At 43.2% G+C, this 72,089-nt stretch overlaps 2 protein-coding genes across 2 annotated transcripts; one reads left to right on the plus strand and one right to left on the minus strand.

Moving 5' to 3' along the window:
* Positions 1–6,559: 6,559 nt before the first annotated feature.
* proza (protein Z, vitamin K-dependent plasma glycoprotein a) lies at positions 6,560–13,107 on the minus strand. The gene is made up of 9 exons (XM_083780201.1): positions 12,900–13,107; positions 12,035–12,138; positions 11,480–11,643; positions 11,237–11,261; positions 11,016–11,129; positions 9,525–9,659; positions 9,269–9,384; positions 8,766–8,883; positions 6,560–7,996 (listed from the first exon to the last, which is right to left on the minus strand). Exons 2-9 carry the CDS (start codon positions 12,111–12,113, stop codon positions 7,455–7,457), a joined length of 1,293 nt encoding a protein of 430 aa, XP_083636327.1. The 5' UTR covers positions 12,114–12,138; positions 12,900–13,107; the 3' UTR covers positions 6,560–7,454.
* Positions 13,108–27,287: 14,180 nt separating this feature from the next.
* Positions 27,288–54,647, plus strand: gpr139 (G protein-coupled receptor 139; the record flags this gene model as incomplete). Its single annotated transcript, XM_083780620.1, has 2 exons — positions 27,288–27,441; positions 53,656–54,647. The coding sequence occupies 2 exons, from the start codon at positions 27,288–27,290 to the stop codon at positions 54,645–54,647; spliced, it is 1,146 nt and encodes a 381-aa protein (XP_083636746.1).
* Between the last annotated feature and the right edge of the window lie 17,442 nt (positions 54,648–72,089).

Genomic DNA, 72,089 nt, shown 5'->3' on the forward strand with positions numbered 1-72,089 from the left:
AGTGAATTTGCTATTGAAGACTGATAAACAGTAGGTTATGTGTGTTGTGTTGTGGTTGCTGAGGTTCGTTGTGAGTTGTTGTGACAGGGTGGCTGACTGTACTGTATTGGTTCATGACTGGCATGGTGTCAAAGAATGTCTCTCTGAGGTCTAGGGTGGACCGGGAAAAGTCATTTAGCATACTAAATAGTAGTATGGACGGGCCCCTGAATTCAGTATACATCTCACATTATATTTAGTAGCTACTAATCTTTGGGAGATACTAAAAAGTAATATAGCCTATAGAAATACTGACTACTCTGTAATTGACTTGAGTAAAAGTACAAAAGTATTGGCATCAACAAAATACTAATAAGTAAAAGCACTCAATATGCAGAATGTTCCATTTCACAAGTTTTCAAATGTGTAAAAGATTGTAGAGCTACAAGCTCACAACGTGTCATGACCCATGAGACTCATGATGCATGTGTAACACCTGGGATTCAAACTCAGGTCTCCCACTTGAAAGTCCAACATCTTAACCACTGACTACTAGACCAAAGGGATATCCCTATGGCTGAGGCTCTGAGCCACTATGCTACACTCACCCCCCTTTTGACCTCCTCCCACAGGGAAACCCGATCCGGGTCACGGCACCTGCTATAGCGCCACCAGGAGGCCGACTTTTGTCAAACAATTTTTTTGATATTACTCCTCCAGATTCTGTCCAAACATCCCGCAAATTGTTACACAGTATCTCTATAGTCATGTGTTCAAGACGGATCTGTCCGATATTTCATATTCCATCCTATTGGCTAACATTGGCTTTCAAAATTTGCAGGATTGGCCTGTTTTTTTGGAACAAAATGCCTCAAATCATCCAATTGCCATCCAAGGCGTAAGAAGAAATGGCACCCTTTTCACATTGGCCTATTATAGCGCCACCAGGATCGAGGCCACAAGCTGACCTGCCCTGGTGGAGACCTGTGCCCCGAGGGGCACTTTATCTAGTTGTTGTTGCTGTGTGAGTGTGTGAGATTGTGTGAGTGTGTGAGTGTGTGAGTGAGTGCGTGAGTGCGTGCGTGACCATGGTCAATAAAGCACAGAAGCTTGTAATTACAAAATGGCATTGTGTTAACAAAACCCACAGAATAACTGTAAGGTGACATAAGGACCAATCAGCAGACGGGGACATGAATACACTTACATGCCGTACATTGTCATGCAATTTTCTCCTTCGTGGGTTGGTTAATCAATCTGAAACTGCACACGGCCATTAACCAGTTGCACATGTAGGGACCGTCTATGGTAGGGACTGACAAAGCTGTTTTAGGTTCTGTTGCCTCTGCCGGCGACAGCTGTGGCCTGAGGCATTATGTTTCCACATTTTCTGTCCTTCAGTCCATCTGTGCCTTTAGGGAATTCCATGACATTTGCAGAAAAACTCAAGGATGAACTGATTAGAAATAGGTTGTCAAAAGTCAAGGTCACTGTGACCTTCAAAGTCTTCATTCATTAACATTTCTATATGAATCTGGACAAAGTCAGATGTAAACAGCAGCTTGTTGGCAAGTACAATGCTACAGGTGGCCAGGTCCCAAGTCTGCAGTTGGGGTGCATGCATCCACACAACTCAGAGAATACCTCGAAATGTTGACTTGATTGTGCTTTGAAGTAGCAGATTTGTGTGATTTTATTTATTTATTAGGAATTACCCAAAATGTGTTCTTAATATTAATGGAGCAAGGAATCCTTTGACCTAGCTGCACTTATCATGGTGTATACATGATAATATACATGGATACTTCCAGGTCATTTAACTGTGTTAGGAGCATTTCTACACAAAGAAAAAAGACTATTGGGATGGACCCTCACAGTGACTATTAGGTGGCTTTCTATTCTTACGTACAGACCACAACAGTTTCTATTGACAAATATGTCAGGATGGGGATCCTGTGACCTCATAGGAAGCAATAACTATGACAGGATGCAGGTGTGAATGAACAATGTTCTTATTTTAAGAGCAGTATGTTTGTCGTCAGATGCACATCCCCACTGTAAGTTACCACAGTGGCTCCTAGAGAGGTGAAACAGTGCACAGATTGAAGACTGTGTTATCTACAGTTTGGATACTGGGTGATGTAGTAGACGAGGGTAGTTCTGTAACAGGAAAGAGGACTGTGCCTCAGGGGGTACAGCAGGCAGCCGTATCTCTGATCTCTGATACTTGGCTCTTCCTGGCTCTTCCTGGCTGCATGTTCCTTGCGTCCTTGAGCAAGACGCGTAATCCCTGACTGATTGGTGCCTTGCATGGTTGCCTCCACCATGGATGGGTGAATGTATTGTATTTACATTGTAAAGTGCGTTGATGAAAGGTTTAAATGCACTATTTAAATTTACATTCATATGCTTGACCTCATCTGTCCTTAAGCCCCCCGGCGGTCATGGTCTGCTCTGACTGCCGAAACCCATAGAGGTCATGACCTTTGTGAGCAGCATTCCCTATCAGATGGATGGGCCGACATTAAAGGTCAAATGAATGGGACCTTGTTAGGTCAACATACACAAACCACACATATACTGAAAAGGCTCATATGCATTCCTTGGTTTTAAGTCCATCTGGCCTTTGGTCAATTGTGTTTAGGGCAGGGCAGTAAAAATTACCATTATCTGTACAATATTTGTACAAACTCCTCATTTGAAGATAGGAATAGGGGATTCAGAATCTAAAAAGACACTGGTGTCTAAAAAACATGTTGACAGGAAAGAGGCAGATGAGAAAATGGTGAAATCAGTGTAGTGCAGGTGTGGGCAGGGCATTAAGGACACTGTGGCCTATACGTTTTGAGGCGCACAAGATGTTTCAGTTGGGTCGCGCTGTTTATTACACACATAGAGGATACATTAATATACAGTATTGGACACATAATGTGACATGAGACAAGGAAAAGAACAAAACATGCATCTCGTGTCATTGTGCACAGTCAGTTATCTGATAAAGTAGTTGATGGTCATGGTATCAGGGGTATCAAAATATGCTCACGCAGATGAGAGTGATTGAGCACGTGTATGTACTACTGCTGTACTGGGTCAGGCAGATAACGGTGATTCATAACAGCGGCCATGGACTTCATGGCCTCCACGAAATCCGTGCCCTGAGATACAGGAAGAAATTAATCATACACACACATGTGTCGTGCACGCACACACAGGCCTGCGCACGCGCACACACACACACACACACACACACGCACGCGTGCGCACAGACACGTGTACACGGCACGCACACATTTGCAAATAAGTATGTCAAGTAAAGTACACACACGCACACATCAACCCGGTCTCTTCAGAGGCTGCTACAGGCAGATCACTGAGGTCTCCTCAGGTATTCTCAACGGCTGCTGGGTTTTAATCATAGGGAGTCGGGGCTAAATCAACAGAATAATAAAGGCCAGTTTAGGATTTACTCACCTTCATCTTAACAGTGTGGCTGTACTGTATGTTGTTGACAGGTCAGGTGACATCATTATCAGAAAGTCCATCTTACTGTTTAAATGTATCGATCAGCGTGGGGACAAAATGGTTTACTTTTTTCCGCACCCCTGAGCAAAGTATGGCGAAATCCAGGAGAGTCTTGGAGGACTGGCTGACACTATGCTATATGTACAATTCTCATCCATATCTGTCTTAGCAAACTTAAAGGCCTATTTCATAATTTGTTATGTTTTTTTGTGGCTTTCGCCTTTATTTTATATTTTTTATAGAGGGACAGATAGTAGGCTGACAGGAAATGGGGAGAAAAAGCTGTGCTTGTAGAGAAGCTATTTTCACTAGTTTGGGTCCCAGCCGGGCAAAGTGCCTGTTTTGCGTCTCGACCTGAAAGGTTTGGGAGCCACTGCTAGCCTAGACCAGGCCCTAACCCCTGGGGGACTCGTGTTGTCCTCTCTCCTGAGCCCAGTCCAGGCCCTTACCCCTGGGGGACTCATGTCCTCTCTCCTGAGCCCAGTCCAGGCCCTTACCCCTGGGGGACTCATGTTGTCAAGGCCCTATAACCCCTGGAGGACTCATGTTGTCCTCTCTCTGCACAATAGCCCAGCCAAGTGGAAGCGGCCTCCGTCTGGCGGCATGGGGGGGGGGGGGGGGGGGGGGTCTTGAACCTGTGCCAACCAGTCCTGTTGGAGACCCTCTCTGGGTCTGGCAAGGAACAGAGCTGGGTTTGAGGGAGAGGCGGAGGCAGGGGGTGTTTGTGGTGGATGGGTATCTGGAATCTTGGGGATTACTGCACCGCACACATGTGGATTTAGAGATGGCAACGTAGTCATTGCACACGCACGCACACAGTATGCAGACCCTGAGTCGGTCACTCTTGCCTTCTACTTTTCACGCATATAGAATTACCCTCGGCATAGGATCAGATATCAGACAGATAATTACTTCCAAACACTGCCATTTGATGTTGTTCTCAAACCAAACGCCCAAGTCGCTTATATGTGTGCGTGTGACAATGTGCATAAACACACACTCGTTCACACAGATGCGCGTGTGCACACACACATGCATGCACACACGCATGCATGCGTACACACACACACGCACGCACGCATGTACACGCGCACGGTTGGGGCTAGCAGTGGCTCCCCGGTTGGGACAGATTCAGTCAAATTGCACTTTCATTCTCTTCTCCCTCTGTCTGCTGTCTGTGTGTTTGTGTTCTGCAGATGTCTGCCTGCCATCGTGTTCAGCTATTCAGGCAGAAACCTTGTATCTCCATTTATCAACGTTTTATGTTTTTTCCAAAATGTACGTCATACAAGACTTTTGCACAAAAGTACAGAAATCCATCCATTGGGAGCTTGTCGATCAGCTATTTTTGCTATCTCTGAAAATCTCTGGAAGTGGTGTATAAGTATTGAACCAATAGAAAAGTGGCTTGTGAAAAGGACTTGTGACTAAATAATAACTGCATTGATCAGAACTTTTTCCCCCAATTCCTGAAAAGTGATTAGGTTTCCATCCGACAGTGGGGATATGGTTTGTGAGGAGGGAAAGTGAAAGCTTTGACATTAAGTGCCATCACCTTCCCCTGCCATCAATAATGTCCTCTCTAATACTCATCTCTCAGGCCTTTTCATTCACCTCAGATCCATCAGGCCGAACGCCTGGCTTCCTCCATGTCAACATCCCCATCTCTTTAAATCCCAGGTCCCCCTAATCTCTCTTTCTGTCACTGCACCTACAAGTCTCTCCTTTCTCCATCTCTTCTCTCAGCTTGTCACTTTCTCAAACTGTTCAAATATTGCTTGCTCTGTCCCTTGCTCCTTCTCATTATGCCCACTTTTCCTTGGCAGTCGCGTCACGTTCTCTGCTTCCCACTTGGAGAGTTTGTAGGGTTGAAGAGAAAAAAGAAGAAAGAAAAAGAATGCCATTGCAATGGTTGTGTGATATTTGTGTGATATACATAGCAGAGGACAAGGAATAATACTACTATCTGTTGGTGTGTGTGTGTGTGTGTGTGTGTGTGTGTGTGTGTGTGTGTGTGTGTGCGTGTGCGCACGTGCGTGCGTGCATGCACATAAGCGGAGATGGCAGGGCTAGAGAGAGTAGCCAGAAACAGGAAGGAAGGAGAGATTAATCTCCACTGACCGGCCCACTAAAGGAGCTGGGCCATTTTTAGGAACCAGGAGCCATCTCCTAGGCGTTCGCCATGGCAACAGCCAACGAGGGCCTCCGCTTTGTGAGCCGTCCTTTTCAAGGGTCCGATCAGAAGTGTCAGGCCAGGTTTTTGTTGTTTGGCGTCTCCAGCGCTCTCTGTTTCCTTTCTTTTCTGTCCCTCCGTGATGTGGGAGCGCGCCTTGGACACTGGGGAGGCTGTGAGAAGACTTGAGAAGCGGTAGTGTCCGTGGGAAAAGGTTGCCAGACGACAGTGTGGAATGTGACAGCGAGGGCAGCCTCATATTTGGGACAAAGGAGGTGTAGACTTGATATATGAAGACAAAGTACAATAGCCTCTTATCTATCCAAGATAAGTTCCCAAGATGTTGTATCTATGGCAGGTCTATGATGTAAATGTTGTCACATGCTGTTTTTTTCTTTCTTCTTTGTTGAATTGTTGAATTGTTTATAGACAAAAATCCTCCAAAGTAGCCTATTGACTAATAATAATACTGACATAATGCTGATAGATACTGACCATAATACTCACATGATACTGACATGATACTGACAGTATCATGGTACGCTGGCGCTACGCAGCGAATATAGCAAATATGTGAGATTCTTTCTTGTGGGCTTGTAGATTGTGGACATTTTAATTGTACTACAGGCTCAGGTTCGGCCAGGTCGCACACACATCTAGAGTTCGGGCCGCTACACAGCTCTCACACCTACGTCACACCGTGGATCCCACCTATATCAGAGTTGTCTGTCTGTTTTGTCCTTAGATTGTTAGGCCTGTTATTTTAACCACTTGAACCCTACCCAGCATCCATATTCTGTCAGGAATATTCTCTCACGTCCAGTTTACGTAGCCTTAAGAGGGTTTAAGTGGGTTAATTAATTAATTACTGACACGACACATGACTGACTCCAGGTCTTGTTTTAGGATTTATTACATTCTCAGTAGAGTGATTAACAGTAACGTTACAGTCAGTGCATTGACAACCAGTACGGCAGTATATGTGTATGTAAAACAACTACATTAGTTAAACAGCGCTAAACAAGTACAACCGCAACTCTAAAAGGCATGCTGCATAATATGCATCCTTATACCAATGGTGGGTGGGAGGGCATTGAAAATGCCTCTCTGTTGCCGTCTCCTCATGACAGAGAGCGCCACCATGTGGACGGAGGAGAAAGTCAACATAGATGGAAACAGCAGGGGCAAGAGATGCCCTCTATGGAGGGGGGAGGGACTACTATTACTATGTTAAGGTGTAGTCAAGTAGGAAATATTGTACATACATGGGCGGCAACACAACTTAATGAAACCTTTAAAGTACACGTGGAATGCATCTGTTCTCCTGTACACACTGTGGCCTACACCTGAATCCCTGCTTTAAAGGGGGACCAAATCCCCATAGGTCACTTTTGGGCGTTTGCTGCCATCTAAAGAATCATCAAAATATGACGATACTATTGATTATTGTCAGTTGGCATTTGGCACGATCTCCCATTATTCATTGTATTGGCTGGAGCTGTGTTGCTGTCCCGAGGTCAGCCTAGCCCTTTACATGACTTTGAACCTTTAGATGGCTGCAAACTCTCAAAATTGCCCTTGGGTTTTAATCCACCATTAAGTCATTATTTATCCACCCCCTACATTTAAATTACACCATCTCTTAGATTAGATAATTCCCTTTGCTGATCCCTAAAAGGGAGGTTTAACATACCCCCATGGCCCCTTCCCATCCCGAACATCCAAGTACCATCGCATCAACTTCGATCCCCCTCTCTCCCTCGCCTCTTGTCCCCACATCTCAGCGGGAGTCCATGAGTGGCTGCAGCCAGCCTAGGAAGCGGGACACCTTCTGGAAGATGTAGCCCTTGTTGCACTCGCTCCCCGCCGGCTGGCTGACCACTCCCGTCAGGTAGAACACCTCCCTGTAGCGAGTGAGCAGGGGACTGCCGGAGCTCATGGTGCAGTCAGCGTTGGCCCGGGGGACGGTGCAGCCCATCTTGTTTGTCATCAGCCCAGGGTTCCGCTCCACGCACGCCGCCAGGCGGTCGTAGGCCAGGTGGTTGATGGTCAGAGGGCCCTGGACATTGGGGTCCAGGGCTCCCTCCGAGGGGTCTTTCCAGCCGGTGACCACGGCGGTCAGGTTACCCGACATCAGGACGCTGTCAGCGAAGTCCCGTTCGGGCAGGCAGGCGGCGATGGTTGATTTCTTGAAGAGGATGCGGTCGCGTAGCTCGATCACGGCCAGGTCGTTATCCGGGCTCTCCGCGTACAGCGGGTGGATGTGGACTAATTTCACATAAAGCGTCTGCTCGCCTTCTTCGTGCGTGATCACACGTTTGCCTGGGGAGATAGGAGGAGGTGTTTCAACCACTTTCAACCTGCTGTCCATATTTGGGGAATGTTGTCAATTGTTCCCTGTTCTCCGAACATTGTCCCGCTCCAAGCACCATTGACTTCCATAATAAAAAATAAATAAAAAATGCATTGATTGAATAAGGCTAAAAGGATAAAGTTAAATTTAAATATTTCAAAAAGTATAAAACATAAGGGAAAAACCTATGTGGCCTATAGTGGCACATCTGATCCCTGTATTTCAGTTCTGATGATTTTACAGTGTAGATTAAGGCCACAGAGATTTTAACAAAGGTCTGTGGCGTGGCCTAATCCATATCATTGCTGTCCGGAAGAAACCACATTTTTGAGGTTTTAGTTTTTTTGTCATAAATCAATGCTATTGAACACCCTTTATGTACAACTCCATTGTACCCTCAAACTATCTACCAAACCAGGTAACTGTTTTCTTTTCTGTATCAGTGCTATTGAACACCCTTTACGTTTGTGTCTTGGTTAAAAACAAATATTGAACCAATGAAAAGTATTGAAAAGCACTTTGACAAAAATCGAACTCCACTTTTCATTTTTCTCCATTTCTTGAAAAATGAAAGTTTTGGACTTATGTGGTTTCTTCCAGGAAGCTGAGATATCATACTGGGCGTCCTTGAAATGAAAATGTGTGAGGAAACACTGCTTTAATGAACAACCCATTTCCTGTGAGGGACAGAAAACATGATAAGCCTTCAAACAGCTCTCAGGTCAGTGGGTAACTCACCCACGGCCACTTGGAAGTTCTCATATTTGCCGGCACACTGAGCTGAGGTGAGCACCAGGTTCTCCTTCAGGATGACTCCGCTGCAGAACCCGGCTGACTCTGCATTCTTCAGGATGGCCTGGAGAACCACCATGCGATGAACACTCGTTAGATACAGCAGTGAGTGGGGTCAATATATCAGTCCCCCTCCCCTGCACAATCAGAAGCTTTTTCAAAGTGACGAGGAGGATACAAAGACTGCCTGAAACTGAAAGGCACGCATTTGCATTCTAATGGGTGAGTAAGGGTCGCGCAGACTCGTGCTCTACGCGCAACGGCAAATCCGCTACCCGCTGGCACTATATAGTTCTCAGGTCTGGTGTTTGTCCTCTCGTTTTCAAATGGATTTTTTATACGACGGGAAAACTGTGAATAGCATGGATGGCACCAGGAGATGGAGATGGAGGACTTTATGAAAGTTTGTAGTATTGTGGTGGTTATTGTCTTTGTGTTTGTGTTCCTACCTGCCAGGGACATGACGTGGAGCTGCAGCTCACGCCCCCGAAGTTGTTGCGGGCGTTGGTAGTCTGTCTGTTGTCCCACTCGCTCGTGCTGCCTACCTTCCCACATGGATACGTCACTGAGGCAGAAACGGTGGCAGAAGGAGAGAGAAAGAAGAAAATGTAATGAAGCATGACAGAACAAATAAAACCGATGGTGGAGAGACTCCATCATTCCCTGTGTTCTACAATGGTTCCAAAGGGGAAAGACCACACATACCTCCAGGCATGCACTTGTCCTTGTCCTTGGCGTCCAGCTTCCAGCCCCGTGCACAGGAGCACTCATAGGACACATAGCCCGGCTTACAGAACTGTGAACAGCCCTTGGTCTTATCCAGAACACACACAGTCTGGTCTGCAGCATGCAGGAAGAGAGGAACCAATCAATACCCATTCATGAAGGAATGTCGACTAATACCTGATTTATACTACAACATGTTACCATCCCACAACATTATGCATATTCCTAATTTATGTAATTCCTCAAAATAAGAGAAAAAATAAACCATTAATAATAATAATAAATATAGCTCTGCCCAAAAAGAAAAAAGCTATACAGCAATATACACAATGAGCTATGTAAACATTGATGACTGAAATTATTGGATGTATTATAATAAATAAAAATTAGGAGCACTCTTATCGTCATACATCATCACATTCTGTGCTCAGCCAATCAAATCATCACAAATGGGCCGGCGAAAACGAGTTCTCAACAGGCCCGTAAATTAAGGGCCGGCCCTACCTGAGCCCTAACTGGGCTGGCCCGAGGCCCGCCTGCATGCCTTACTAATTAGCACACATTTTACGCCCTACCCGGCCCGAAAACGTCAATTAGAAAGCAAAAAAAGAAAATTAATAATGGTCCATATATGGGCATTACCAGACCTGCTGTTTTAGCGCGCTTCTCGCCCTCAGGGCGTCTTACTGGGTTTTACTAGATTCTACCCAGGCCCTAGGTCAACCCGAACCTGCTCATGTCTGTGTGGTTGACATGGCGTAGGTAGACTAGAGATGACATCAGTTTTTTTGGTGTCTGTCAATGCTGTAGTCCTATAAATGTGTGTGTGTGTGTGTGTGTGTGTGTGTGTGTGTGTGTGTGTGTGTGTGTGTGTGTGTGTGTGTGTGTGTGTGTGTGTGTGTGTGTGTGTGTGTGTGTGTGTGTGTGTGTAATACGTTGTATCTGGTTTTACTGTAATGTAACCACCTTCTTCTGATTAGTGTTTGGATGTGGAGATCCGTGTGTGTGTGGGAGAGCGTCTGAGCACTAATGTGTATGCATGTATTATTTTAATAAAAACAAAATAGGCTAGGCAAAGGCTATAATATAGGCTTTGGATTATTGTCATCCAAACCCTGCCCATAGTAACTACTGTACATTTTAGAGGATACCTAGTATGGCTGTAATACGTATTTATTCTCTCGATTATTCGAATAATCGTTACACATTTCCCGCTGTTGACGCAGATACTGTATGCTTCAAATCTTAATTCAGCGGTCTACCTCGCATATCCACTCGTTGTTGTAAGCATTTTCTCAAATGCCTTTATCTCGGATTCCTTTCCCAGATTGCGCCCCTGGTCAACTTTATTCAACGGCATGCAGCCATTGAACTGACGGTAGCGATAGTTAGTCTGCCTCCAGTTCAGAGTGCCAAAAAGATACAAATAAATTAATATATTCTTTTTATATAAATATAAAAAATAAGAACCTGTCTCGCAGTGGACGCCACTGAAGCCTGACTTGCAGACACAGTCGTAGCCTCCCACACTGTCTGAACACATGGCTCCGTTCTTGCAGGGGTTCCCCACACACTGGTCGCCGTCTGAAGAACAAGTACATGATGTTTGAGGACTGAGGTCAACCAGGACTATTTTTTACTATACACAATTACACACTGATGGGAAATATCCAAAGAAACACAGTACTTACCAATATAGATGGACCAGAAAATATCCTGGAAAACACAGTTAGCATGATGAGCACATTGAAGAACAAATAGGCCTACTGAAGATATATCGTTACAGTTGAATTTTACCTCTCGTATCGAATCAAGCATATTGTATCGTAAACCGATATGATACGTCGTGTTGTGAGCTACATTTCAATCGATTCCCAGCCTAATGTGCATAGCATGAAATAGGCCCTGTTTTATTTGGAGAGCAAGGAACTCACTGTGCGGTAGGAGTCCTGAAAGACCTCCCTGGCCTCTTCATAGGAGCACACCTCCTGTATACATTCTCTGTCCAGGTCGGGGGGCAGCTGCTGCTCCTCATTGTTTGCATTGGCCCTCTTCTGGCGGGAGATCACCTGGCTGGCGTGCTGCTTCTCCAGGAACACTGGAACAAGTATATGATCAAAATGCATTTTAATAATGGCAAGTGCAGTACGATGCAGAGGTTCGGTAACTGATTCATAATATCATTCTCCCTCTTGATCTTCTAAAACAATGAGCATCGTGTCACTGTAGTAGCCTAATAATACTACTAAATCATACATTCATTTGGGTGCTATTCCAGTCTTCAAATGCAGATAAATTAAAAATAAATAAATAAATTTACAAAAATAACACAAAACTGAAAAACGCTGGCCCCATTAGGTCTGTCTCCTCACCGTGCTCTTTCTTGGGTGTCAAAAATAACATTGAGTTTTTCATCATGCAAAGAAATATTAACTTATTAGCCTGAAATTACCATCTGCTGTCGACGTATAGGACCCTGGTCATCTCACCTGTTTTAGGGGGCATACTGGCTGTCACAGCCACCAGCAGCACAGAAAACACGGTCACAGCTGTAGTCAATGAGCCCATGGTGATCTAGCAGGTGGATTAAAGGCTGAAATGAGAAGACAGTAAGATGTCAAGATGATAACATTCTTCTCAAATATATGTATTCCGGACTAACGCGTTCCCGCCTAGGCGATGTGTGTGTCTACCTACCCAACACCAGGGGTCTACATGTAGGCCTATTCATTCAAATAAGTTCCAGATTGCAGCTTTAAATAATGAGTGCTATATTGTCAAAATGAGTGCTTTGTTGGTGTACTTTCTTTAATCTGTGACGGTGCATTTTCTTGTACAAGAGCCAATTGTTCCAATGCTGCCATCTTGTGGTAGAGACTATAGTAACTGAACCTACAGTTTATCACGCAGTGACGAAAGTATTGTAATGTATCATGCAGCAGCAACACTACCTAGTTTTTCCCCAGATTTGTACGGCTAGAGTGTTTTTAATCAGCTCCAAATCATTCAGAATAAATGAGAAAAAATAGTGCAATTTTATATAGAGTGACTGTGACTGAGGCCTTATTTGCTCTCCATCCATTCCATGCAGCGGCCAGAAATGGCGTAGGCTCATCCAGCATCTTCAGTTTACTGTAGCCTACAAAACCAACATATATTCCCATATCCCCTGGACTGTGTTATTGTAAAGAGAATAACGTAAGGCCATACAAATAAGGTCCAAAATAGGTATTCTCCAAACGAGTTAACGCGTCATGCACGGTGGCGCATCATGTAAACAGGCCAACACGGGGCTGATGCGCCCAGGATGCAGCGAATAACGGTACAAAATAATGAAATGAAAATGGACGGTACCTTCAGCTCCGAACCGCTCTCCCTCCTATAGTATAGGCTACAGTACCACAGGACCGTCCGTATAGCGTCGTTGTCTGGTTCCACTGCCGTTCTTGAGATCCAGAAATAAGAGAAGACAGCTGCCTCTCCAGGGGCTAGGCTATCGATCTAGGGGGGGTCAAATTACTGCCCGAATAATGAATGCCAGCATCCACGCCTTGCTGACCGTTGTTGTGATGACTGTTGTAATGATGAAGATCAACCACCGGGGGGTGGTGTAGGGCAAGTTTTTATTTTGCTGTATTCTGTAATGTCCAGTTGTCCACACAGTGGATTGGTGGACTAGCCACGCATCAGCACTATATAGGGAGATACTGGGAGAGGAGAGATCAAAGATGAAGCTGTTCTTGGTCGGTTTTAAAACAGCTTGTTGTTTGGACATTGAAACACATCAAAGACTCAAAGTTCAATGTGATGTTAATAAAAATCACTGTTGGGAATTTTTGTTAACCTAATGTGATGTGGTTTGATCGATTGATTTATGAATTTATTAACAGATTGGAGAATTACAGTACAATTCAAGCACAACTCAAAACAAAACTGTTAACTGTGGTCCTTTCTGAGTGACGAGCTTGGAGAACAAGATGACACCAGGCAGTATAACATGACAAGTTCTGAAGAAGTTTATTAAATTATTACACACATAGTGTTGTGAATTTTCTGATGCAATCTAAATGGCAGCTTAGAAAGTTCCCCTTCCCACAGCTCCCCTTCTCTGCATCACCAATAATGAACAGGTGTCTGCCATCATTGCTCTGGACTGATCAGTCAATGGCAATCTGGGTGTGCAGTGCACCCCACATACAAGCACACAGAGGGTGCATCCATCCACACAGTAGATTCACGAAGATGCAAGATGCCGCCAGCAGCAGGAGTCTCTTCCTGGTTTTTAGACAGCTGCTGAATGGAAATGAAGCTCCACCCACGGTGCAGCTTGCAGCGTCGACCAGAAAACCGGAAACGCTTTCTCCCCGCATCAAGTTGCAGCGTGGGTGCAGCTTAATTTCCATCCAACAGCTGTCTAAAATCCAGGAAGAGACTCCTGAAACTACTGTCTGGAAGCACCCAAACACTCACAGTACACCCGACCCACACCTAGGCGACAAGGCGCGACAAAAAAAGTTATGCTGGTACGCCTACTGTTGCCACGGATACGGGAAGCAACGAGACGTCATCGCAGTGATGTCGCCAAGACTATAAAGACTGGGCCTAGGTCAGGATGCAAGGCAGATTAAGATCGACATTGGTGGGATACTATACACCGCGACTAGATCCCACCCTCAAGAGTTGCTTTTCTGCCTACTAAGAGCCGCTCTCGGCCCCATACCGAACCCTCGTAACCAAGCTCCCAGATTCTCCTGAGAGATCCTCGGTCACACCTACTAAGTGGCAAAAAACTGCTTTTCTGGCCCATTGATAGCCCATACATCCAAACAGAAAAGTCCTATCTGATTGCATTAAACAACGTTAAACGACATTAAACTCACTTTGCCACTCGATTTCCCATTCACTTTATGCATGCACATACCCTCTATAGTGAAAATAGCTTCACAAGCTCAGGACACAGGAGCTTGTAGATCTGCTATTTTCCTTATTTGTTATACATTTGTTGTTGTAAGGCCCAAGGTCCTTACACATGTCTCCGGTTTTGTCATGATGTAAGGGGAAAAAGGGTCCTGTGGTCAGCTGCTGGATCTTTCTAAATGAACTCTGACTTGAAGGCCAGTATCATGGCAACCGTTGCCTAATATAATGTTTGTGGGGGTGTGAACCACATTGAGAAACCTGTGTAAATGCTGCAAAGTGATTGTGAACAAACTCTCCCTCGTACGCAGCAGAGGGAACGAGGTTACTTACTAGTATGCTGAATGCAGTTACATAATGTGTCACATAATCAGTGTTAAGCAGTAACAAGTTACTTTTAATATAAATACTGTAATTATTATTTTACACAGTAACAAGTAGTGGAAGGCATTACTCTTCCAAAACATTAATATTATAGGCTACTATATGTAAAAAATAAATAGCACATTACATATACATATAGCCTACATACAACATATACTGTTGGCTGTCGTTTGAAAACATTTTGTTTAAAAGGTTAAGAGAGATTGCCAAGTAGTATAGCCTAATATTATTACTTTATTAATGAGTAATATGTAGTAAGTAACATATTACTCTCTTGCATGTATACTGGTAAATATTTAAAACTTCCAGAAGACAAAACAAAATAGCATTCGTTTGATTATTTTAATATAAACAGCCTATACTGTAGGCCTGCAGAATTGTAAAAAGCCAAACATTTTATGAATGCATTATAGTACATCTCTGAAAGTGCCGTTGCAGGAATGAATAGCATCAAATTAAAAATTAAATAAAAGTTTATCTGTTGTGCCTTCATCCAGAAAATAAGAAATTCAAAGTATGTGATCACTGTCTATTCCAGTAAATCAAAAAAGGAATGGGGAGGGCGCTGATGAAACTGGGAGCAATTTGTTCTGGTAAAAATATCTGTATATTGGTCCCTCAGTGGTGGTTTTATGACTCAACACATACAGTAGGTTTCCTATGGATATCTTGGTTTGTCTATGACCATGTGCCGATGTTTAAGAGATGCAGGCACATTTTGTCATGTTCTAAATCTAATGCTGAACGTTGAATAACAAGCTCGTCACAGCATGTCTGTTCTTGTGATTATTTAGATATTATGCAGGGGTGCAAACAGATGAGGGCCTATTATCAGCCATTATCTGCTATTACCAGTATGCATGTAGACCAAAACAAATCATGAAATTGCGATATTGAACTGCTGAATATGATTTGACAAGAAACATTCTGAATCAGGCGCAATCTATGAAAATGAGTTTTGGCATGTCCCAGAGCCAAGTGGTTAGGGTGCTCTGATGCCTGACAGCCTCTAGAAGGCCTGACAGCGAGTCCATGGTTTGACTCCTGGGCCAGGCGGAACATTTTCACTGTCACTGCCTACTATCTTGTTTCCTGTCTCTCTCCACTGCACAATAAAAAGGTAGAAAAGGGATATTTCACTTTCAAATAAAAGAAACATTAATAGAAGGATATCTGGCTTTAGCATTTACAGTTCTAGTTTACCATCTATTCTAAACTGTTAAGAACGTATCATCTTCTTGAACCAGTGAGTGATGGTGTGTTACTGCTTACTACTACAGCATAATGACATGCATAGCTTGTTGGCCCTAATCTAGCATCAAAACCTGGTTGTGCATATGAATGTGTGGTGTGGGTGTATGTGTGTTTACGTGCAAATACGACTCCTTGCATTCATCATGAAATCATGATTAAATATGATGAAGTAATGCTTAACTAAGGGTTCCTTAAGGGTTACTTAAGGGTTAGTTAATCATTACTTCCGTATAGTTATCTGCACGTCTTACCCATATGCATCTGTGTGCTGCACTTTAGTTTGCGAGCCACGTTATTTTCCTATCTTTCCCCCCTCGAGGACTACTAATAATACCACTTTACTCAGCAGTGTGATCAGAATAAGAATCTACGCTGATTCGAACACAGCTTCAAATTAGATGGGATCTCATCTACCACGATCAATAGAATAAAACTAACTGCAAACAAACCGGCGAGTGTAGACAGACATGCAGAATACAGAAAATAGCAATATAGATGGCATAGAGCTCGTCTATGATACGGACAGCTGAAAGACCAAGGCGACGGGAGGATTAGAATGTAACCTGTGGAGAAGGACAAAGAAGTTAAATGAAATGAGAACAATGTGCGGAAAGCTAGCTAGTGCAGAAAAACATTTAGGTCAATTTGAAGGAGCCACCAGCCCAGATTTACAGTGGATAAACCTTTGTTGTTGAACAATAATGTCCAATTATTGGGGGAGTAATCAGACACACAACGATCAGTCCCACATAAACTAGGCCATCAGAACCATGCCTTTCTCGCAATACTGAAGTCCTTTCTCGCTGGCCTCATTCAGCAGGCTTGATTGTGAGAGCAATGCAATTTGCAGACAGGGCCATGGGGCTTAAGTCTCAGCTGCAGCAGTGTTAAGTGTCTCTATTTCCCTGGTCCAATAATAATGGTTTTTATAACGGTCTGTTCAACCAGCTGGTCCCCAGAGTTGAACCGGTTCTGGAGCTGAACAGTCATGTCCAGAGAGGCTTGGGTTGGGAGTTGGGACCGACTACATAGGGAAAGCTTGCCTCGGCCTGCTAGGGCCAGGGCATGTGTAAATTACTAGGGCTGTGGTAATTTCCCAAATGACTGCAGTTATTTTCTTTAATATTCCATTGAGGTGTGTGCAAGACTTCTTTAATCATGTTTTACATCTCTTATTGAGATATAATGTCTATATTTCAACTGCAAGTGTGTTTGTGTCAAATAATAATAATAATAAAACTTTATTTGTATAGCACCTTTCATGACATGAAATGCAGCTCAAAGTGCTTTACAGAACAATGGAGAATAAAAGAAAAGCAAGGCAACGACATAAAAAAAAACAAGCAGTAATGCAATACAGTGAGGACATGAATAACAAAAAATAAAAATAAAAGATCAATTAAAAGCAATGTTGTAGAAGTGGGTCTTGAGCTGAGCTTTAAAAATGTCTACAGAGGCTGCCTGACGAAGGTACAGTGGGAGCTTGTTCCATGCCGACGGCCCGTAGAAGCAAAAAGCTGCTTCCCCGTATTTTTTAGTTGCCATTTTTTTAGGCAAAGCGAGCAGGCCAGCAGTGGAAGACCTTAGCGGGCGGTTTGGGACATATTTAGGCAGGCAGTCATGTAGGTAGGAAGGTGCGAGACCTTTGAGAGCTTTATAGACAAGTAAAATAATTTTAAAATCAATCCTAAAAACAACCGGAAGCCAGTGCAGTGATGCCAAAACTGGAGTAATATGTTCTCTCATCTTAGTTCTAGTTAAAACTCTGGCTGCTGCATTTTGGACAAGTTGTAATCTGTCAGTTGTTTTCTTAGGCAGTCCTGAAAAAAGTGCATTGCAGTAATCAAGCCGAGAAAAAACAAAGGCGTGGATTAGCGTTTTTGCATCGTCCAAGGACACATAGGCTCTGATTCGTGCAATATTTCTAAGGTGAAAAAAGGCAATCTTGGTAACATGATTACCCCCAGGTTCTTTACTGTACTGTTACTTTCTACAGTCAGGTTGCCAAGTCTGCTTAATATTGATTATTTCTGCTCACTAGAACCGATTATGAGAACATCTGTCTTATCCTCATTTAGCTTGAGAAAGTTCTCACTCATCCAACATTTGATGCTAGACAGACAGGTAAACAGCGGGTCTAAAGCACAGGGATCATCTGGAGCCACAGAAAGATATAATTGGGTATCATCAGCATAGAAATGAAAATTGACTCTGTGATTGGCAATGAGTTCGCCCAATGGCAGTATGTATAAGGAGAAAAGCAGAGGGCCAAGAATCGAGCCCTGTGGAATACCAGAACTGATGTCGTGTTTGTCTGAGTCAAACTCGGCTAGATTGACAAAGTAACTTCTGTTTGATAGGTAGGAGGAAAACCAGGAAAGGGCCGTACCAGACAGGCCTATCCAGTGCTCCAGACGCTGTATTAAAATTGAGTGATCAATCGTGTCAAATGCAGCCGTTAGATCTAGTAAGAGAACGGATACATGTTTCTTGTCAGCAGACACCCTAAGATCATTCATTACTTTTACAAGTGCTGTTTCTGTGCTGTGACCTTTCCTAAAGCCAGATTGGAATTTGTTGTGCACATTATTGTTCTGTAGAAACACATCCAATTGATGAAAGATGCATTTTTCTAAAACCTTGCCCAGAAAGGGTAGATTTGAAATGGGTCGATAGTTACCCAAAACAGAGGGATCAAGATTGTGTTTCTTGAGAAGGGGCTTAACTACAGCAGTCTTCAGTGAGTCTGGGAAGACGCCTGATTGTAGAGAGCTGTTTACAATTTTTAGGATATCTCCAATCACAATTGGACACTACAAATGACACTACATGGTTGTAGTGATATAGAAAACGAAGACCTTCTATCTCTTGGATATGTATTATTCATTCATCAATTCCTGCTTGTACAGTTTATTTTCTTTCCTTCCCTCTGTGCACTCAAAAGTCGGGGGAGTGCACACGTTCAACGGTGCAACCTTGCTCACCCATACTTTGAATCCAGGGTGTAATTTAACAGGCATGCTAAACAAACAGCCCTGCCATCTCAGAATGCATCCATTATTAATGCCACCCGACGTGTGCCAACTTTCTGATGGATTGAACAGACTAGACGTGCAATCCCCTGGAACTCCCCCGCTATGTTGTGTCCTTATGTTATTCTCCTCTCCACCTCTTACCCTCTCACTAGCCCCCTCCCTATCTGTTGTTATCTTCAATAGTCATCAACCAATCTGTTCTAATCTTCTATGTTAGGTTGTTAGGTTCAATAGTCATCAACCAATCTGTTTAATCTTCTACCTATCTGTTCTAATCTTCTATTAGTTTCAATGGTCATCTACCTACCAATCTGTTCTAATCTTCTATTATGTTTGGTTCAATAGTCATCTACCTCCACGGTTCTCAAAGTGGGGTCACGTAGGCATAGCCAGGGGGTCTGTGAAATAATTCACAGATTCACAGATTGATTCTTTCTTTCTTTCTTTCTTTCTTTCTTTCTTTCTTTCTTTCTTTCTTTCTTTCTTTCTTTCTTTCTTTCTTTCTTTCTTTCTTTCATGCTGTAATGATACAGCATGAAAGAAAGAAAGAAAGAACCAGTGTGCTGTCGAGTTTGGGTCGACGGGAGTGATTTTTAATGAAAAGTTTTTAATACAAACAGTTACAATGACATCTAAATGTACATATAGTGGTATCTCATCTGTTCTTTCTAATCTTCTAATCTTTATGTTAGATTCAATATTCATCTACCAATCTGTCCTGAATGTGGAAGTGAATGGACTATGTGGGAACGACACCATTTTACCATGGACTCAAAACAGCGGACAAGATTGTGCTAATACACATCTAATTAACACCAACATGACTCCCAAGAAACAGGTAATATATCTTCCCAGAACGGGCTAATAGATCTTCCTCTTTAATTGTGCAAAGCCTACGAGAACTTAATCGCCCATGGAAATGAAAGGCAGAGTAACAGGCAGAGTAACAGGCAGAACTCGAAGTCCTGGAATTTATGATGCAAGCGACTGGCCTGCACTTCCATCCAGGCATAGTGCCTCTTCAACCCCTATTCAACCATGGACAAAAGGGAGCACTTGCAACAAACCTCCCCAACAATCAAGTGTGCATTTGTACCTATGTTCCCCAGGTTCTATGTTCCCCAGGACAGGTTCTATGTTCCCCAGGTATCCCAACAAAAATGGTTCTGTGTTCCCCGCTTACAACAATAAACCCTAACCTAAACCCTAAACCTAACGAAGACTAAGGGGCCCTGTTGTCGTCGGTGCTAAACCCCTTATCCCTAAACTTCTTTCCCTTTTTTTTAACCATTCTAAAAATGTTTTTCAAAATAGTAAAAAAAAAAGACAAAGAGGTTTAGGGATAAGAGGCATATATCTTATTTGCCAATTTTTTCTATTTTGAAAACCCTTTTCATAGTTCAACTCTATTGTCAACAATACCAATTACAAGTAAAAGGCATGTGAAATTCATTGTGCGATAAAAGCTACAGTCTAGTGTCAAGTGTAATCCATGTTAAAAACTAAGTGCTTCCACCCGTCAGGATGCTCTCGATAGTGCAGTTATAGAAAAACCTCAGGATACGGGGGCTGACTCTGAACTTCTTCAAGCGCCGTAAGCTGGTGTTGTTGTGCCTTTTTCACCACACTTGTGTTTTTCAAAATAGTAAAAAATGGAAAATAAGTTTAGGGATAAGGGGTAAGGGGCGGCACAAGATGGGGCCCTATGCCTTAGTCTTTTAAAAACACACCATTTAGTTTTAGTCCTATTTAGTCCTCTGATTGTTTAGTCTTATAGTATAATCTTAGTCAACTAAATATCAAAAACCTTAGTCTTTTAGTCAACAAGTATTAAAGGACCACTTCACCACTCTTCAACCTATCTTCAATAGGTCCTCACTAATGTTCATGATATATATATAGTTTATATGTATAGTCTCATAATATAGATATTCCACTGTTACTTTCTTAGCTTACGCATGTTTTATGATAAATGCTTTTTTGTGATGTATTCCCATGCTTTTTGTTCTTGCTTAATGTAAGTCGCTCTGGATTAAGAGCGTCTGCTAAATGCATAAATTGTAAATTGTAAATTGTAAATGATAAAATGGCACAATTCTTTAGGAGGGCTGTGGGCAGTTCAGAAACTCAATCATCGATGGAGAATCCAAGCTAATAGAAATGCAGGCTTAATATTCCTGAAAGGTTGCAATGCGATAATTCTCACCATAATAAAATCTAAACATTTTTGTAAAAACATATTATTTAAAAAATAATATGATGTCACTGGTGGACAGGTTTCTGAACTGCCCCCCAGCCCTCCTATGAGACACAGACTGAGTAGGAAAAAATGTGCCATTTTATCATGATTATTAGTGAGGACCAATTAAGATAGGTTGAAAAGTGGTGAAGTGGTCCTTTAACACTGCCATAAAGAAACTAAAACAATCGCCCAGACTATTCTTCAACGAAGATGGCACTTCACCCGTGTGAAGTGAGGGGCACTCTTATCATCTTACAACATCAATTACAACATAATGTTTGTTTAAGCAACGGGTGCTAATGTTTGTTTTAGTCCTCAACACACACATAAAATTTCTCTTTGTCTATGGCGTTATCTTAAACAAGCATCGTTGAAAAACAAACAAAGCTGTATATAGGACGCCCCTCAAAAATAAATGAAAACTAGAACTGCACTCTGTCGAGTGCATACTTGCTTGTTGCACACTAGTAGGCCATAAATGGCCAACTAGTGCGCAAGCAGAGCGCGCAAGTACTTTCGACCGCTGTAAACTGTCAAATCTCAGTATCTCTGTGAAGGAACGTTTGAAATGTATAATTATTAGGTGTAACTATTTGCTACCTACCTACTTTATGCATATAAACACCTAGTATTATTAAGTATGGTTCAAGTTTCTATCTATATAAGAAATACAGTTTTATCATTGTATATATATTCTGGATCCCTTTTTAGTTTTTTAAAGAAAAATAAATCATTGATATGTGATGAAAAAAAAGGTATATAAACTGAATTAAAATATGTTATACAGTATAATTATTCTGTAAACTGTGGAATCTCAGTATCTCTGTGAAGGAACGTTTGAAATGTCTAATTATTAGGTGTAACTATTTGCTACCTATCTACTTTATGCATGTAAACACCTAGTATTATTAAGTATGGTTCAAGTTTCTATCTATATAAGAAATAGAGTTTTATCGATGTAGATATATTCTAGATCATGATTTATTTTTCTTTGAAAAACTAAAAAGGGATCTAAATTATTACTTGGGGGCGAAATTATTACTTGCGCGCTCTGCTTGCGCACCGTGCCAGCCAACCCGCCACTTGATGCGTATGCAAATAAAACAGCAGATTTGTGCCTGGTTTGCTGGGACCAGATTACATAAATTACCATATTTCTTACGTCATCATTGAGAGCTAGTCATACATATACACACCATGTACTCTGGTCCCAGCAAATCAGGCACAATTTGCTATTTTATTTTACTGATTATGTATATAGTATACGTATGACTAGCTCTAAATGATGACGTAAGACATACATATACATATACTATATAGAGTATGTAGTTGTAAGTTGATTAGCGGTATACTGTGGTTACTTTGCGCCAAAAACCGTGCCAGCCAACCCGCCACTTGATGCGTATGCAAATAAAACAGCAGATTTGTGCCTGGTTTGCTGGGACCAGATTACATAAATGACCATATTTCTTACGTCATCATTGAGAGCTAGTCATACATATACACACCATGTACTCTGGTCCCAGCAAATCAGGCACAATTTGCTATTTTATTTTACTGATTATGTATATAGTATACGTATGACTAGCTCTAAATGATGACGTAAGACATACGTATACAATATACATATACATATACTATATAGAGTATGTAGTTGTAAGTTGATTAGCGGTATACTGTGGTTACTTTGCGCCAAAAACCGTGCCAGCCAACCCGCCATTTGATGCGTATGCAAATAAAACAGCAGATTTGTGCCTGGTTTGCTGGGACCAGATTACATAAATGACCATATTTCTTACGTCATCATTGAGAGCTAGTCATACATATACACACCACGTACTCTGGTCCCAGCAGATCAGGCACAATTTGCTATTTTATTTTACTGATTATGTATATAGTATACGTATGAATAGCTCTAAATGATGACGTAAGACATATGGTCATTTATGTGATCTGGTCCCAGCAAACCAGGCACAGATTTGCAGTTTTTTTTGCATACACATCAAATGGCGGGTTGGCTGTCACGGTGAACGAAGACCGGGCGAAATTATTACTTGCACGCTCTGCTTGCGCAAGTAATGAATGTCATAAAACCTTTAACCCAGAAACCTAAACCTTAACTCTAAGCTAAGTGGGGAACATAGAACCTGGGGAACATTTGGATAACAGATTTACTACACTGGTGCAAGATAGGTGTCTGTCTGATGACCTGGATAACGTCTCATCTTCAAACAGAAAGTTAAGGCTAATGTATCAAATGTAGCTTCCATTCCTCATCATCCACAACTCTGACAACCTGTCCCAAAGAACTAGGCAGATAATACTTCCCACTAAATCTAGATTTATTAAACGTCAGGTCTTTGGCAGTAAAATCACTTTTAATAAAATAGAGGTTCGGGCTGCTACGCAAACTTATGCCGCAGTGGCAGTCCGACCAATATCGTAGTGTTTGGGGTTTTGTCCCTTTTGTGCCCAATGCTGCCCATACAGTATATGGAGATGCTTGTTTCTGTTACTCCTTGTCCCTTTTATGCCCATATATGGAGATCCCTGATGTCAAATATTGGACTGCCCATAATATACAGTTTGGGCATATTGGTTGGATCGGCGGTTCTGGACAACTGGATATCCTAACTATTCCACGGCGGGCACCATACTCCCTTGAGTCCTTGTCACGCTGTGTGTGTGTGTGTGTGTGTGTGTGTGTGTGTGTGTGTGTGTGTGTGTGTGTGCGTGTGCGTGTGCGTGTGCGTGTGCGTGTGCGTGTGCGTGTGCGTGTGCGTGTGCGTGCGTGCGTGCGTGCGTGCGTGCGTGCGTGCGTGCGTGCGTCTTACGCTTAGTATGATTGCTGCAGTCTGCAGTCCCCAGATGAGATGGCTAATGGTGATGTAATAAGATAATCACTCTGACACACACAGACACCTACGTGCACACGCACATGCACGTACACCTACACAAAATTACCTCTGGTGAAGAAAGATATGGAGGTCATAGGATGACAGCTTCACTGTGTCACCACACACACACACACCCCCCCCCCCCCCCCCACACACACACACACACACATAATGACCACCTCACACCTTTTGCAGCCACCCACCTCCTGCAGATTCATAGCAATGAAAGAAATCTCCCAGGATACAATGAGGTTAATGGCCATTATGACAACACTACATAACTGACTTTATATAACTAATATCACCCAACACGCATAATATTATTGTACTAACCACACCTCGAAATCTAATTATGCACTGTTCACCCCACAATCAATAATTCCCTCCTGTCATACTGTATATAGGCTACTGTATATACCTCGAGTCGAGTACCTCAAGTCTGATTTATACTTCATTGTGCACCGGTGTTGTGTGCCGAAAATAGCAGATCTACAAGCTCACAACAATCTGGGTTGAACGTGGTTTGTGGAACTCCGTCTGGTGTTGTGATCGTGGACTTTGTTGACATTAATTAATGAAGTATTTTGACATGTACATGGGTATCTTAGTGGTGTTGCAAATGTTGTAGACCTGCAGGCCCATTTCAAGTTGCTGTACTCTGTTGTGAACCCTTAGGTATTCCAACCTATCAAAATGAGCAGCGGTGAGCTGGGTTCTGGGATTAAGGTCGTATAAAGTAGTAGCCTGACCAGTTTGTTTTGGGATGTTTGGAGCCTTGTTTTTAGGTCCTTTGAGGTGCTGTGGTACCATGAGCTGCATGGATATAGAAAAAACCTTGAGCCTAATGTCAAAGGATTCGGGTAATTAAGTTTGTTGGACAAGAACCAATAATGGTGTTGCATTAAGTACTAGAAAGGAAGCTAGCTCTGCCCCTCTGGGGGGCTTTCAGAGCTATATGCTATAGCTACTTGAAGAATCGCCCTTCCATTTGGCCCACATCGCTACGTGATCAATTCATGTCAGTGTGCTATATTTTATTCATCACTTAATTGTGGCGCTCCCCCGAAGCCCTTTTTCACCCCCACATAGGAGAAAGGAATTAAGAACGTGTGATTACTCCTTTCCTCGCTATTACATCTCTCTCCTCTTTCTCTCATTCTCTCTCAGCTGATAGCCTTGTTGTAAACAGGCATGAGAAACCAAACCAACAGGCTGGTCACCGCAGAGCATCTAGGCATGATTAATTATACCTGTAAAACTCATCGGCTTCCGAAAAGGCCATACTGTACGTGGAAGGCGACGCAATCCTTTCTACACAGAAACATCTTACACTGTGTTAAGAATAGACCTTCACGGGTCAATTATTTTTGTTTGTTTGTTTATTTGATTATTTATTTATCTAACTATTTAACTTCTTCTCCAAATATCATGAATTATTTTCCCATAAATCAACCCACATTTCTCTTTCTCTCTCTCTCACACGCAAATGCACCCTCATATGCGCACGCACGCACGCAGTGCCACGCACGCGCGCACGCACGCATGCACAGCAGTGGAGTGGTAGTGTAGAGCTGTAGTGGTGCTGCGACGACACTATAGTGCAGAGTCACGGTGGATATCCCTCCAGAAGGACTTGATATCTCACTGGACACTTGCCCCCATTGTCCGTCACTCAGCACCACTTCACTGTGCCTCCTGTGACACTGTGTCGTACACTGGTGCTCTGTTGGCAGAAACAGATGATCTGCGAGTGTTGTGTGAGCTTGTAAATCTGCAAATTCTGTGTCAACTTTGTGTTAACCTATAATTACATGCCCAAAATAGGGACTTGTTGTGTCTTCCTCCTTTGGGTTGAGGCTATACTGAGCTTTTGCATGCATGCCGACTCGATGGTTTTGGTACTGATGCCCATTGTCACCTATAGCTGCGTACGCTTTTGTTGGACAAAATATGAAAAAAAGTCCACAAATGTGAAAGCCACCGCGAGAAAACAGTAATTTTACACCCCCGAAGCCACGTGTTGACGTACAGCGTCAATTTAAATGTAATCTTAAAATCCCATATAGCCACTTGTGGGAAACACATTAAAAAACATTCATTAGCAGCTGCATTACGTGACCTTGAACGTGTATCCGAGCATGTGGACGAATGCTCAATCAAAGGAGGCACATGGTCCCAAATTGCCGACAACATGACAAGGACACGCACATGAGTCACACACACACACACACACACACGCACGCACACACGCACGCATGCACGCACGCACAAACACACACGCACGTACAGTACGTACGCATGCAAGAACACACACAGTTTGGTCTTTATCTTCCTCCCCAATCACCCTGTCACTCAATTTATCTATTGTCATCTGTCACCCCATCCTCCCCTCAATTTCATCACGCCATTGTGTACACAGCCCTCACATGGGAGAACATGTCTCCCCCCCACCCCCCCTCCTAACACATCACACGTCCCAGACATCCTTCCACCTCCACTCCCCTCCGGCCGTCCTTCCCCTCTCTCCCGATCCTCCTCACTTTGAGCTCACTAGTCTCACATCTCCTGTGCCCTTGCTCACCCTCCCTCCCTCCATCCTCCCTCCTCTCTCTCCTCCGCCTGCATATGCTCTCTCTCTCTCTCTCTCTCTCTCGACTCACTCTCATTCCCCCTCACTCACAGACTCGCCAGGCATCCTCCACCCTCTCCACTTCTGCCTTCGCACACTCACCTCTCCGCACCTTCCGCTCCACTCTCCCTCCATCACCCACAGTGACACATATCCTCCCCTGTCATCTCTCTCCCCTATAGCTCTGCTGTCTGTCTCTCACATATTCTGTGTCCCTCGCACCTCTCTGACGTTCACACACTTGCGCTCTTCTTGCACAGACAGAAGTGCACATGTATACACGCCGACTGGCACCCAAGGACAGAGTGAGCGGCACCGTCTCCAGAAGCGGCAGCGCGCGTGAGCGTCTCTAGGCTGAGCTGAGGAAGAGCAGGAGGAGAGACCATGGAACACAGCCATATCTTCCCCCTGTTGTCCCCCAACAGCAGCAGCACCTGGAGCCTGTCGGGGCAGCAACCCCCCGAGGTGCCCCAGGGATGCCCGCTCGGACCACTGCCGGTCATATACTACAGCATCCTGCTCTGTCTCGGCCTGCCAGGTAAGACAAATTAGGCATGTGTGCAGCAGGTGAGTGAGTCTGTACTCTATATAGGGTGTGTGTGGCTCGTGTGTGTGTGTGTGTGTGTGTGTGTGTGTGTGTGTGTGTGAAGGTTTGTGTGCTTTTGTGTCTGTCTATGCATGTTCACACATCTGTGTCTGTGTTAAATGTGCGTTGTTGATGGATCTGCTTCAGCATGCGTTGGTCAATGCGCACACGCCACGTGAGTGTGTGTTTGTGCAGAGGTCTTCTGTCCACAGCTGTTCTATAGCGGTTCAGTCTACTGTTCGATTTGTCACTGACCTTGTGGCGGTCACGTCAGTTTGTGTGTTCTCCTTTGTGTGTTTGTCTGACATCACACCTGTCATTTATTTATTTATATATATATTGTTTTTAGGCTGTGCGCTAAAAATAAATAAAGCAATGCATGCAGTTAAATGAAATACAAACCACAGTTGCACAAATTTGTGGTTAAATCCAGACACCGGCAGTGGAAGTATTTAGTCTGCATTTGTTTTGTGGTGTGTGCGTGCGTGTGCGTGCGTGTGCGTGCGTGCGTGCGTGCGTGCGTGTGTGCGTGCGTGTGTGTGTGTGTGTGTGTGTGTGTGTGTGTGTGACCATGTAAGCAATGACTCACACTTGACCTCTGGGATATGTGTGTGTCCGTGCGTGCGTGCGGGCGTAAACATACGTGTGCATTTGTGTACGTGCGTACATATGTATGCGTTTGTTTTATAGTTCCAGACCTCTTGCATTAATGATGCTTCCAGGTGTGTCTGTGAGACTGTGACCACTGACTGATTACTCCACTCACTGTCAGACCCATTTAGATTTCCTCTGTCATACTCTACTGTGTGATGTATGGACGACATAGTCTCAAAGGGGGGGGGGGGGGGGGGTTGATGCATGCGTGTGTGAGAGTGAGAGATAGATGAGGGGGGCAAGGGGGAGACCAAAAGGGAGAAAGAGATAGAGACATACCAACAGAAATAGCCAGAGGCCAGAGGTCAAATGAAAGGGAAAAGTCCTGATGTCTGACCAGAGGTAAGGTTGACATTCAGATGTGCACAGCCATGCTGGTCTCACTTTGCGATGTAGCCCAGTGATTTCTTTCTTTCTTTCTTTCTTCAACGTCATCATGGCATGTCAGAAATGGTAAAAAATCTGATTGGATAATGTTCCTTTAATAAAGATCACAGAAATACAGTTTAGAGTAAGCTGTTTGTGAATCAGATGAAATGTGCAGTGCAAAGTGATAGCCAAGTGTTTTGTATTGCAAGCACTGCAGTTTCTCCACTGTCTTGAGTCTTGTAAAAGTAAAAGGTTTTTTTCCCCCCCTTCCCTGATTTGCTCTCGTCCAATTATTTCTCTGGGATAGCAAAACTGAGCCTTTGCACGATCAATAAAACAACGTTTTATTTGATCGTTCTGCTGAGTCGTCTTTACAAATGTGATTGAGGTGGGTTTGTTTTAATCACGGAGTACAGTAAGCTGAGATGTGATGGAATCCCAACAGTGACTGTCTGAAGTCATGTTGGACTCAAGTGCAGCGGGTGAGCACTTAGTAGTAGCAAGCTCAGCTTAATAAATCATTCTGACACAGTCCATTTCATTTGACCTGGACTGTGAATATGAATGTTTCATGAGCTCTCAATGTGTTTGGACATATTTCACTCAATGCGTTTACTCAATGTACCGTAAGTTACTTTAAATACCAACCATTAGATATTATCGGCCTCACAATATTATTGGCCGATATTTGCATAAAAATGTAAAATCGGTTTAAATTATCGGTTTACTTCATTTACATTTCTCACGAATTTATGATCATGTTTATTTTTATTTGGAAAACCTTACATTTATGAATGCATCCAAGCGAGGCATCACAATAAAAAAAAAAAAAAATGGCATAATGTGTTAATTCCACAACGCATACATATAGGTATCAGAAATTAGGAGTGGGACAATATCGGAATATCGGCAAAACATCCAATATCGAATATCCCTACCAGCCATTTCATTAGTTAACAACAAGGGTTTCATAGTCAACTCATGTGGGTTATTAAAAAACATGACCTTTAAAATAAATGGAGGTCGAACGAGTTGATCAAAGAAAATAAAAATGATGAGGGGGGGAGGATTGTATAGATTTGACAGTAAAGGTGAGAGAAATTGGGATTTCACAGGTCAAGTGGCAGCCGGCAGGACATAATTACTGTGCGACCCAGGGAAAATGATGAGATAGAAAGCCACTATAAGCAACAGGAGATGGGAGGATGACGAATACAAGGACACACATGCAGGGATTGTGGAGTTAAGAGTGAGAGAGAGATTAGAACAGTATAATAGAGACTCAGAGAGATTTATAATAGCAAAGTCAGTGAAGTAGCACCCTTGAGCCCCAAGTGAGAGAGCTGCAGACGACAGGGCCGAGATGTATTGCTACATTTTTAATTAATCGCACACCCTTTCTCTACACTGTAACGTTTCTCAGTGTTAATTTAATACAGAGAATGCACAAATGGAAGCAAATGGTCCTGTAATTAAGGGTCAAATTGGTACACTCACTCACTCAGTTAGATTAACAGAGAATTTGGAAGCAAATAGCCATGCTTCATTAAAGTAAATACTAGCTTGCATAAACAATTGGGGAAAAGTGGCAATATTTTATACTAATAATGTAACATCAAAAGCATTGTTGAGTACTGCGGCACTCTCAACATGTTTTTGATGTTACATGTGGTGGTCTAGGCAAGACTACACTTTTCATGAACTCTACAAACACAATTTCAATTTACCAAGAGTGTGCGCAATGTGCCAAGATACTAGCCTTACTCTTCAAAAGTAACCTACACTAAAAGTTCTCTTTCAAAATAATTGGTTAGATGGTGCAGACTTAGACTTAGAGAGAAGGATAGAACAGAGAGTCTTGTACAGGGTATTCAATAAGAAAGGGGAAGACGAGATGAGAGATGAGATGGTGGCACGGGAGAGGAGAGGACAGGAGAGGGTATCGGGAAGAGAGGATGGAAAACGCGAGAAAAAGAGATGAATGGATATTAGGGACTCTGTGAGATGTGCAGAATGCTTTGGTCTGGCATCTGGGTATAGCCGCGAGTGAGGGAGAGGAGAGGAGGATATGTCGGAGAGGACAGCGGAGGGTTGCTCCAGAGGAGGGGAGTTTTTTTTAAGGCCATAAATCAGGCAGTCTGTTGATGCAGTGACAGACCTGACTCAGTTTGCCGTTGACCACATCTAGAAGTTGTCACCATGGCGGGGAAACAGTGTGTCTTCTTGGCTTCAGCGCAATGCATCACTGTTAAACAACAATTTAAATGTTGCTTGGCATTCTGTCAATATATCAATCTAATGACAATTAGAGTCACATTCTGGACAATGTGTTAATTTAAACAGCTGGCCAATATCCCTTCTTAATGATTGCTTCAATCTGTGATATTTCCTCCTCCTCCTCTTCCCTCCTTCTGCACCTCCTGCTCATGTTTTGGTCAGGAGCAAGGGTCTCATGAAAAGGGATACTGGAGACCACAAGGTCACATTACTATAAAACATGATGAGCAGAGTTCGTCAGTGTGGAATTCCACATTGTTGGCAGTAGTTATAGCGAGTAATTGATGCGAGGACAGTGCGCATCTCCAGTCATATAGTGCTGTCTTTGAAATTAATGTAGGCTACTGTACACCATATGTAAAAGGGATATCAAGGGTGCGACAAGGGTAGCGTGACAATATGGGAAGAGATGACAGCGGGATTTGGGACCAAAGTTATCTTTTATTTCCGGCGGATTAGCCTACAGACATAATTTAGCTAATGCACAAAAGGTGTGTATAGTCACACTCAGCTCAGTGTCTAATTAGTTTAACTCAGACCAGGTGTGAGTGCTTCGACTGACACACACATCGACATTACTGCCAAGCATTTCCCAATTCAGCTTCCTGTGGTTTGAATTTCAAGGAAGCCACATGATTTCATAATTATGGTAAACAACTTGCAGATAGGCTACTTAAAGCCCAGCTCCAACCACTGTGTAGTTGTATTGTTAATATGCATAATGATGTATTAACTCAAATAAATCTCAGATTTAATCTTCAGAACTTTGCTCACAGTAGTTAATCCAACACAAGGTAACATTATCATTGTTATAATGCATTTTAAAGCATCTATTAAACACTTAAACCCTATTTACTTCGTTGAACGGCATCCCCCAGGGGTACTTGGTCCTCTCCATTTTCCCTATACCAAATAACTTTGCTGGTAATAACAATCTACACCAAATATCTTTGCCGAGAATATGTAAACACTCACTGTGTCGCGACACAGTTTAGCGATTTTTCGCCGAATGTTCGCCTATTGCGACATACAATATACAATACCTGTACAATACATGTAATCCTTACCCAAAGGCTGCAGAAAAACATAATGACAGCTACTACAGTGTTTCCGGTTTAAATCTGCTGCTGAGCCGATCTGTCGGAGCTATGGGAAACCGAACTGGACACGGGTTATACCACCCACACTACTAACCTTTCAGTTTGAGCATTTAACTGGCCTTGGGCAAAAAGTTAAAAAAATAATAATAATAAAGCCTTGACGCCAGTATGGTCCGTCATAGTGCTGCACAATTAATTGAAAAAAGATGGAGATCTAGATTCAGACACATATGCAATCTGTCTCATTTTGTGAAGAATCGTGCAGCACTATTTGGCTGTCCAATTCATTTTAGTTACTCTTTATGATTTTGTTTATGCTTTTTTAATAAATATTTTCATGGAGAAAAAAAAGAGAATAGTATGAGAATCGTGATCTCAATTCTTGTGGAGGAAAAATCGAGATTTGAGCAAGAATCGTGCAGCACTAAACGACCTCAAACTACCTGCACTCCCTCTCTCCCTGTTAATTCCTCACACACTGGCGTGATCACAGGTCAGCTCTCTCTCTCTCTCTCACACACAGTCAGAGGTTATGATCACAGGTCAGCTCTCTCTCTCACACACAGTCAGAGGTTATCTCTAGCTAGATAACTATCTAGTCTAATCTAGCTAGATTTGGGCCAAAACTGTTCATAATGTACATAAACGATATATGTGAAATAATGGAAAACTTAAATTGCGTATTGTTCGCGGATGACACATATCTGTACTGCTCAGGGGGGAGCCTCGAGCAGCTCCTGGACACAGTAGAAAAAGAGCTTATAACTCTGAAAAACTGGTTTGATATTAATAAACTGTCACTAAATCTAAGCAAAACCAAATTCATCATATTTGGAAACAGGAAAATAGACAAACAGATCAAAATCAAGTTTGCCGATCGAACAAGTACAAGACAGTAAATTTCTAGGAATTATAATTGACAACAAACTTAACTGGCATACACACATAAACAATTTCAGAACCAAAGTCTCTAAAACTATCGCAATACTGTATAAGATGAAACCCATTTTGGACCAGAAATCATTATACTTACTGTATTGCTCCCTCGTACTTCCGCACATCAGTTATTGTGTGGAAGTATGGGGGAGCAACTATAAAACAAACATCAACTCCATATTTCTTCTCCAAAAGAAAGCAATCCGAATTATAAATCACGCTGATTATTACACACCAACAAATCCACTTTTTATTCAGTCACTCAACAGCAGTTATAATGTATAAAGCACATAACAGACTGCTTCCGCCCTGTGTCCAGGAGTTGTTCGAGGCTCGAGAGAGCAGGTACAATCTCAGGGGATTCGGCATATTCAGGGGGACTAAGGCAAGAACCAACAAAAAGGCGAGATGTATAAGCGTAAGAGGTGTGAAACTATGGAACGTCTTAGACAATGAATTGAAAAAGTGCGGCTCAATTAATACATTTAAAATAATGTATAAATCTAAAATTATAGATAAGAACATTATAAACCTAGTATTTTTACTAAATCATATTAGTATGACAAAGTAATATAATAACTATATAATAATCATATATATATAACATTCTTCTCATGTGTGACTCTGGATTCTGTGTGATCAAATCTGTCTTCTCCTGTGTACTTTTCCTTGTGTTCTCTTTTGTGTTTGGTTGTTTGTTTTTTTGTCTTGTTTTGTTTTTCATGTTTTTGTTTTTTTCTCTGTCTGTTTTATGCCCCCCCCCCCCCCCCCCCCCCCCCGGATAGGCACAATAAGCCATTGGCTTCAGCCTAAACCCTTTTGGTCTCAAATTAATAATAATAATAATAATAATAATAATAATAATAATACATGTAATGTAATGTCTTTGCTTTTTGACCAAAATAAAACTGAACTGAACTGAAAAAAATAACGAGGGAAAAGGGGAGGTAGAGGATGGTCTGATCATCAACTGATTTTAAACCTTTATTATATTCTAAAACATTCATTATATTCAAGTTGAGGGCAGCTGTTTTTAGACCAAATTCTAGTTTGGTGGAAAAAAGCCAGAGGGGTATGAATCAAAACGTCAGGTTGTTTTGGTGTTAGATTTTCATGTCCGTCACCTGTGTTTGACAGATCGCAGCGTCGTAGCAGTGATGTGCTGCTGCTCTTTGTTCGGGGGAATTAAGGAACCGACTGCTTTATGTCCAACGTGACACTTTGAGAAGACAAAAGGGGTTGTCGTCGGGTACAAAGTGACATGTGACCTTTGAAGCACGCTTTGATATCCATCCAACCCGCCCACCTCCCCTCGGTTCCTACTCTCTTCTCCCCCCTTTTTTTCTTCCCTCCCTCTCTGCACCTTCTCTACACTTTGTCTTTCCATCTAATCCTTTCCTCCGTTCCCCTTCCCTCTCAATCACGTGCTCTCCATTCAACTCAAGCGACCTTCGGACCTTTCCTGTCCATCTATCTGGCTTTCCCACCCTCGTCTTCTCCACTAGTCTAATTTCTCCACCAGTCTAACCACTTAAACACTATACTTAACTGACTGGAAATCCCAAGGGATATATATATACTAGACCCCCTGCTGTTTTTGCCATACACCAGTCATTGAAGGACCCCCCAAAACCCTGAGAGTGTAAATGGAACCTGTAACAGCCCCAAGGAACCCTCAGGGTCCCTGGACCCCTTTGAGAACCACCGCTATACGCTAATCTTTACAGAAATCTGTTCCCAACGCAATGAGCTGTGACCTTGTATATAATAATAATAATAATAAAACTTTATTTTTATAGCACCTTTCATGACATGAAATGCTGCTCAAAGTGCTTTACAGAGCAATGAAAAAAAAGAAAAGCAAGGCAAAGACATTAAAAAACAAGCAGTAATGCAATACAGTGAGGACATGAATAACAAAAAATAAAAGATCAATTAAAAGCAATGTTGTAGAAGTGGGCCGGTGATTTAAAAATGTCTACAGAGGCTGCCTGACGAAGGTACAGTGGGAGCTTGTTCCATGCCGTCGGCCCGTAGAAGCAAAAAGCTGCTTCCCCGTATTTTTTAGTTGCCATTTTTTTAGGCAAAGCGAGCAGGCCAGCAGTGGAAGACCTTAGGGGGGTGGTTCGGGACATATTTAGGCAGGCAGTCATGTAGGTCGGAAGGTGCGAGACCATTGAGAGCTTTATACACAAGTAAAATCATTTTAAAATCAATCCTATAGTCATATTTTAATTTCAGCTAACGTTCCCAGAATAGGGATTCTATAAGATTCAAGTGTTGTGAGCTTGTAGATCAGATATTTCTGCGAATGCCCCCGAATTGGGATACCATAACGGTTCAAGTGTCTATACTGTCCCGTTTCTATTCAAGCAGAAGAAAAAAATCTCCCCCCCAACACCCCTCCCCAACCCTTCCGGCCACCACTCGCATCCATTTCCCGTACATGCTGTAAGGTCACAGGGTCTGTGGGGACATGTCGTAGCTATCGATCTGTGCGGGTGGAGATGCCTCTGCATCTAATAGGTGCTCTTCTTTTGGTGTGTGTGTGGGGGGGGGGGGTGGCGGTTTTCGAGGGGTTAAGCTGCGGGCGTGTTGAAGTGTTGTTTGCTAGCAGCCCGTTTGAACACGTCCGCCTTTATACCGCCGGGATGAGTCAGCCCTCGTCGCACACCTCGGGGAGCACGGCGTGCCGGCACTTCAACCGCTAAACAACGTCAACGGTCCCTGTCACTCGTTATGTTAGATGAACAGCCATGCAGTCACAATGGCAGACGGGCAGGAGGGTCATGAACACGCACACACACAATCAATCAATCAATCAACACACACACACACACACACACACACGCAGGGGGTGAGATGAAGTCTGAAGAGGAATGCTACAGTATATGGGGTGAGGTATACTTTTACTCCCCTACTCCAGTGGTTCCCAAATTGGGGTCCGGGGACCCCCAGGGGTCCTTGAGGCATTTCCAGGGGGTCCCCAGCTAAATGATAGTTTGGAACTTAATGCACCCTTATGGGTCTGAATGGTCCCTAACGGGTCCATTTGGTTCCATTGTACACTCTCAGAGTTAAATTAACATTGATTTTACAATATAAATTGGGGTCCCAGAGATATAAATCTCCTCAAATGGGGTCAAACTGGGGGGGGGGGTTCTTCAAATGAAATAAGTTGAGAATCACTGCTAGAGCCGTAAACATATTCTCTTATGGGGGGGGGGGGGGGGGGGGGGGCTCTGGCATATCTTTTCAAATGGGGGTCCGCAGGCTAATTAGTGTAAATTTGGGGGTCCTTGACATGAAAAAGTTTGGGAACTTGTGCCCTACTCATCCTACAGGCAAATACTGTACTTCTTACTCAACTACATTTATTTGACAGTGTTAGTTACTATACCGGTAGATACTTTGCAGATCTACATTATTAATGCAAAACATACATTGACTGATAAATGATGATGTATTTAGAGGTTAAGCTACCCAGCAGCACATAAAGTAATTAAAATCAGCTCCACCTTTACCATGACTGCCACATTAAACGTGATGAACACATTAATGCACTACTAATTACAATCCAATGACATGATTGTGAAATAGGCCATTCTGAATAATGAGATACCTTTACATTTGGCACAGAAAGTGTATTGTCATGCCATTACGTTTGTACTTCCACGCGAGTAAAGTTTTGAATTTCAGGATTTTAACGTAACAGATTATTGCCGTGTGTGTGTGTGTGTGTGTGTGTGTGTGTGTGTGTGTGTGTGTGTGCAATAATGTGCACCCACCCATGTGCACTTGCCACTTACCATTTGTGTATCTGTGTGTATTATGCATGAATGTGCATCCCTCTCCATTTAAATTCGTCGGGTGGAAACCTCATATGCCCGAAACTGCTATACTTTTTCCGGATTCAAATTAAAAAATAGCAAAAGTACATCTCGAACCTGCAGATCTGCTACTTTTGCTACTTCTATGTGATGCCGTACCATGTTCAGGGCGTTAATTTACGAAAACAAAAATACAAAAGGTTAGAATATGGAGTTAGAAGCCTATAGGAGGTATAAGTTCCTTCCCTTAGTAGGCTGATGTTCAAGTATGAGAAAACAGGTGAACAAGGCACTCCGCTCAGTTTAGTATTTAAATATTTCTTCTTATAGCATAATAATAATACCTGATTATGTTTTAGGGTGGAAAAAAAGTCCATAGAGTTGGCTGGCACAAATTACATCGTGATTTACTCTAAACAAACATTAAAGTCCATAGACTTTGTCTGGAACGGGAAATGTATATATATAGGCTCTAAAGTTTAGAGCCTATATATACATACATACGTTTGTTTAGAGTCTAAACAAACCTTAAAAGTTCATAGATTTGGCTGACATATGACCGAATTTCAGAAAACCAAACCATTGGAGGGGCTAGCGGCCTGAACCCATTCTGGGCAGGAACCCCTTTTGGTGTTAGCATTATGTTATCCTTTAGCTATTGGAAAAATAGCAGATCTACAAGCTCATAGCGCCCCACCGAGTGGCGCGCTACGAGCTTGTAGGTCTGCTATTTTTGAAAAATCGAAGAACAACTGACATAAAAACGACCAACGTGTTTTCACAGAGATAGGAGGTTTCTGCCCGACAGCAATGAATTCCTACTGAGATGAGCTGTGTGTCTGTGTCACCTGATGCCCCAGCTGAGCAGAGCCGGCAGCTCCTTTCCACCCAGCTCCAGAGACGCTCGTATAAGACCTGGGAGTCAATTGAAATGAATGGGCAGCCCAATGCAAGCTGGCCTGGGCTAAATGGAAATGTCAAGCTCAGCACGGATCCCCTTTGTGCGTCTGCAGAAGGAAGGGCCCGTCTCACTGGGGAGCCCACAGAGACCAGACAGAATAATACAGAGCCAATGACAGACAAAATCCCTGAGCTCCCCCAAACCACCTATTCCACGTCGACCCTCTCTCCTTTTAGACACACCACCAACGAGAAAGAAACAGGGGGTGACACAGAGAGAGAGAGAAGACTGATGGGCAGAGAGAACAAGTCGACAGATTATAGTCGAGGCCTATTATGTAGGATTTGCTCCACTGTTCTAATGTATCTCGCTACAGGAGAACTTTCAGTGGCCGAGGGGCTTAGCAAGATGCTTTGATTCACATGAGCACACACACACACACACTGTAGAGCCGACAAAATATTAAAAAAAACTCCACCTGGGTACATGCGGTGGGCGGGGGTGTGCTGCAGGTGTATACACACTGGCACACTGACAGGTGTGAAAGAACTGCCACGTAACAGTTTCATGGGGTGGAAGAGGTGGTGGGAAAACGGATCACTGTTGATAATCGCACAGTGTACAATGTACGGTACATTCTCTTATGTCATACTTGGTGGATGCATGGGAAACCCCTGTGAATAATGAATATGGTCAACAGGGGAAATTAGTGGTTGGTGTTAGGAACCCCCCCCATGGGTCCTTGGGGGTGGTTCCAGGTGGTCCCCAGCTAAATCCTTTTAACCACAATTCTTTAACCATATACATCAGCTGTTTGAAAATAGCTGATCTACAAGCTCACAACACTTGTAGATCGGTATTTAAAAACATTAATATAATATATAGTGATGATATATAATATTTATATATTTTAAATAATATATAAATATATGGGGCGCCCGCTGGATTTAGTGGTCCATGCAGGCGCATGCCACATATACTGTAGGCTCTGGCTTGACAATGCGTTACGTGTTCCCGTTCATGACGACCTTTGCTGCATGTCCCTCCCTCTTTCTCTCCCCCTTTCCTGTCATTTTTTCATTTGTATCTATCAATAAAGGCAGAAAAGCCAAAAACATCTTACAAAAACAAAATAGTTTTCAGATGGGGAGCCACTGCCAAATGAGACCCTCATTTGGCATGAAATGGTTTGAAAACCACCCTGTTAGCATTGGTTCACAAGCCTTTTGGATTGGGAAGACCCCCATAATACTCAGAGAAGCCCCTCTGGGAATCTTGATGGTCCCTGGACCCCACTTTGATATACCACATACAGTAGCCCCATCTCAGTCCCTATGCTGTGTTAGAGCATAGCCCCATCTCAGTCCCTATGCTGTGTTAGAGCATAGCCCCATCTCAGTCCCTATGCTGTGTTGGAGCATAGCCCCATCTCAGTCCCTATGCTGTGTTAGAGCATAGCCCCATCTCAGTCCCTATGCTGTGTTGGAGCATAGCCCCATCTCAGTCCCTATGCTGTGTTGGAGCATAGCCCCATCTCAGTCCCTATGCTGTGTTAGAGCATAGCCCCATCTCAGTCCCTATGCTGTGTTAGAGCATAGCCCCATCTCAGTCCCTATGCTGTGTTGGAGCATAGCCCCATCTCAGTCCCTATGCTGTGTTAGAGCATAGCCCCATCTCAGTCCCTATGCTGTGTTGGAGCATAGCCCCATCTCAGTCCCTATGCTGTGTTAGAGCATAGCCCCATCTCAGTCCCTATGCGGTGTTAGAGCATAGCCCCATCTCAGTCCCTATGCTGTGTTAGAGCATAGCCCCATCTCAGTCCCTATGCTGTGTTGGAGCATAGCCCCATCTCAGTCCCTATGCGCTCATTCTGTAGCTCCGAGATGAGGTCCCACCGTCTTATTAGCCTTCCACCTCGTTTCAGACCGGCGCATGGTTTCAACTATAGGAACATATCTTTACCCTTTTCTGCACATCGTATCCAAAAAGTAAAAGTCCAATAATGAACTAAACCATTTTTTATTTATTCCCGGACATGAAAATCAAGTTAATGTGTTGAAACGAGCGTTCAAATCGCTTATTTAGCCGCATGTATATTTTTCAAGGAAGTTGCAGCCGGAGAGGCTCCTGGTCGAATGTCGCAATTCGATTTTCCAACTGACTTCAGTTCACTCGACATTCGACCAGGGGAGGCGCTAATGCTGCCTCTCCGCTAATAAGCTATTTAAACGCTGGTTTCAACCCGTAACTTGGATTTTCTTGTCCGGGAATAAAGTACATTTTGTTTAGCTCATTATCGGACCTTTACTTTTTGGATGCAATGTGCAGAAAAGGGTAAGAAATGTTCCCATCCGGTTCTCCTCTCGGAGCTACAGAATGAGCGTACTGTATATAGGGACTGAGGGACCATATGGAGCATATATTTCAAACTCAAGGCCCGGGGGCCAAATCAGGCCCGTGAATGAATTATCTTTGGCCCGCGGGATGATATTTAATTAGTATTAGAACTGGCCCTCTGGTATATTGCACGGACCACCATAATACTACAAGTCCCACAATGCACTGCGAGTGCATTGTCACACGTGTATCTAGGGCCCGCAAGCGCAAGCATGCGTCTTCTCTCCACTATTGATCAGCAGTGAAAGTATGTCACTTGTGGTCAACTTTCAGCTACCCCCTCTCCCCAAAAATGTCCCGTGTGTTGAAACACAGTCCGGCCCTCGACTTGTACCAATTTATTTATTTTGGCCCACTGTGTATTTGAGTTTGACATCCCTGATATGGAGCTATGTTAGAGCATTGAAGAGCAATGCCATGATCAAATGCAGATGCAGAAAGAGAAAATGCACAGGATGGAAAGACGGACAGCATTACTATGTTTGGGAGCAGCGTAATACACTGACATAGTTGATGCTCCCAATCAGAGTTTGTCCTGCTGGAAGGCTGTGAATCGATAACACAATCAACCAGACGTCGACAGGAAAGTAATCTGGCTGTGTATCTGCGTGAGGGTCCTGCTCAGTGACTGGCCCATATATACAAGACCTGCACGTAGAAGCATGCCTGGGTGATCCTCTTGGGGTGTGCGTGCGTGCGTGCGCGCGTGCGCACACGGTGGTCTAGAATATCTTGGGAATTCTTTCAATACATGATATATAACAACTTATTAACAGCCCTAAAGCCATTTCTAAAATGAGTAAAAAGAAAACTGTATATTGTTGTTTCTCCGCTATATCAGATAGCCGGCGCTGGAGAAAGTCAAAGAACATGATTCTAACAGTGTTGCCCTGGGTGTCGACTGTCGAGGTGGTGCAAGCCCTGTTTAGCAGGTAGATGATGGCATATAAATTACTTTAGATACAGGGAGGAGGAGAGAGATTGCGTGTGTGGGTGACTTGTGCATGTGGGTGTGTCCACATTTATATGTCGATGCGAGCGCGCACGTGTGCATGTGCATGTGGGTGTGTCCACATTCGTATGTCGATGCACGCGAGCGTCCCTCCCTGTATTGATGTGTGCGGGCCTTCTCCCAGGCTGCCAAGGACATCTTTAGTCATTATCTGGAGCCAGCTTTGTAATTTGTAATCAGCTGAGAGTGTCTGGGACTGTGAAGTGTGATGCTCCAGACTCCAAGCTGCCATATTTAATCCAATCCCAGATCTATTACGGTAGGTAGGGGGACGGGACCACAAAACATTCATCCCCATGCTAGATGGTCAGTGACAGCTGCTAAGTGCTGATGCCCCCCCCCCCCCCACCCCCCGTGTTGCAGCAATGCAAATCAATGACAGAGTCAGCTCCATCTGAAAAGGACAGATCGGAGATGGCTTCATGCTGAGCGAGGTAGTTTGACTAAACGCTGCACTGGCCACTGGCGGCGTGGGAGAACGGTCAGCAGCAGTGAAACGATTAATATATGCAGTGTGACTCGAATCATTTTTTTCTTTGACTGGCCCAGTGTAGCATGAAATAGAGCTATTTGGATAAATGGCACTCCTACTGTTTTACCTGTGTGTGTGTGTGTGTGTGTGTGTGTGTGTGTGTGTGTGTGTGTGTGTGTGTGTGTGTGTGTGTGTGTGTGTGTGTGTGTGTGTGTGTGTGTGTGTGTGTGTGTGTGTGTGTGTGTGTGTGTGTGTGTGTGTGTGTGTGCGTGCGTGCGTGTGACTGCGTGCGTGCGTGCGTGCGAGAGAGAGAGAGAGAGAGAGTATTTCTTATTGCGGGGGGCATTTTCAATTCTTGTTCTGACAGCAAGAGTGGAGAGAGACAGTAAATGGGAGAGGGAGATGCAGAAGAACATACAGCAAAGGCCCATGGGTGGGATTTAAACCCAGGCCAGCTGCGGCCAGGACTGAGCCCTGATAAGCTACAGTAAAGCCACCAGGGTTACCCAATGGTAAATGCTATTGTTGTCTATAGAGCGTCCCTCCCCCTTTCAGAAAAACGAGTGGCCCAGGAAATGAAAACCCAATGCATTCTCCCATAGGCATTTCTTATTTAATTTATTTAAAGACCTTTTAAGCGCCGTACGAAGCCAACTCTTGTCGTGACAAATCATGACAACACACACAATTCTTCGGCCAAACAAAGAATTAGAAAGTAGAAAAGAACTGCAGGTTACAACACATTTTTTGTTGTTTTTCTTCTTTGTAATTATTTGTTTGGCCCGAAAAATTGTGTGTGTTGTCATGATTTGTCACGACAAGAGTTGGCTTCGTACGGCGCTTAAAAGGTCTTTAAATAAATTAAATAAGAAATGCCTATGGGAGAATGCATTGGGTTTTCATTTCCTGGGCCACTGGGTTTTTCTGAAAGGGGGAGGGACTGCGACGCTCTATAGTGTTAAATGGTTAAATGGAAATTCAGTATTTTAGCTGTGATGTGAGCGCCCCCTCCTGAGATACTTCCGGGTCCTACTTTTGTGTCGCTTTTGTGTCCCCATGGAGTTATACTGTGACGCTCCGTCGGACTAAATCTGAGACGAAAACAACCACGAAAGTCTAATTTTACCGCTTTCCTCGCAACAACAAAGCTGCGCTGCTCTCCCAAATCTGACAGTGACAGGCCGTCTGCCCCACATGGAATACTATCGCCATTTTATTTTATTGTGTCAAATAAATCCTCATAATGCAAACTAGATTCAACATACTCAAGCCTGCACACATTCTAAATATACCCCAGAAATATTTTACCGATCAAATGGACTGTTGCCACCTTCAATAATAATGATAATAATAGTCTTTATTGTCTCCACATCATATATTTTTGTTGTCATGGACACTTGTACAAAACATTAATAATTCCACTCGAGTTGGAAGCATTAAGACCCATTTTAACCCTCAATGGCTTCCTTTCTGAAAAATAACGTCACTGTAAAAAGATTCACGAGTTTAGATATTCTATTTACAATGAGATGCGGACGGGAGCTGGTGCCACTTGGACCCGGACGTAACGTAGCACTACAAAATGACGTCGGACTTAAAGGCCCGCTGACACGCCCCTCGGGAGATAAGAACGGCTATCAAACAATGCTATCATGATTCTGACGTCAGAGTGTGACAAGCTTTCCCCATCGACTTCTATGCGGGCTCGCCGGGCTTGGTGGCCGTAGTAGCATAGCAACTTATGCTACTATTTTGGTGTCACATTTAGAGTCATAATTGCTATAAATGTAATTGAAAAAAAAGAAAAATTCGCTCGAAAATCCTCGTTACAATGACATTGAGTTGACGTGTAAGTTTTAGGGTAAACTGTTGCATAATCGCAATTTCGCGTGACGAGTTCCATGCTCTCCGTCTCCCCCCGCTGACATGGCCTCAAAGACGGCTAAGTGCTGAACAGGGCTCCGCAGCACGGAGCTTCACAGGTTACCACTGCCTGTCTAGTGGGGGGAGACGGAGAGCATGGAACTCGTCACGCGAAATTGCGATTATGCAACAGTTTACCCTAAAACTTACACGTCAACTCAATGTCATTGAAACGAGGATTTTCGAGCATTACATTTATAGCAAATATGACCTAAATGTACCGTCAAAAACGCTAGCCTGAGCTAGCAGCCACTTGTTGCTAGCGCGGCGCGCCGTAGCCCTGTTTCAAACAGTTTTCAGTCAGACCACGTGATGTGCTGTACCACCCATATTAATTTTGGGGCGTGTCAGCGGGCCTTTAAATACTGAATAGCAATCTTCACAGTTCCTGTAAGTTCTAAACCAATATTAGTGGGTTTTCTTTTATTTATTCATTTATTTGATTTGATTTGAATTTATTACTATTCACGACTTTCATTTTCGTATTTCTTCATTGTAGAGAGAGACCGTTCCATAATCCCTATTTTCGTATCACGGTGTTGCGTGGTGAAAATAGCCTAAAATGGTTATTGGTTTATAACTTGCTGAAATTGTTTGGAAACCTTCGCCTATAATGAGTATAATGAGTACACATAATGTGTTGCCCGCCTCCGCTAGGGGTCAGAGGGCGGGTAACCAGAGTCTGTAGAATGTATAAGAAACTAACACAGGCTCTGTTTATATGTCGCTCTTTTTGCTGCTGGATTTATTCTCCATTTCAAATAACAAAATGATAGGACATAACAATCACTTCATATATTCAATTTCTTAGGCTATCTAGAATATATTGGCTTGGCCATTTGAACACATTTAACACAGAAATTCCTTCCCAGTATTTCCACTAAATACAGTGCAGTATTATCCAACAACAATACACATCACCAAGAATATACAATGCTTTCTCTCACAATAAACACATTACTAAACACTTACATTACTGACTGCATTCATATTCATAATGTTTCACCATCTATGCTTTAGTGTCCCCATCCCCATGTGACAACATGCTAACAGTAACAACAGTATTAGTATGGGACACGTTAGCATTAGTATGCTACACAGCAGCTAGGCAGCACAAACCAGTGTTGTACAATACTCCTCAAAACGTATTTTCTTGAGACCATACATGAACTTAGTTCAATCCTTTATAACACATACATGTTTAACATTCATATCATTCATATCCTGATCATTATATTCGTTTAACTAACCTGTAGAATGTATAAGAAACGAACACAGGCTCTGTTTATATGTCGCTCTTTTTGCTGCTGGATTTATTCTGAGAAATCTCCACAGGCACGTAGCATATAATGATCCCAAAACCGCGCCCTCTAGCGGCCTGGGTGTGAAACAGCAACCACACTGAAACCATATCACCAATGCAAAGGCAATGCAAATATCTGGTACCTTCTGAAATTAAAGGAATGACTAAACTCCATGAAGCTTAAAGAATAAATAGGGGTGACTGTTTTTCTTTAATCTATTTCCAACCCTCTACACTCTCCCCCACTTAAAAGAATGTCTCCTGACGTTTGCTACTTTACCGTGTTCGCATCTAATGTACGAGAGTGTAACAATTGTAACAGTAAGACTGGGGCTGAATCGGGTAGGGGAATGGTGCAAAGTGTGGCGCTACTGCTGGGGGTTGGATTGGAAAAAGGGTGTTCACATCTGCGTTTGTTTTGCTTCTTGTCCATCTCTATCCCTTCCCCTGACACTATCCGCCCAATGTACCTGATTTTACTCTTAAACAGTTCACATTTTGCTGGACGGAGCTTGATGCCATGTTGTCTCATCTGGCGGAGTACTTGTCTGAGGTGGTTGACATGTTCATCAAAGCTTTTAGAGTAGCACAAGACGTCATCTAGGTACGGCACACAGCACTCATCTCTAAGGCCCTCCAACACTCCCTCCATACAACGCTGGAATGCAGCAGGTGCATTCGTCAGCCCGAAGGGTATTCGCACCCATTCGTACAGCCCCCAGGGGGCACTAAAGGCAGTGAGATGTCTAGATTCTTCGCTCACAAATCCCTGGTGATAGGCACTGCCTTGATCCAGTATGGAGAACCACGAGTGGCCTCCCAAGCTGTCCAATAGGTCCTGAATTCGTGGCAAGGGGTGACGATCCGGTATGGTCTTACGGTTCAGTTCGCGAAAGTCAACACACAGGCGCAGGCTCTGGTCCTTCTTGCGCACGCAAACCACAGGAGAGGAATTGGCAGATGTTGACTTCCGGACCCAGCCTCTGACCAGAAGATTTTGCACGTACTCTTTGACCTCCTTATATAAGGGTTTTGGAATGGAGTTGTAACTCCTCTGAACTGGATTGTCATCTACCGTGTTGACTTTCAGCCTTAAATCAGGGATACAGTCAATGTCGCCCTCTTCTTGTGCAAACACATCAGATTCTTCGTAGAGCATTTGGCGAGCAACTTTCTGTTCACCCTCACTAAGATGGTCTAATCCTACGGGTGGGTGCCATTTGTCATGGGTGTCCTCATGCTCAGAGGAGTTGAGCACAGGAGAGTGTCATTGTCTTGATTGATTGGTGTCTGGGGAGCAGAGACAATAGTCACAGGTTTGAGGTCTCTCATTTCTTCAATAAAACCCAGAACTGTTTTGGGGGGCAAGAACATGTCATGCAGTGTGTAGTTCTGTATTGATATTCTCACTGTCTTTGAGGCACCGGCTGACACGTCAACAAGGGCAGGAAACAGCTCCAACCCTTCTGGTAAGCTGCTCTCCAGGGTTGGCTCGAATAACATAGTCCCTCCCTCTGACAATATTCGGAGGCGACATTTTACCTCACCGATTTGGCCCCTTTGGACCGTAAGCCCTCTCTTTCCTACTTTCAACACAGGTTTTACTTGTTCTTCCTCAAATTACATGTCGTTAATGGTAGAGACGAGAGTTTGGACGGTGTGCCTCTGGATACTCATGGCCTCCGATAGTAAGTCCAATAGACCCAGGTTATTTGGCTGTTCCTCATTCTCCATGATGATCTCCTCGATCACATTAAAACCTAGCAGTGGGTTAGTAGCACAACTTTGACTCACAAGCATCGGTACATGAATTGCGACATTTCCGTGTGTTTGACTTTTGATCTCCAAAAGGACCTCAATCCACCCATCATATGGTACAGCTGTCCCATTAGCGGCTGTGATTTTGAGTGGTTTGTCTGACAGAAGGCTTTCAAGGGGTTGGAGTTTGACATTCGGCAAGGCTTCTTCCACCCAGGACTTTCCCACCATACTGACTTGTGCTCCACTGTCCAGTAACATCTGAGCTTTGACCCCATTTAAATAACAGCTGAGCATACATCTCCCACCAATCAGCTTGGCTACACGTTTTCCTTTGGCTGTACCGTGAAGGTTGGGTGACTGGGTAGATGACAATGTTTTATTTTTGGGCCAGGAGTTTGCTGTGACGGGGGACTCTATACTAGCTAGGGTCACTGGTGGTCCCTCCCCAGTGACCTTGTTCGGTTTCCCGACTGGTTGTTTTTCAGGAGGCAACCAATCGCTCTGTGTCCCTCTTGTCCACATCGAAAACAGTGGTTGCAGCTATCATTCCTTTGTGCTACACACTGCTGACATTTGCCTTTACTGTCCTGCCTGGGGAACTGTTTTGGGTGTGATATGGTGGCAGGGGTGTTTTCTGGGGTTACACTCATTACAGCAGGGGTGAGAGCCTTCTCTAGACTCTTGGCTAAAGATGAGACCTGTGCTGTTAGCTCATGTATGGCAGTGCGATTAGCTTGGACTTCTGCCTGCATCTGAACATCATCCTGTCTCTCCCTGTCCTGCTGTACTGCACTGACACTTACTGCTTTTTGTTTGTGTGTGTGACCCAAACGACTTTGCCTCTCAGTTTCCTCACTCACTGACATAGTTATAATTTCTAAGAAGAAGTCGTCAGTAATACTCATATTTGAGATGTGTGGTTTGATATCCCGTCTGATGTAAGAGTATTTCTCGTTCATACCCTGCTAAAGGGAATGAAGGAACACACTGTGCACTAGTTTGCTGTCATACTGAAATCCTGCACTTTGTTTGGAAGCAAACAGTATGCGTTGTTTCAATCCCATTAACCTGTACATAAACTGTTGTGGGCTTTCTCTGTCATTTTGTTTTGCGTTGCTGAGCTCCTGAAATAATTCGGCACTGCTTTTATCTCTAAGGTGTGCTCTGAGAAAACGCTTTATCTTTTGTAATGAGCATGTCTTTGAAGGTACCAGGCTTAATTATCTTTAGCACTGTTCTAATGATCTCCGCCTCTGTGAACCTTTCAGCAAGACCTTCATCAATTTGTTTACACAGATTGTTAAAACTCAAGTCAGAATCAGAATCAGAAATTTGACCACCATGAATCTTATACTCTCTGCGCGGCAGGAATGCTGTGAAATCAGATAATTTGACCAAACCGGTTACCTGATCAGCAACTGCTGCTGTGGTCTTACTCAGCACTGGTGCCACCGTTACTGACTCAGTCTCTGGCACCGGATCAGGGTCCTCTTCTTCAGTCTCTTGTCCATTATCAGCTGCATGACCTTGAGAATGTACATCCACTGTCCCTGCCTGTGGAGCTTGCAGTTCAACTATGAGGTCACGGAAGGCAAGCAGGCAGGCCATCCCTTGGTCCTCTTGGCTTCTCAATCGTTTACTTCTCAAAAAGTCAACAATGAAGTCAAAGAGTTCCACTTCGGTCGATTCCTCGCATGCTGTTGCAAGCTTGTAGAGTATGTCTGTGTTGCCAGAGCTGGTCAGCTTGTGTAGCTGTTGCTGTATTTCCCATCGTAGGTCTCGTAGAGCAGTCATCGCAGTCTGTTGCTCACTTCACTGGCTATGATCCCGTAGTTCTGAGATGATTAACACGTCCACCAGGAGGCGCTAATCCCGGATGAGCCCCCAAATTGTTGCCCGCCTCCGCTAGGGGTCAGAGGGCGGGTAACCAGAGTCTGTAGAATGTATAAGAAACGAACACAGGCTCTGTTTATATGTCGCTCTTTTTGCTGCTGGATTTATTCTCCATTTCAAATAACAAAATGATAGGACATAACAATCACTTCATATATTCAATTTCTTAGGCTATCAAGAATATATTGGCTTGGCCATTTGAACACATTTAACACAGAAATTCCTTCCCAGTATTTCCACTAAATACAGTGCAGTATTATCCAACAATACACATCACCAAGAATATACAATGCTTTCTCTCACAATAAACACATTGCTAAACACTTACATTACTGACTGCATTCATATTCATAATGTTTCACCATCTATGCTTTAGTGTCCCCATCCCCATGTGACAACATGCTAACAGTAACAACAGTATTAGTATGGGACACGTTAGCATTAGTATGCTACACAGCAGCTAGGCAGCACAAACCAGTGTTGTACAATACTCCTCAAAACGTATTTTCTTGAGACCATACATGAACTTAGTTCAATCCTTTATAACACATACATGTTTAACATTCATATCATTCATATCGTGATCATTATATTCGTTTAACTAACCTGTAGAATGTATAAGAAACGAACACAGGCTCTGTTTATATGTCGCTCTTTTTGCTGCTGGATTTATTCTTAGAAATCTCCGCAGGCACGTAGCATATAATGATCCCAAAACCGCAGGCGCCCTCTAGCGGCCTGGGTGTGAAACAGCAACCACACTGAAACCATATCACCAATGCAAAGGCAATGCAAATATCTGGTACCTTCTGAAATTAAAGGAATGACTAAACTCCATGAATCTTAAAGAATAAATAGGGGTGACTGTTTTTCTTTAATCTATTTCCAACCCTCTACACATGCCCAAAATAAGGACGCCAGGTTGCAAGTGGTTAGCTTTCTTTTCCATGATTTTATACTGGGACTAGTTCGTGCAGTGAGCTGATATTGGTCATACTTTTGGGGGAACATACAGTACAGACGAACCTGGTTCGACACCAAGTTTTCTGTTGACCGTTCCATCAATGTTTGCAAGCCGTATATCTATTCTACGTCCGAGCATAGACATGGTAACACCCCGCCTGCCTCTGATTGGCCTACCGACACTGCCGGCCTTACCAAACTTTCCTCCTCCGAGGATAGCTACGTACATGCTGGATAGTCTGCCGCGAGGTTACTCCGTGGTGGGAAATAAATAAATAATACAAGTACGATATAATACAAGAGAATGACAGCTTGGCACGCGCAACAGTAACTTTTAGATTTTAGATAGGCAAACTCTAATATATTGTTAATGCTGTTTATTTTACATGTGTACAGAGTAAACTTGAAACATTGTTGTACTGTAAAAGGTCTCTTTTCCCATGATCTTTATCTTTTTAAGTATACAAGTATTAGTTTACTATAATTAGATTAATACACGATAATCAACACTAACATTTGCCCAAAGGTCAGTCAGCGGCAACTGAGGAACAATTATTTTCAGGCATATTGAAATTCTGCTCAATGGCTGCCTTGCTATCAGCTCTCTTTGGGCTGAAGATTGTGATTGATAGCTCAGTGTGCATAACAAGAAGGATTGGATAAGAGTAACACATCAGAACTTGAAAACAACTTGAAAACTGAGTCGCTAGCTATGGCTTGGCAGGCCAATCAGAGCGAGCAAGAGACGTTTAATCTGGCCGGTGAGATGTCATGTCAACCCAGGAGCTAATAACAAGTGTACTGACTCTATAGAATGGAACGAGAAAAGATTTGATGATAGCACCAATTTGAAAGGCTCCTACTACTCATAGTAAAGCAATGCAATATTTAAGGGAGAATAGCACTCAACTTTCAAGTCTCACAGACTTTTTATACGCGTCATTTCACCATAGCAGTGAAAGGCTTTTAGCAAGAAATACCTACGGTAGATCCTTAGAGTATATATGAACAGAAACGGCACCCGGAGGAAACCCTGAGGCCAAATGGACATAGTGGCCGAATTTGGTATTGCAGCGTGGGCCCAACCGGAACCAGGGCGGAACAAGGCATAAAAGAGCCTGCTGCTCCTGCCTGACAAAGGGTGAATTGTGCAGCCTTTTATGGCAATAACCGACGTGGATGGGATGTATGGGGCGGGTCATCATTTTTGCTTTTGGTTGAAAGTAATCTGACAGGAAAAGGCCGTCGGGATCGGGAGTCGAACCCACAGCACGCCATCATGTTGGCTCAGCGGCCTATAGGGCTGCCCAGCCCCAGACGGTTGAGCTAACCGTCCGGGCCTGCTTTAATATTTTTAATCTAATTAATTTCACAATTTAATTAACTCAGTTAATTTTGACAGCCCTAATAATAACGTTATTTCTGATATCACCAGTAAGGTTTTGCCTCTGCACATTTGGAGGAAGCTGGGAGAGAGACTGCATGCTCACAAATCTGGAAGCGGAAACGTCTGAGATATGGCATAATGTCTGTGTCTCCAGTTTTTTTGTTGAATTGTTGACAAGAGGGAAAATAAATAGGGACTGTAAACCTATTCGGACACAGAGAGCGATTGCACTTTTAGAAGAAGTAGTCTTTCTGTCCACATGCATTCCCTTTCTGGAATGGACAGGGCACTGTGATCGTCCATCCGTGTCCTCCTGGGCCATTCACCAACGCCATGACCAAGCATCTCTCAGAGAGAGAGAGAGAGAGAGAGAGAGAGCGAACAGGAGAGGGAGAAAAAATGTGATTATATAAACAGGGAAGCTGGGCAGGGAGCATCTCTTTTGCCCCGCTTTAGTGACACCTATACGGTAGGTTGGGACTCCTGTTCATCAGGGACCATCTCTTTTGCCCTGCTATAGTGACAGGGACCATCTCTTTTGCCCTGCTATAGTGACAGGGACCAACTCTTTTGCCCTGCTATAGTGACAGGGACCATCTCCTTTGCCCTGCTATAGTGACACCTATACGGTATAGGTTGGGACTAGGAAGCAGTGGTGGTAATATGTGTGTGTGTGTGTGTGTGTGTGTGTGTGTGTGTGTGTGTGTGTGTGTGTGTGTGTGTTAGGTTGCGCACAGGTGGTGAAAAACAACCATGCTGTTTTCGTGCTCAGACGCACCTAGCCACCCACCCAGCCAGCCAGCCAGCCAGCTACCCACACACATAGCTCCGTAAGGGAGTGGTTGCACCACTCAAAAAGAAGATCTAAATTGTACCTAAGTAAATGTACTCAGTCACTTTATGCACCACAGTATGTCAGCGAGTAGAGAAGTGGGAAGCATAGCGTGTTCCTCCGCATGCCTCACGTCCTCCTGCATGGTGACGGTCCTCGCTGTCACGACCGGAGGAGCGGCCGATGACTTCACGTGTATCGGAGGAGACACATGCTCACCCTCTCACATGACCACCTGCAGCGGGTAGCAGTGACAGGGTCTAAACGTGTGGGGACAATGGGAATTGGCATACAGACTATTTTATTGGAAGAAAAAGAGGGGGGGGGGGGGGGGGAGAAAACACGATGCCATTACATGTACATATTATGGATGCATGTGTGGGATGAGATGGTTAGGAGTGGGGACATATTATATGCAGAGCGACAGACATATTGGTGTGGATCATGTACAGTTACAGTAGACCATTATTTATTGATGCATGCACAGAGAGAGTGAGCTTGAGAGTGAGAGAATTAAAGAGAGAGGAGAAATATGGCTAGCTGTCTTTATTTTGTTGCTGTTTATTTTGTATGGTAAATGGTAAATGGTGCATTTATATAGCGCCTTTATCCAAGGCGCTTTACATAGATTGTGCATTACATTCACCCATTCATACACCGATTGCGGCGGAAGCCATGCAAGGTACCAACCAGCACATCGGGAGCAATGTATGGAGGTGGTGAGCTCAGCACATTATTAAGAGTCTGACATTGCATATTGTGCCCCCCTTGTTTTTGTTGTGGCTCCACTATTTGGATCCACATTAGCTGCACATCAAGATAGCAGTCGTTATGGGATCCACATAGACTACAACAAAACATAGACTTATCACATGCAACAAACTAAATAAGAAACATTCCGGTCCTACAATAAAAAATGAAAAATAAATTCAAGGCTAATAAAGCTTTCCATTGTGGTTGTTCAGCTAAACATCAAATTGCATTCCATTGTGGTTGTTCAGGTCAGTTAAATGTGTGCCTATGATATGATATGATATGATATGATATAGTACTTTATTGTCAGTTCACACTGAAATTTGTCTTGCGACACAGCAGCCAAGTATGCAGAACACATATACACACATTTGACATAACACAAAGAACAAGACAATTTACATACATAAAGACATGAAAACACGCTTAGATTATCCTGTGGCTATTTATCCTGATTAAGCCTCAAGGTCGACTGGTGGAAAAAGGACCTCTTTAGTCTATATACTGTACTCCAAATAGGGATACCAGGCAAGTTGAAAGTTCCCAAAGTCAGGTTCAGCAGGGGGAAGTGGGGAGTGGGGCAACATCAAACGGTTCAAAGAGCAGAACAGTGGTTTTCCAATAAGTGGCGTCTAGGGACCTGAGGGGGGTTGAGGTCAAAATAGTAGATAAACAAGTTCACAAAGCCTTGCAAGGTTGGTTAACTGCTATATCTCCGACTTTTGTCTTCCTTTTTTTCTTTTCATTTTCTATACATGAAAAATTAAGATTTTATTATTAAAAAAAATGATGACACGCCAAAAATAGAGATTGAAAGTGGTTACTCTCCACTGTAATCCTCACAGTCCTGTTTGTCGTGTGTGCTGAGATTGAAAATGTTCCTTGTGGTTCTTCCACACCTGCTCTCAGTGGTCTGAAATTGTTCAGAAGATTGGTTGTCCTCTTTTTGTGCTTTCTTTGTGTGTTTTTTTTCCATCATTTCATTTCATAATACGTTTGAATGCCATCTATTTGCGCCATAGCAAGTAATCAACCCATGCATGGGAGCAACACATGTCCACTGCCTCTCTGTGTGCTAGATGTCGTGCTATGTCGTGATTGCTTTCTGTGTGCCCGATTTGTTTGTTGTTGGCTGGATTGGAGTGTTTTCCCCCTTTTCAATAACCTGCCCAATAACGCTCACTCTCCTCATTTTCTTCCTCTGCCCAAATCCTATGCCCAATCCATTTCCTACCCCCACCTCATCAAACCCTATCCTATGCCCAATCCATTTCCTACCCCCCACCTCATCAAACTTCTTCCTTTCCAATTATTTCTCCCTTCCCCTCCTATTCTCTTCCCCTCTCAATCACTCTCCTCCATCCTTGTGTCAACTCCTCCGCCCCTCCTCCACCTCCTCCTAGCCAACATCCTGACAGTCATCATACTGTCCCAGCTGGTTGTGCGTCGCCAGAAGTCCTCCTACAACTATCTCCTGGCGCTGGCGGCCGCCGACATCCTTGTACTCCTGCTCATCGTTTTTGTCGACTTCCTGCTGGAAGACTTCATCCTGGGCAGGCCGCTGCCTCCGTCACTCAACAAGGCGGTGCAGGTGCTGGAGTTCTCTTCCATCCACACCTCCATCTGGATCACCGTTCCCCTCACCGTCGACCGTTACATCGCCGTCTGCCACCCGCTGCGCTACCACACCGTTTCCTACCCGGCCCGCACGCGCAGGGTCATACTGGCCGTGTACGTCGGGTGTCTGCTCTCCGCCGCGCCCTATTACTGGTGGCCCGAGCTCTGGCACAGCCTGCCCGGGGTGGGGGATGGAGATGGAGGCGGAGGCGGAGGGGAGGGCAGCAGGAGCACCGTGGCCCAGCACGTTCTGGTGTGGGCTCACTGCGCCACCGTCTACCTCCTCCCCTGCACCGTCTTCTTCTCCCTCAATGCTGTCATCGTGAGAAAGCTACGCAGGCGACGCAACTGTTTCCGCCTGCGGGGCTACTCCACCGGGAAGACCACAGCCATTCTGCTGGCCATCACCTCCATCTTTGCCGTGCTGTGGGCGCCGCGCACCCTCATGATCCTCTACCACTTCTACTCCGCGCCACCGACCTCACAAACCGCCGGGCGACTGCTCCACCTGCTCACAGACTTGGCCAACATGCTGGCGCTGCTCAACACAGGCGTCAACTTCTTCCTCTACTGTTTCATCAGCAAGCGCTTCCGAGGCATGGCGGCCAACGTGTTGCGTGCCTTCTTCCGCTGCCGGAAGCAGCCGGCACCATTCTACGCCAGTCACAATTTCTCCATCACAAGCAGCCCCTGGATCTCCCCGGCCAACTCCCACTGCATTAAGATGCTGGTGTACCAATATGACAAAAACGGGAAGCCCATCTGTATCTCCTCTTGAATTATGAACCACTTACTGCCATCCCCGCCTAGAACGTGTGGGTGTTTGTTACCCCGGCGACCAACTCTGCCCCCCCGATGGGACTCTTTGAGTTTTAGAAATGTCAGCCACCCTGTTGTGTTGCAGAGGTTGGAGCAGGGATGGGAGTTTTAAGTGAGCATTGAGAGATAATGAACAGGTGAATTAGAAGCCAAAGCAGAGCATAGAGGAGAAGGAAACAACAGATTGATAAAATAGTGTGGTAGAAAATGGAGTGGTGGCTCAACAGTATTCACCAAACAGCAGCCAAACAAGGCAAGTTTATTATTTTCTCCATGTAAAAAATATAACCTGAAACCACTGGCTGATCTCTGCTTGTATGAATGAGTCCTCCTGACTCCTGTGAAACTATTGCCTGGCATATGATGATGAGATATGACTATAAGATCACAGATGGTTGCTTCGGTATCACCTAATTGACTTTAATGAGCCACCATTTGTAACTGAGCTAGAAAGTGACAACTAGATTCAACCCTTGTGACACATAAACCTCTGAGTGACTTTGGTTCCTTTATGCACTCTCTATAGAACACTGCCGCCGATGACGAAGACTAACAGCTGTGACTCCTTTCTGCTGGGAGTCACTTCTAATAGGAAGAGATCCAATCAATGTCTAGGCATTATTCATCTCATCTTTGAGTTAGGCAGAGCCACAGTGTGTTGTGTGTCCACTGCCTACAGTTTTCACTGCACTCACGAGAATCGTAAAACAGTGCAGTAATTTCCACTTAAATATGCAGCGGAGTCTCCAGGGGCATGCTTATATAGCAGGACTTAAGCCCGGTTGATGTGCTTGCCTGCCTGCACAGGTTGCCTACAAGTTGCCATTTGCAGCCAAGTTCACAAAAGTTCTTTGGATGAAATAGGAGCTCTGCTTGTTGTGTATGGTGATAATAAAAGTATATATTTATGGTAGACTTGACTGTTATCGTAGATGCACAAAATGTCAACGCAACTTTTTTTACTTCGGGGTTGGTGTGGTCCCAAGCTGTCGGTAATCTTTTGATCATAGTTGATCACCACATTAATAAGCCCATATACTTCGTCACGATGAATAGCACATCTATAAGATCACAATGTTATCGAGATGTGATGTATCGTGAGCTTGTGTGGATTTTCCATTTTCACTATTTTTGATTGGGTTTTTTTTAAGAATATTTAAAACAATAAAAAATACATTTGAAAGTTTTAGAAAATGTCCCCCCAATACAGGGACACCAGGGTTAATGTAGTTAAGAGGGGGACATTTCTGCTATTAGAAGATAGTGCTACGTTGTAACGAATGGTTCTTGATGACTTACTTAGCCATTAACAGAATGAATGTATTAATTTCCTTTAGAGAGAGAGAGGGAGAGAGAAGGGGAGAGGGAGAGATTGAGAGAAACAGGGAGGGAGGGAGGGAGAAGAGAACCTTATAGCCAAATATCTCTTCTTCCCTGAAAATAAATGTTTGTTGTTCACAAGGCTAGGATGACAATGTGTGTTTCAGTCTCACTCAGCCTTGAGGTGACGGCAGCTTAGTGAGGAAGCTTGAATTCACTCACCAACAGCGCCACAGTCATAGAAATCAACACAATCCCAATCCTGCCCGGTAACAAACCATGTGAAAACGCACACAGGCATGCATGCACGCACTCATGGATGTGCACAAAACCACAGCACAGGCACACACACACACACACACACACACACACACACACACACACACACACAGAGCTTGCTTTGTATTTCTCATAGACGCCTAAGGTCAAGTTGTGTTCATCTGTCTAGCATGGATGGAACCGTGCCAAAGGGCAAATCTAACTTAATACCACAATAGAGGGATCCGTGAGTGCTTGCGCGTGTGTGCGTGCACGTGTGCAAGGGGGCAGAGTATACCACTGTATGCCTCTTCCCCTCACCATAGCAACCACGAAGCGAGTGATGGAAAATAATTGCCTACAATTGAAAACCTGGGCCAAGCGGGTGAATAGGGAAGGCTCACTTTGGCTTTTCTATTTGTTCCACAATCCAAAACATTACTGGTGGTGTAAATAAATATCCCTCTATAAATGCATTTTTTTCAAGTCTGTCCTGCAATCATATACTGCAACATTCCCTAAACTGATTGTCCTCAAACATGACTGTGAACTGGGAGAAGCAGAGTGTCAACTACCCCTCATAACGTTGCTGTCGGGAGGAAACCACCTAACTCCATTTTTTAAGTTTTAGGAATTGTTTTTGCATAAATCGGTGCTATTGAACACCCTTTATGTCTGTGTGTTGGTTAAAAACATATTGAACCAATGGAAAGTAGTAAAAAGCGCTTCGGACAAAATCTCTTAACTCCACCACCTCCTCCATGCAAGTAATTGACAATATATAAAGTCACAAAAACAACTTTGAAAAGGCAGTATTGCTTTGTTTTGTTTTTTTAAGATCTCAATTTCCTGCAGGGGAAAAAAAAAAATCTGAAAAATGAACATTTGGGGTTTCTGCCTCCAATAACACCCCCCAACCTATTTCCTCATCCTGTATATTATTCTAGTTCCTATGAGGGCAGTCTCCTTTACACTGCACCACAGGCCTTGGTATATGTCTCCATTTTGTAGATATACACTGTGTACACACTACACAGCCTTCATTAATTATCACATATTGATCCTCTTCACAGTTACGGACCTTGAGTAGAAGGTGGAGGTCAGATGTGTAATGTAGGTACATGATGTAGTGGATGTACGGCCAATTGCCAACTGCAAATCCCACAACAGATGATCAATAATCACTTAGGGAACCCCAAGACAGTAATAAAACCATAGCATCTAGTTCTATACTGTACAGTGAAATCTATGTGCATGTGTAATCACATGATTACGCACAGCTGTGTGTTGAAATAACCGATCAGACTGTGCGATCTTTAGGAAACGACGATCCATGAAGGGATCTAGTGTTTGTGTTGTTTTGAGAGTTAATCACACAAAATCAATATTTGCATGACATTTGTGTTTTGGCCATGTTAATGTGACATTTTGCGCTGGTGGAAGCCTTTAAAGGAGAACACGCCCCAGGCTGTCCCCTGAGTCAATGGGAAGTTCATGAGATGTGGGGGGGGGGGGGGGGGGTCACATGCAGGTGAGGTGACTCTGTTCATCTCCCATGTGACATATGCACCCTCAGGAGCAGGTGGGAGGGTTTGGGGTGGGGTTGCAAGCGACGGATGACTCCATTAACTTCTCTGGCAAAGAAAAATATATATCAGTTTCCATATTTCTTAAGCCGAATATTATGTTACCTAAATCTGAATTGATTAGCGGATCTAGCCTATTCTTTCCCATCTCTCCCTAAGTGTGTCAGGGTGTGTGTGTGTGTGTGTGTGTGTGTGTGTGTGTGTGTGTGTGTGTGTGTGTGTGTGTGTGTGTGTGTGTGTGTGTGTGTGTGTGTGTGTGTGTGTGTGTGTACATACGGTGATGTTCATGCTAGACAGAAAGCTTTAAAATGTGTTACCATAAGACCTGTAAATGTACTGTATGAAATCTAATTACTGTATGTATTTATACTGTCTGTCCTGATGCATAGCCTATAATTGCACAGTGATATACTGTAGTTATATATCAGAGAATGTATATGCTTTGTCGCTTCTGCCATTTTTGCGGCTATCATTGTGCTTTTCTACACAATGGGGCCTATTTTGATCAGTCTTTTACGGTATCTCTGTTTCATGGCAGTGTTTCATAAAATGTGGTAATTGATTGTACTGGATTGATTATAGGCTTGTGTGTGATTCTTTTCTCCCCCTCCTAATGAATGTATTGACTTTACACAAACACAAAGTATGTATTTCTGTGATGTGAGAGAGTGTGCCGAAAGGTCCATATTGATATTTTTGAATGAAGAAATAAAGAAAGCTATCTTTAAACATCAGAACTATACGTGTCAATCCAGAAAATGTTTTGTTCGTCTTCATCTTAATCCTCTTATCTCAGTGGTTTTCAATCCTTTTCATATCAAGGCCCCAGTGATGCAAATAGCCTGCATCCTGCATCCTTGGGCCTCATTCACACGTACCAAACATCAATCAAGCAAATGTTTGGTCGTTTTTTTTGGGCCACCACAATGCTTTTCCAATGAGAGTCACATTTGTGTTTGATTGCTGATTGCTGGTGGTGTTCTGCCCCTCCCCCTCATCAAACAAAAATGTTTGGTCAAACCATGCGACTCTCATTGGAGAAGCATTGTGGTGGCCTAAAAAAAACACCAAACATTTGCTTGATTGGTGTTTGATACGTGTGAATGAGGCCTTGGACTCACTAGATTGAGAAAGGACGCAGTCATGTCACCCACCGGGGGTCCTGGGAAGCAATAGTTCAAGATCTAGGGTCGATTTGATTACCAACTCTCCATCATTTAAGTTTAACTGGGGACCACCTGGAACCCCCTCAAGGACCACTGGTGGTTAAAAACGACTGCTCTCTCTCACTGCCTCCCAATCACTGCCCAAGGTTGGGTCGTGGACCAATTTTCATAGGACCCTTTATTTTAGTTTCCTACAATTTGTTTTTAATTATTACTAAAACATTTTCAAAAAACATTCCCAAAAAAGCAAAAACTTTTATGAATTAAAAACAAAATTCCATTATTTTGTTCCGTAATTTCATGAAGAAGTCAACGAAAAATCGAAGAAATTCCATGAATTAGAAAATGTTTAAGAAGTAGTGAAAATAGCCTATTTTCACTAGTTTAGGTTCCAGGGAGAAAAGTTTGGAAACCACTGCTCTATCTTACACACAGACAAGCACCTTCGCACCTACGCAAGCGTGCATGGTGATGTAGGCCTACACCGAGTGCGCAGTTGTCACTCTCGACATCCGTCACTTGCATGCGCGTGTCATTGACAACCTGACACCATATAACTCGATCTGCCTGACACTGGTTTGCAATTATCACCCAGCTTAACTTCTACAATCTGATAATTGCTTCCAACATGTATCACTGATGAACACCGTGCGCATGCGCGCACACACAGACACACACACACACACACACACACGCACGTGCGCGCACGTACGCACACACACACACACACACACACACACACACCCTTCTATCATGTGATACTGTACATGATGTGAGTATATTGACTGATAGTGGTGGACAAAAAGCGATATCTCTCAGGGGACCAAATGATCACTTCATTCGTTTCTAAGTGCCACAAGCCTGCAAGGGTATTGTCTAAGAAAGCAACACAACACAAGATGGTTCTCTATTGATCTGCTTCCGTGCGTGACCCCAGCCATGAGTTAATGAGTGATTCACCCAATCACCCAATTGATTCTTTCGGGGAGTTCTATGTTTCATTTAACTACTGCAGTGATTTCAAACTGGGCTGTAGTGTAGACAATAGTCCACAGCTTTTTGCTGCATGGCACACAGTGATATATGGCCAAGTCAGCTGAGTCAGGATAGGCCTAAATTTATGTGCAAATACACAGGACAGTCCTGAGTGTTCATTTAACTCTGAAAGGGTACAAATGTAACCAAATGGACATTTGCAGCCACTCAGAGTTACATAAATTAACACTGAGGAATTTTATTGTGTGCTGTGTTTCTGATTTGTGGAGCAGACGCATCTCACAAATCCCCAACTACCACATGTGGCACATTAGGAACAAACAAACGTACGTCTTGCAAAAGCATATATGGGGCAGTGAGACAATATTTTTGGTGCAAGTAGAGGCATACACATGCATGTACGTCTTAGTGTTGATATTTTAGATGTGGAGAGCTTGTGAAACATTCATTCCACAAAGAGATTAGATGTCAGTGACGTGACACCCCCAAAAAAGTGTTTTTTAAAAACCTTTAAATAACAAGAATAAAAATGATTTACTTTTGTTCTACTCACTCTCATCTTTATGGAAACATATTTTGTTTTTAGATATTTTATTGGAATCAAAATTTATTCAGCATTTTGTTGTAGGCCCTACTTGTGCCTAAAATCGTCATATGGTGTAACATGACAATAATTGTTTATAAAATGAAAATGGAGTACACCTTTCTTAAGTTGCTCACTTTATCAAAGTCCTTTATCATAACTAACCTGTGATCCGCTATAGTTTTGTGAAAATGTATTAAATCTGTGTATTATTTCCGTAATCAACACTCAATGTGAGGCCCATGTTATCGGTCTTTCAATATATTTTGTATTTATTGTGACAAAACTTTCTCTAAAATTACACAAATATTTGTGACTCTTCCTTAGACTATTTGCTATGTAATCCATGAACATTAATGGTTTCATCATTAATAAAGGTATGATGTCACACCGTATGATCATATCTTCATTTTTCAAAGCAAACTGTGTTTTATCATACTTATTAGTGAGTACTGAACTTTACAGATTGATTTAACAATTACTAAAAAAAAACAGCAACAGGAAAATTGCTTTAACATTGAATAACACGGCAATGACTGAATAAAACTAAATTAAACACAATTTATTGTGGCTAGTTGCACATTTTAGGTGAAAATGTTTAAAACAAATGTTTAAATGGACAAAAGAAGCATGGGACTTTGTTATTTATTGTTATATCTGTAGGAAAATACAGTTTGTATCATATGGTGTGACAAAAACGTCATATGGCATGACAGGAAAACAGTCACACCATTATGATAAAGTGTCACACCATATTACGTTTTCTGCACTTAACATAACATTGAGGCTACTAGCTACACATTAGCATGCTAACAACATGCTAGCTATAACAAAGCAACATAGATTTACATGTAATTATGACCAAAAAATCTAATACCTTTAGCTTTTTTAATGAAAAAGGTGTCACACCCACAGACACTTGGAAGAGTCGCATTGGTCAGCGTTCCAACAAGATCGTATTTCATGAAAATGTTAAAATGATAATTCACCACAGACACCTGTCATGCTATTGTAATGCAAGTGATGAACAGCCTTACTGAAGAAGTACCTCTCTATCCCAATGGGTGTCCAAACAATTGCCTGTTGAAATGTCCCAAAATGGTGTCACACAATATGATTTTGGTTTGGGGGACAAAATCTTTTTGATCAGAAATGACTGAAAACATTATGATTGGACTTTGAAAAGATTAGGCTCACAAATATTATATTTATGGAATTTTTTTAATAATTTTAGCATTTTTTTCCTTAGTTTTATTTAAGTTCCTACTTTGAGAAACAAGGCCGGGACAGTCGCACCATATGATTTTTGCTGTGTTTGGTTGAAAATTCTGAAGAAATGAGGAATGAAATGTTTTAATCTTGAGTATGTTCACATGAAGCATAATGTCCTGCACAATATTCAGAAGGTTTTTGACAAATATATCAATTTGACAATCAATTTACAGCATGCAATAATCAGGTTTGGTATAACTGGGGCATGGGTATGTCTGGGGTCCTTCAGCATCAGTATAATAGTGGATAAGGACTATTTTATCTAAAAACATCTTACAATATGCACCGTGTGTGTGTGTGTGTGTGTGTGTGTGTGTGTGTGTGTGTGTGTGTGTGTGTGTGTGTGTGTGTGTGTGTGTGTGTGTGTGTGTGTGTGTGTGTGTGTGTGTGTGTGTGTGTGTGTGTGTGTGTGTGTGTGTGTAATCCACGTAGGCTAACTCGAGAACCCTTCGCCCCACCGACTTCAAATTTCACACACGCGTTCCACACCACGACACAGAGTGCAGTGCCCGGCCTTGAGTCGGTCGGATACATGGTTGTCCAGAACCACCATAAAAGGCTCTGGTCAGGCTCTGCCATTGGACCTAATGAGCCAAAGTCCCGACACCTGTGCAATTTCCGTCTCAGTTCAGAACCCATTTCAAACTTTAAAAAGCACTTGTCACCTCCCCCATTCGGGCGAACTGCAATTTTGTTCCATCTCTGACAGACCCTTCATTTCAGCAGTGGCATGGAAAGGGAATTAAATGTGTGAAAGATCTATTCAAGGATGGGCACTTCCTTTCTTTTGAGCAAATGATTTTACCTGGCAGATGGCAGTCTCGCTGGTACACTCATCCTCAATATGCATTAGACATGGTTTGTTACAATTTCAGGTTTTACATAGACTACATTTATCCCCTGGCAGACTAGCCACATTCTATCCAGACTCAGATCCAGCCTGTGCCATGTGTGGTCTGCTACGCTTAGCCACATGTTTTGGTCGTGTCCCAGATTGACTACATTTTGGACAGAGATATTTAATACCTTCTCTTATATTTGTAACTCAACTATAGATCCCAATCCAATAACGGTGCTGTTTGGTGCCCCTCCGGAGGGAATACAAATTCCAACTCATCAGGCTGAAGCTATAGCGTTCTGCTCTTTACTTGCCAGACGCCTGATACTATTTAATTGGAAAAAGGCAGCGCCGCCATCTCACAAACGTTGGGTGGAGGATGTTATGTCACATCTCAAGCTCGAAGAACTTAAATATACGATCAGGGGCTCCACTCAGAAATATACCAGAGTTTGGCAACCGTTTCTAACCTACTTTTTCATTTTTATTTACCCACTTGTTTTGTATTTGTTTTACATTTTATTTCAGTTATTGTTGATGTCATTAATGTACAATTTGGGGTTTTTTACATTGTATTTCAGACTTTTATATTTCTTACATGAATGTTGAGTACTGGTGGTGTTGTTGTTGTTGTCTCCACCAGCCGAAGGCATGGGGAGAGTATGTTTTGCACTCCGTCCGTCCGTCCGTGTGTCCGTCCGTCCGTGACCAGCTAATCTCAGCCACCGTTAACCTGGTCGATGCCAAATTTTGCACACACACTCCCTGGATGCCAACCATGAACCTCTGCCCCAAACTTTCCAGAACGGCCTGTTATAGCGCCACCAGGAGGCCGCTTTGTGCAAAACAAGTTTTTGCACAGCACACCTACAGATTTTGTCCAAACATCACGCAAATTGGTACACAGTCTCTCTAGAGCCATTCAACCAAACCGGTCTTTCAGATTTCTCAGACTCCATACTGATTGGTTAAGATTGGCTTCCAAAATTCACAGGAGTGCTCAGTTTCAAACAAAATGCTGCAAATCATGAACACATCGCGTGATTTCCCTGAAATTGTGCACCCACATTCCCACTAGGCCGAGGACGAAATGCCACATGAACAATTTCAACTCAGCCTCAAGGTGGCGCTATAACTGGCTCAAAAGTGCACGGATCTGTGGATAACCTGGTGGAGACCTGTGCCCAGAAGGGCACTTTTTCTTTTGTCCTGTATCTGTCGTGTATCTGTTGTCTGTCCTGTCTTATGTACAAAAAAACTTAAATAAAAATACTTGAATAATAATAACCTGTGCAATTTCCAGCCCTGCCCACAACTGCCATTTGATTACTCAACCAGTCCACTTTTCATAGTCAGTTTGCACTCCTCAGACACAGGCAGACAGACAGATACAGCTGGGCTGACTCCTGGGTGAGGAGCTGGGCTGGCTCCAGTGTTGTCTCTATAACAGGAGACAACACTCCCACACTTTTAAGCGAGTAAGACTTTATGCATCTACTTTATTTTGGTACATTTCCACAACATAATTATGCTTATTTTGTTATGTACACAGAGCATAATATAGTAACTATGGTTACATGGCTTGAATTGGTCTCGTTTGGCAGAACATAATTAGCTGTTGGCTGTTAGGAGAATAGAACAAGGGAGATGATTGTGTGTGTGTGTGTGTGTGTGTGTGTGTGTGTGTGTGTGTGTGTGTGTGTGTGTGTGTGTGTGTGTGTGTGTGTGTGTGTGTGTGTGTGTGTGTGTGTGTGTGTGTGTGTGTGTGTGTGTGTGTGTGTGTGTGTGTGTTCATTACCCAATTAATTCTTGACAGCTGACTCACTCATCACTTCAACACCAGGATATGTGAGAGACAAGAGTGTATAACAATTACACACACACACACACACACACACACACACACACACACACACACACACACACACACACACACACACACACCTCAAAAAGGTATGAGGCATATGACACTCAACCCTCTGTGCTGAAAACTTGCTGAAATGCTAATCTTCCCCAGTTACACTCAAATCCACAGTCATCCAATCCAGTTCACAGCAACAATTAACCCTTCTCCACATAACATAACATAACATAACATAACATAACGGCTCTGTTGTTTTGTTTTTGTTTTTCCGCACAGTCAGCAGAATGTAAATGACACCCATGAGGTAACCGGAACCCCAAAGGACTGCACACTGCATGGGGCAGTTCTTGTATTCTTGCATTTGTTTGATTGAGGATACGGTTAGAGATAATTAAGTTCAGGATTATAGGCATAGTTTTCCTGGGGTTAAATTTAGGAATAGGGTTAGGTTATGGCACCGTTTTAACGAGATCAAGGTTAGGAATAAGGTTACGTTTAGGCATAGTTTACTGAGGTTACGTTTATAAATACTGTACCAGGTAGAGATCCGCTCCGAGGTCATGGATTTGCAGCCGCTTCTGTGTTTAGGGGCGATTGGTTGGTATTTGTGATGTCAATAGAATCCTCTATGATAATTAATTCATTATAACTCTGAGAGTGTACACATTATAGCCTTACCCTTTATGGTTACATGTACTGTATACACTACAGTCACAGTTAAATCAACACTTAAGGGTTACACTGAGGCTGTTTGTGGCTGAACGCTGTTCATTTGATCTTCTGGGTTTATGTACAGTAGACTGTCTGCTACCTTTTTACCTTTAGCCTGTGGGTATGTTTGCGTGCATGCGTGCGTTCGTGTGTGTGTGTGTGTGTGTGTGTGTGTGTGTGTGTGTGTGTGTGTGTGTGTGTGTGTGTGTGTGTGTGTGTGTGTGTGTGTGTGTGTGTGTGCGTGCGTGCGTGCGTACCAGGTCATACCTGTGTGTCATTGCAGTAATAAAGATGGATTGGCCTGTCTGATGTTGCTTTGATTGGGTGGCTGTGAGTGTGCGTGCGTGTGTTCGCGTGTCCGTAATATATTGTGAGGGAGAGAGAGAGAGGTCCCCTTCTTTTTCAACTCTCTTGCCATGTGCTTGAAAAGCATCCTGATCCTGGCCTACATTCACTACTACCTCTAGTAGCGACCGTATAGTAGACACTTTTTTATTATTGGCTGCCTCGTCTCTAAACTTTGATGTCAGTGGTTTTAGCATCACCATAGCCTCTCTAACAGAGAAATATGGGTAGAGTTGAAAGTGTCTTCATGAGTGTAGATGTGAGTCATGTCTTCAGGGTTATAGAAGGACACCTCCCCTCTGTCATATAGTCCAGCTGGACTCTGATTCTCTCAGGATTCCTCTGCAGTGGGATGGTTTTTACCACAACCATTACTATAGCGACCATCCTTCTGTTTTAACCCATTTTGGGCGGGAACCCCTTTTGGTGTTAGCATTATGCTATGCTAACACTGCTATTTTCGAAAAATCGTGAAAATGTGGCGCACATCTTTGAATATATATTTCAGAGTGAACATTTTTAAACACCAGAATCCATATTTTGGTGAGGCATAACTCTATTTTAGCCAACCTATAGTCCAGTCATGCAGGATGGTCTCCGACGAGTCCGACCTCCACTCTGTAATTCTCTTTTTACCTGCTGTCTGTCTAACACCTCGTTAGATCGCCTCGTTAGAGGTCCTGTCACATAACACCCGTCCTTGCCTCCTTGCACTGGCTCCCAGTTAATTTCAGAATACATTTTAAAGCTTCTTCTTATTACACACCGACACCGAGCTCTCCATGGCCAGGCACCTCCTTATCTGTCTGATCTGCTCCAACCATATATGTGCCCAGAAGGTCACTGAGATCCGCATTGCATAGGCTTTGCTGTTTTTTCCTCAGACAAAATGAATAACTAAAAGTGATCGAGCCTTTGCAGGTTTAGCCCGGGCCTAGGCTATGGAATGAGCTCCCCTTCCACCTAAGAACTGTTAGAACACTGTTAACTCATAAATTGCCAACCTTGTTTATATGCCAAACACTCTTAATTATTCTACTTGACTGGACAACTTCTGCGCTATTGGATAAAATGCATTTTTTTAACCACCCCTCATGAGCAATGAGATCAAAAGACGTCCCTGCATGGTTAATGTATTCTAGCATTCAGCACCTCTCCTTTGATGAACACATACAGGGCCTTCACAATAGAGCACAAAATCAGGCTGGTTTCTGCTTCAAATGTGTGTGTGTGTGTGTGTGTGTGTGTGTCTGTGTGTGTGTGTGTGTGTGTGTGTGTGTGTGTGTGTGTGTGTGTGTGTGTGTGTGTGTGTGTGTGTGTGTGTGTGTGTGTGTGTGTGTGTGTGTGTGTGTGTGTGTGTGTGTGTGTGTGTGTGTGTGTGTGTGTGTGCGTGTGCATGTGCGTGTGCGTGTGGTAAATGGTGCATTTATATAGTGCTTTTATCCAAAGCGTTTTGCATAGATCCTTTCCATAATGAAAAGACTAACCAATTGTTTCATTTCAATCATTTGCATCAGGAAAGATTTAAAGACACTTCCAACACTAGAGCGTACACAGCAGTTTGACAGTTTTCTCTAGTATGTTATGCACTGCGGTAACTCACAGCCTGTATATTTACTCACTTACTTTTTTTTTTTTCTCCACAAAACCCGAAACGACTGCATAAATTCTGTCCTCGCCTCAGCTCATAACAGCCAAGCAAGGGTTTAATGAGCAAGCCGTGCAGTTGACAGTCTGGCTCTGATGCATGGCGTTTGGTGTAGAGCAGGCCCCGCTTATGCCCCTAAGGGGCACAAATTTTGGAAGCGATGGGAAGGCAAAAGGTTGGAGAAGGATCATTCTAATCATGAGACACAAACTGCTGTTATAGTCCTGACTTAATTGCCAGCCCTCCCGATTATCCTCTCAGATCCACCAAAAATAACACATGTATAAGCTTGTAGATCGGCTATATTTTGGCGTACGGCAAATTATAAACCAAGCTTCATCCTCATCTAGTCCAGAGATCTCTGTCAGGTCAGGCCCTCTCAAAGGAATACCATGTGATGGATGAGAGGTATTACCCGACCATCGGCTTTCTATAGTGACGACCTCTAGGCATACCACCGCACATTTCTATTCTTTTTATTCCAAGGGCTGCATTTCACTGATTCTGTGTCAGTTTTGAGCATTAATCATGAATCAAATAGTATGTCAAAATGTAAAAACACAACAAGGTGCAAAACACAAATCCATCAAGCAGTGGAGCTGGGAAATAGCAGTACATCTAATGAAGACTATGAAAAACAACACAATGTGACATTTTGCTGAGAATGTGCATTTTAATATTTAGAGTGTTTTTCCTAGTTCAGTGCCACACTGCTGCAAACCCACTGACCCGACTTCTGCATATCATACATCACTATTCATAAATGTTTTATTGATTTCGCATCAAATTAATTCAACATTTTACTTAGATAATAGATTACAGTCATACTGATGGATTTCCCTGTAGTTGCTAATCCATTATAATATTAAATGAGAACGAGAAAGGATAACAAATACTGTGAATGATTGCAAAGAAATGCACGATGAACTAAAGTCATCAAGGGATGGAATTTGTGCATTTATTAGGATGAGTAGCCTATGCACAGTTTTATATTACACATACAGTAAAGAAGATTTTGTGCGTGTGTGTGTGTCAGGCTAGAAGAGCATTTTCAGAGCAACTGAAAAGGTATGCCTTCAAGGGTCTATATGGTGAGCAGGCTGTGGTGGTGGGGGTGTTAATGGTCATGGGATTTCACTTTCTGGCTGCAGGGGTACTGAGCCCGCTGTCCACCATTAGCTTTGCGTAGCGATACTAATATCACTGTGTGGATATTAGTCTTGTCCTGCTCAGTATTTAATTATTTTTTTTGCAATGTCCCGCCCCATATTTGAATACTGGGCGTTGGTTGGTTATAGCCTGGTTCCAGATGAATCTGGTTGGCTCGTCACCACTTTGGCCATGAAGTCCTCCCACAATTGAGATGGGCCAGACTTAATCTGCCTGGGGCAATATGCATTGCAAAGGCAGATGAAGGCTGGCTATGCAAGGCTAGTCCACCATGCCCTTTACTAACCTCTGGGGAGCTGGCTTTGAGGCTCTCGCTCTCCCTGGGTGCAGGTATTTGGTCCGACATACTATTGGTCAGACAACGACAACCTACCCTAACCATAACCACAAGCACGGAGCAGTGCATGTTCGCCAACCTTAACGCATGTACGCCAACCTTAACGTATGTTCGCCAACATTAACGTATGTTCACCAACATTAACGTATGTTCACCAACCTTAACGCATGCTCGCTAACCTTAACGCATGTTCGCCAACCTTAACGTATGTTCACCAACCTTAACGCATGCTCGCTAACCTTAACGCATGTTCGCCAACCTTAACGTATGTTCGCCGACCTTAATCCGATCATAACCACAAGCACGGAGCAGCACATGTTCGCCAACCTTAATCCGTTCTTAAACCTTAATGTTCGACCTTAATCCGATCATAACCACAAGCACGGAGCCGCACATGTTCGCCAACCTTAATGCATGTTCGCCAACCTTAATGCATGTTCGCCAACCTTAACGTATGTTCCGCAACCTTAATGCATGTTCGCCAACCTTAACGCATGTTCCCCAACCTTAATGCATGTTCGCCAACCTTAACGTATGTTCGCCGACCTTAATCCGATCGTTTTCCGCATGTCGGTCCTATGGTATGTGACCAGACAAAAGTCTGCCCCCCACTCTCCAGAACCGGAAACAAATCCGGAACCGGAAACAAATCCCAACCCCCCCCCCCCCCCCCCTTTAGCAAGCAAAATAACAATTAAGACTATTCTGTTGCCGTTTCAAATGTTGAAAATAACTTTGAGCAGGCGTCATCATGGCGTCTTATGATGGGGTATAAATTAGGCTTGACACCTAACAGTGCAGGCTCCCAAAGACATTTTGTTCTCCTGTGACAGCAACACGTGGGCCCCTTGGTCCTGTGCAACATCAAAGAAACATCTTGTCACATCACAGGTTTACAGGTGTAAAACAGAGGGGGAAATTCATTTTTGTGCAAGCTAATTTTTGATTGTTTCCAAAAAAGAGAAGAAGAGCGAGGCATGAGAAGGAAAACAAGAAATATTACATAGTCATATTTGTCAGGTGAAACAAACGCTGTCTCCGTTGTGCATCTTTCCTGCTCTCCAGTTTGCTCATAACATTAGGCGGTGTTATCAGGCGCTCCACAGAGTCCGCTCCGCTCCTGTGTTTATATATGTCTATGGTTGAGAGTGTGGTCTGGGCATTGCAGACTTCCGCCGTACCCGTGTCATAGCTTAGGAGGCAGCCAATCATGACTAGGTCGCTACTACGCGATTTGCTGGTGGCGTTTAGGCGGCTCCCATTGGCTTAGGTGGCGTTTAGGTGGCTACCATTGGCTTAGGGTTAGGCGGTATGGGGGCGACTCCCATTGATGACTAGGTCGCTTACATTTCATGAGCTTTCATTAGTCAGGTTTCACCTGACAAAAAAGAAGGAATAAAAAAGAGACAACAAGTTATCTACTTACATTACTTACTGTCCATTCAAACATTATGTACAACATGAGGTTTAGAAATCAGGAGCATGAATAGCAGCTGGTCATGACATTAGTGCATGAGAGGGGTATTAGTGCATGAGAGGGGTATTAGTGCATGTGATTAAGGTGCAGAGTATCGGCAAGAGTCAAGTTTAGCCATGTTGCTTTACTGGTATAATAAATATAAAATAATAAATAATAAATAATAAATATATGAGGAAAGCAAACGTCCAAGGCCAATGATGACAGGCAGTGGTCATGCCTTGTCTGGTAGCCAAGTGGAAGCTGTTAAACGCACGCACGCACGCACGCACGCACGCACACACACACACACACACACACACACACACACACACACACACACACACACACACACACACACACACACACACACACACACACACACACACACACACACAGGACTCAGCATATACAGTAATCTATTCCAATCTATGCCAGCATACCCACACAAACACACACAACTCTAGAGGCTATAACTTGGTTCACCGAGTTCGGCGTGTTTAACAGTCTGAGGAGGTGAGCGGCGAGACTGTGTTTCCCTCTCTCACCAAACCTTGCCCTGTTACTCAATACAAAACAGTGTGATTAATTAGTATAGCCGGTAGCTACTAAAGGCCCAATAAGTTGTCATCACTACTCCCTTGGGTGTCTCTTTCTTAAGTCCAGAACAGATCACACTGATTGATTTGCCTCAAGATGTTGCAGTTGGGTGCCTCATAGATTTAAATGTCATGATTTAAATGGGGCTGAACTTGGTTGGCATTAGAAAGACGCCTAATTACTAACTTTGATTGAGTTGCCATGCACAATAAGATGTAATGTTGCAGTGGTGTGTGGAATGATAGCTTATATAAGATCTCACAACAGAAATTAATGTCCATTCTTTTTATTCAGTTATTTCATGCTCTCATCTCATCTGGGATTTTCCTCTGCTGGTTCTTAAGAGAATCAGAATACTTTGTATTGTCAGGTATGTTTAGGAATGTGTCTCTGTGAGGTTGGTGCATTGTGTTAAGATGGTAGCTCGGGATCCAGCCTGATTCACTACATTTGGCGGATTTTATTTTCTCACGCAGAAAGTGAGAAAGTGAGAAAAAAAGATCTGCCGAATGTAAACTAAATCTAAACTACGGATGAATGGAGATGGAGAACATGTACATATACGAACCACACTTAAAAGTTATCTGTTGTACTATTTTATGTTGATGTGCCACTGAAAATGTAGTGTAGGATATATAGCTTTTGTCAAATTGCCCACGCAGCTACATGGTGGGTTGAATAAAACTACTTGAAAGCAGTAAAGCTAACCACAAGCTACAATACTGAAAGTAGATATGCTATTAGCTTAGCTACTTACAGCGAAGTTACTGCCCAAAACAGAAACAGTGGACTTTCAGAGACACGTTGCAGCTTTTGATCTTTACAACCAGGAATCCCTTGAGAAGGGATTTAGAGCACCTGAGGTTTTCAAACAAAGTGTGTGCAGAAGAATCTGCTAAAAGCAGAAAAGACACTTCTGAATCTCAAGAATGTGAAAGGCATTGATTTGCATTCTAGGAAACAGAAATTGTGTACCACTAATTGGCTTTATTGTAATATTCCGTGAACTTGCAAAGCTAAGTGAAAATCACCTTTAGATACATTTTCTTAAATCAGAGAATGTGGTGCATGTAGCTTTAACAACAATCCAACTGCAAAACTGTTCACAGCTGAATGAAAACATATTGGAGCAGGCAATATTGTCTCCTCCAAGGCCAACATCTTGGAGGCAACACCTGCATCAGTAAACATTGTGCATAATTTAGGTTTGACCTGTGCGGCCTGTTGAGCATGAGCATGATTACCAACTCT

This window comes from Protomyctophum parallelum (genome assembly GCF_964188405.1).
Source record: "Protomyctophum parallelum genome assembly, chromosome: 13".
NCBI lineage: Eukaryota > Metazoa > Chordata > Actinopteri > Myctophiformes > Myctophidae > Protomyctophum > Protomyctophum parallelum.

Excerpts from the sequence above, each read along its gene's own strand:
- proza (XM_083780201.1), bottom strand. The coding sequence starts at position 12,113 with ATGGGCTCATTGACTACAGCTGTGACCGTGTTTTCTGTGCTGCTGGTG. Across the intron at positions 11,130-11,236 it reads TTTCTGGTCCATCTATATTG|ACGGCGACCAGTGTGTGGGG; the intron begins GTAAGTACTGTG and ends CTTGTTCTTCAG. Across the intron at positions 8,884-9,268 it reads CCACGTCATGTCCCTGGCAG|GCCATCCTGAAGAATGCAGA; the intron begins GTAGGAACACAA and ends GTGGTTCTCCAG.